The sequence below is a fragment of the Spermophilus citellus genome (assembly GCF_964194105.1).
Source record: "Spermophilus citellus genome assembly, chromosome: 10".
Taxonomy (NCBI): domain Eukaryota; kingdom Metazoa; phylum Chordata; class Mammalia; order Rodentia; family Sciuridae; genus Spermophilus; species Spermophilus citellus.
The window spans coordinates 73,388,647-73,458,815 of record NC_138197.1 but is presented as its reverse complement, the minus strand read 5'-3'; the positions used below and the strand labels follow the sequence as shown (position 1 = coordinate 73,458,815).

General features: G+C 47.8%; 4 protein-coding genes across 4 annotated transcripts; all 4 read right to left on the bottom strand.

The window, feature by feature from the left end:
• Window positions 1-22,235: 22,235 nt before the first annotated feature.
• HOXC4 (homeobox C4) lies at window positions 22,236-24,239 on the bottom strand. The gene is made up of 2 exons (XM_081310246.1): window positions 23,791-24,239; window positions 22,236-23,295 (listed from the first exon to the last, which is right to left on the bottom strand). Exons 1-2 carry the CDS (start codon window positions 24,227-24,229, stop codon window positions 22,940-22,942), a joined length of 795 nt encoding a protein of 264 aa, XP_081166372.1. The 5' UTR covers window positions 24,230-24,239; the 3' UTR covers window positions 22,236-22,939.
• Window positions 24,240-42,362: 18,123 nt separating this feature from the next.
• On the bottom strand, window positions 42,363-44,670 carry HOXC5 (homeobox C5). Its single transcript, XM_081310257.1, has 2 exons — window positions 44,202-44,670; window positions 42,363-43,498 (listed from the first exon to the last, which is right to left on the bottom strand). Exons 1-2 carry the CDS (start codon window positions 44,653-44,655, stop codon window positions 43,284-43,286), a joined length of 669 nt encoding a protein of 222 aa, XP_081166383.1. The 5' UTR covers window positions 44,656-44,670; the 3' UTR covers window positions 42,363-43,283.
• Window positions 44,671-47,018: 2,348 nt separating this feature from the next.
• On the bottom strand, window positions 47,019-49,230 carry HOXC6 (homeobox C6; the record flags this gene model as incomplete). Its single annotated transcript, XM_081310256.1, has 2 exons — window positions 47,019-48,108; window positions 48,831-49,230. The coding sequence occupies 2 exons, from the start codon at window positions 49,228-49,230 to the stop codon at window positions 47,801-47,803; spliced, it is 708 nt and encodes a 235-aa protein (XP_081166382.1). The 3' UTR covers window positions 47,019-47,800.
• Window positions 49,231-64,782: 15,552 nt separating this feature from the next.
• Window positions 64,783-68,524, bottom strand: HOXC8 (homeobox C8). The gene is made up of 2 exons (XM_081310255.1): window positions 67,787-68,524; window positions 64,783-66,452 (listed from the first exon to the last, which is right to left on the bottom strand). Exons 1-2 carry the CDS (start codon window positions 68,220-68,222, stop codon window positions 66,160-66,162), a joined length of 729 nt encoding a protein of 242 aa, XP_081166381.1. The 5' UTR covers window positions 68,223-68,524; the 3' UTR covers window positions 64,783-66,159.
• Window positions 68,525-70,169: the final 1,645 nt, after the last annotated feature.

Sequence of the window (70,169 nt, the reverse complement as noted above, 5' to 3'; positions counted from 1 at the left end):
CCGATTTTGTGAAGGGCTGGCTGTGGACAGGTGTGGACCCTGTTACAAAGGGTGAACACTCCTACCACCCCACTTGGAGGCACCCTCCACTGAGGGAGCAGCCTCCTGTTAGACATTTAGTGCACCAAAGGTTAACTTTATTCTTAGCTCTTTTCTCTTGAACCCTAATTTTTGAAAGAGTGGGCTTCAAACTGGCACGGTGGTGCAGGCCTGTCATCCCAGTGACTAGAGAGGTTGAGGCAGGAAGATCACAAGTTGGAGACCAGCCTAGACAAATTAATTACTGAGATCCTGCCTCAAAATAGAAAATAATTTTGAAGCTATAGCTCAGTGGTGAAGTTCCTGGTTTTAATCCTTAGTGAAAGAGGGAAGGGGGAGAAATGTTGATGAAGGGTGAAGAGGTATGGGAGGCACTGGGCAAGGAGGGGAGTGTACTTTTGCCACCACTGCTTTCTGGTAATGCAGCCAGGAAATTGAGGCAATCTGGTCAAATAAAGCTTGCTTTTATGGGACTTCCTGTGCCCCAGGAGCGACTGTGGATGAGACCAAGAGACCAGTGGATTTGAGGAGTGAATTTGTGAATTTTAGGCCTGTTCTGAGAAGACTTAGAGAGGTCTTCTTTACCACCTACCCCTTCTCCCAGGGCCTCTGTCACCTAACTCCACTGGCCTGTTCCTTCTTTGTTGCTTCCCCAGTTGAGGCTCCCTCTGGGTACAGTGGGGCCCATCCAGATCCATAACTACCCTGCCTTGGACCTTTTTGTGTAGAATTTGACTTTAAGAAGCAGGGGATACGGACCTAAGCCCCAGGGCCTCACTTGTTCCACTCATATCCACACTGCTGTTTCTCCAGCTCTCTGGCGGGTACCATTGGGCCAAGGCTGCACAATTCTTCCCCTGCTACCATCCATCCCAGGGGAAACACACACACACACACACACACACACACACACACACACACACTTTGGTTGTTTTTTGTTTGTTTTGTTTTGATTTAACCAGGGAGTCCCAGATATCTTTGCTGAATGGTTTGTGCAAAAGTTTTCCTGAACTCCATCTGGGTGGCCAGCTCTGCCTCCAAGATCTTTAGGATGTTGGGAAGGGAGTGAAGTCACCTGAGATGAAGTTAAATGCCACATACCACCCTCCACACACCCCTACCCACAAAACTGGGAACTCATCCAGGTCAAGGCCTCTTTCTGCTGCCAGGCACAGAGTGGATTCCAAATACACAATACAGTTAATACAGAACCTCACCCTAACTCTGCATGCCACTGACCACCACTGGCTAGCAGGCACTCAGGTACCTGGGCTGGAGGCAACTTAGACAGTCTGGGGAATAACAGGGTAACTGGCAGCAGTGCTTGTTCCACCACCCTCTGCCTGTGGTTAGTAGGATAGGAGAGTGGCTCAAGTGGAGGGGAAGGGAAAGTTGTGGGGGGCCAAGGCAGGCCTGCCTCCTCAGTGTACGTTTGCTCCATTCCCTGTCTTCTGGGTCCCTAGAATCCCAAATTATGAAAACTAAACCCTAACAAGACCTGGCCTGGGAAGGAACTGCCTCTCTGCCTTGAGGGACCCAAAAAGGAACCACCCTCCATCAAGAAATATACAAATAGGAGCTGGGGTTGTGGCTCAGTGGTAGAGCACTTGCCTACATGTGTGAAGCACTGGGTTCGATTCTCAGCACCACATAAAAATAAAGGTCCATCCATACCTAACAAAATATTTAGATAAAAGAAAAAAGAAAATTCTTTTTTAAAAAGAAATTCACAAATAAAATAAAAATAAGTCAGTGCAAGACAGTCTGTCAGAAGGAAAGCCCACTATTTCTCAGCCCTGCTCCAGGGACACCAAACAGATCAGACTTCATACTTTAAGTTTTTAATTTAGTAGTTTAAATATTTTTGGTAAAAAATTAACTTTAAAAATCTCACAATGGCCTGGGGGAGTGGCTCAGTACTCTTACACTTGCCTGACACATGCAAGGCCCTGGGTTCTATCCCCAGCAACTGCAAAATCAATCAATTGTTGAATCAATCAGCCAACCACAAATTTTTTCATTCTCAGATGCCCCCTAATCAGTTTGTTTTATATACACACACATATATGTATATTTTAGTTGTCACCATTATCCCCTCTTTGTTCCCTGTTAAAATTGTTTCTTCTTGGTGCTTGGGGCCAGGCAGTCACTGTCAGGGAGTGGAATGAGATTGCCAAGTTCCGGGTTCCCCATCTAATGATTCCTGTCTGTAGGGAAGGGTCAGTCTTCCTCTCTCCCACAAAGGCTGAAAATTGGGTGGAGCCTCCAGATTTGGTTCCTTTTATCCTTAAGGCTCCTTAGAGGCGCCCACCCTGTGTCTAAGTGGCACAGTGGTGCAGGCTAAGGTTACACGGGGACTAAATTAAACCTGGGATTCCATTTTCTAGCCCCCAGCCTTTGACAGTTTCCTCCTCAGACTCATAGCTTTATTCTCCCCTCGCCACCAATAGGTAGTGCCCACAGGGATGGTTATGCTTTTCCTAAAGAAATGCAGGGAGGGCTGGGGCTGAGGCTCAGTGGTAGAATGCTTGCCTGGCATGTGTGAGGCACTGAGTTTGATTCTCAGCACCACATATAAATAAATAAAATAAAGATCCATTGACAACTATAATATGTAGATTATATATATATATATATATATACACACACACACACACACACACACGTGTGTGTGTGTGTGTGTGTGTGTGTGTGTGTGTGTGTATAAATGCAGGGAGAACTGGGTGTTCTATATTTACATCTGTTTGCCTAAGATTTCAGGGCAGGTGTCTGGGCTCTGGACAGTATGGGATTGGGTGGGGGGCATTGTTAAAAACATTAAAAAACTTCACAGTTCAGATAAGGACTGTTCTTGGTCAAAATGCAGGAAACCAAGAAGTATTGGCCAGTATTTTTTTTTTCTAGTGAGTCCTATGTCCCTTTACCTGGGCTGGTGTGGCTCTTAGCTGGTTCTGGGTCCCTGACCCCTTTGAGAAGCTGACAAAAATTATTGGCCGTCTCACCAGCAAAATGCACACATACCCAGTGTCCTTGACAGTTGATGGGGTTATATGGAGTCCAAAAAGCCTGTGATCTCTAGGTAGAGAATGATCCCTGGTTTGTTTAATATCCCTGTCTTTCTGTGACCCCCTTCTCTCCCCACTCATCTGCCTTTACTTTTGCCCTCCCTGAGTTCCCTTGCTGTGGGGTTGGGGTGTTGTCAGGAAGTTCTTCCCTAGGTATAACCTCTGCCATTCTTAACAAATCACTTTTCCTTTTCTTCTTTGCTTGAGTGGGCACCTGGCAGAGGCTTCTGATCAGCTATTAACTGAAGACTGGTCTATATTGCCCAATTACTCTACAATTCCTGAGAGTGGGGGAGTGCCTGGGGGCATATTGGCAGCAGTGGAAGCCTGGCTGTAGAGGGACCAATTCCCATCTCTAGTGGAAACTTGAATGCCAGGAGCAAGTTGCAATTGCTATAATAATAGTCATAATAATAACAATAATAATTTATTTAGCATATCATTAGATGTGTATTTACTGTCTTCCCTCTGCTTTTTTACAAGTGTCTCCTAAGGAATTCTCACAACACCCAGGGGAAACAATAATAAGCTAATTACCACCCTTCAGCTCCTTCTCCTCCTCCCATCCACAAAGTCACCCTCTCTGAAATGGAGCTTTTACAGAATGCTTTCCGTGTTTTACACCTGCTTAGCATGTTCTCCCCCATTTCCGATCCTCCCCTCCCATTCCTGTTTTTCTTTTCATCTGTATTAAGGAATATTCTCCATAATTCAGAGGAGGAAAGGTTGAGGAAAGGATTGGTCAAGACCCCAAAAGATCTACTTTATTAATAGTTACTCTGATACCACAGCAATTTTTAAGATAATGTGGAGGGAACAAATTCCTTACTTCTCTTGCTGCTCTTTTTAGGGCAGGCAGTGTTACAGAGAAGATTGGAGCTGCCATGAGGCCAAAATGTCTGAGTCAGGTGTAGGAGGGTAGTCAGTCCTGCAAATTTAATATTCACTCTGGTGTCTTTCCTGCTGTTTTGGGTCAGACCTCAGAACTGCTAGGTCCTACATATCCCATTGGCCTTTAAGGAAGGAAGAAAGGAAGGAAGGAAGGGGAAGGGAGAGGCAGGGAGGGAGGGAGGTGGGTAGGAAGAAAAGAAGAAATTTAGATGTATATGTGTGTCTTCCTGGGTAAATAGCCATGATAGTGGTTACATTTAAAAAAAAAATTCAGGGCTGGGGTTGTGGCTCAGCAGCAGAGTGCTCGCCTAGCACGTGCGAAGCCCTGGGTTTGGACCTCAGCACCACATAAAAAGAAATAAATAAAATAAAGGTATTATGTCCAACTACAACTAAAAACTAAAATATTTTAAAAATATTCAATTCTTTGCATTTTCAAATGTAAATTCTTATCTTCTCAAGATTACAATCAAGACAGACCAGACATATGCATTTGGATGATGAATTCTGGGTAGACTTTTGGACTCTCAACTAAGAAAGCCCTGGGAATCCCAGTGATATGTAGGGAATATTCTTTGCTATCTTCCCTTGACCCCAACTCAGAATGGAAGACTGTAGCTGTTGTCATGATAATCTTGGACATAGACAGAGCTTCCTGGCCTTAGTCATTGAGACCCTGGTGTTGCTGCTCAGGTTACCCTGACACTAGGATCAACTCCACACCTCTCTCTGCACAAGTACACAATTACTCCTGGGAGGAAGCAAGTCTGGGCTGGAAGATACAAGAGCTCCCTAAATAATAGGTGGCATAGCTGACATTCCTTGTGGGTCTATCCTTATTTGGTATCTTTTCCTTTTTCTATAGTCCTCCTGTCTTTCTGTCACCCACACATTCCACTGCATGCCTCCTGGAAAGAAAAGGCCTATCCTCTGGGCCCTTTGATAACCCAGTCCTGTAAAAATCTACTCCTCTGAATTTCAGCCCATTCTCTATTGGGTAACAGCCAGATGGCAAGATTAGGAAACTTGCACCAATATGTTTACACATACATTCTCCCAGGGCAACCGTGTTTTTTGGTAGGGGTATTCAAAAGCCATTGCCCAGAAGGAGGGAAATACCTCTGTTGCCTTTGTGGCAGGTGGCATGATAGAAATTTGAGTGAAGATGGTTTATGGTTTTCCTTAAACCATGTCATGGGGCAGCCACCCATCTTCTCTGTGGGTAAGGCCAACGTTTCCCCAAATGTGAGGCTTCTAGGCTGTTTGGAGGGGCACAGGACTCTTTATCCCTTTATTGCCAGATCTTTTTAAAATATATATATATATATATATATATATTTAGTTGTAGACGGACACAATACTTTATTTATTTATCTTTATGTGGTGCTGAGGATCAAACCCAGGGCCTCACACAAGCTAGGTGAATGCTCTACCACTGAGCCACAACCCCATCCACTATTGCCAGATCTTGAAAAGCAAAATTAAATTTAAAAGAGACTGTCTTTATCCAGGGACGAAAGAGATTATGCATGAGTTTATTATGGTCCAACTTCTGATTTATTCTGATCATGGTGGTCATCATTTATTCTATAACTTAATTCCAATTTATAGATACTATCCTATAGTCTTCTCTGCTCTCATAATCATAATAGCCCCTATTTATAGAAGATTATTATATACCTGATGATTTATATTGGATTTGATGAGGAAATGTAATCTCAGAAAGGTTAAATCGGTTGGGCAGGGTAGTGCATGCCATCCCAGATACTTAGGAGGCTGAGGCAGGAGTATCACAAGTTTGAGGCCAGCCTGAACAATTTAGTGAGACCCTCCCTCAAAATAAAAAATAAAAAGGGGATATAGCTCAGTGGTAAAGTGCCCCCTGGGTTTAATCTCCAGAACCAGGAAAAACAAAAACAAACAAACAAACAATGTTGAGTCACCTGCCCTGGTCACATGGCTGGATGTGAGCCCAGGTTATCAAACTTATCTGCTAGGCTTTAACACTTCAAATATGCTTTATGAGTTAGGTAAACTACAAAAAAAACATGGAAATGAAGAGGGTCTTTTTTCCCCCCTAAAATGGTTTTACCTCCTCAGGCATACAGAAGGGGCTCCCTAAAGCACTTCTATACTGGCTTCAATAGTGGCTGACCCAGGTACATGTGTACTGTGGGAATTTTCATTTCCCTGAATTCGATTTTACTGGCAGCCCCTGTGATTTTTCAGCATGATCACTACCTCACTACTTAGAGTCCACCCATTTTCCCAAGATGAAGAATATACCCATAATTGCAGGCATCTGTTTCTAAGGGAGTCCCTGAATTCAAACTTCTTCAGGAAGAGTCCAGCTTTCCCACAAGGGTCAGCTTGTGAAACTGAGAAGTATCTAGAGATTGTTCTTCAGAGCCCCTCACCTCCCTAAGCCTCCCCCATAAGCACTCCTTTTCTGGCTCCCTCCTTGTTTGATAAAGTATCCCAGTGGTGCCTTTGTATTTTAAAGGATGTGATCTGCAGAGGGCTGTACTTAACATCATGTGCTCTAATGGTGGAACTTCAGGCATTTCAGTGGCAGGATAATTGGGGAGGAGGAAATAGAGCCTTCCCAGGGGCTTGAAACTGCATCACTACGTAAGGCTGATCCTGCATCTCATTATCCATTAACTTCAGATGAAAGCTACAAAATTGGATCCCTTTATTCTGATATTTGAAACTAAGCAGATAGTGGGATGATTTCTCTGTTTTCACCTGGCTGCTGGCATCATGCAGACCCCCTCCCCATCTTCCTGTCCCATCTTGTTTTGCCTCTCTGGCCTCAGGGGCAGGGTCCTTAAGGGAAACAGCTCCCTATGGTGTATCTGCAAGGGCCCCGTGGAAAAGGTTGAGTTGTCAAATGAGGAGACACCGCAGCAAACACCCCCACTCTCCCACCCCCCACCAACTCTGGAATGAAGATGGAGAGTCTTCTGTGCCTGGTTTGGTTCACGGAGACACATAGTCCATCATTTGATTTGCTACAAAGAGTATTCCTTCTCCCTGCCCCCAGCATCCACCAGTGTTTGCTTAGAGTCTCAGAGCTGGAAGGATCTTAGTGATAACCTAATCAAACCTCTTCATTGTGAGGAAAGGGAAACTGAGGCTTAGATGAGGACCAGAATCCAAGTGTTCGGATGTCAAACTAGTACTCTCCGCGATACTACACTGAATCTGGCTCTCTTTGTGTTTCAGCTAGGTATCTTTGGAACTGCTCCCTCAAGATCCCAGAATGCAAACTTGATTTCCACAGCAGAGAACACCAACCATCATAATAATGTGGGCCCTCCTTCCTGGTTGTGACCATTTTTTGGTGAATGCCTCATCAGACACCATGCTTCAAAATCCCATTGGAGCCCAGATTTGTGATTTCTATGACATTAGAGGGCCTCACCATTCCCCCTATTTCTACACTACATTACACATTAACCCACCTCAATCTGTTTCCTAAACTGGTCAGGGACTGGAGAGGGGGCTGAGAGGGTAGAGAGCAAAGGGGCGAGGGCAACTCTTTTGGCTCTTATTTCCCCCATTCCCAGCTAGAGATGAGAAAAGGAGACTATTGAAAAAAATATTCCCTAAGATATTGAAGTCTTAAGATTTTCTTGCTTGTAAAAAAGATGGTGGAATGAGATGGACAACATTACCTTAAGTAAATGTATGAAGACACGAATGGTGTGAATATACTTTGTATACAACCAGAGATATGAAAAAAATGTGCTCTATATGTGTAATTTGAATTGTAATGCATTCTGCTGTCATATGTAACAAATTAGGATAAAAATAAAGTTAAAAATGATATTGAAGACTTTTTCAAGCTTCAAGGAGGAAAAACCTCTTATTAAGTGGACTTTTCTTCCTGTACAACTCTGAGGACGAGAAACAAGGGTAGGGTTGAGCTTAGCATTAGTAATGCTTGTTATACTTAAGAACGAGTGCCAGGGAGGTGGCTGGCACTTACCCATCCCTAAGGAAAATGTACACCTCACATAAACAACAACTTACCCATCCCTAAGGAAAAAATGACCAACAAACCTGGACTGTTCCAAGTATAAAATCCACCTGATCACTTGGTCTGATATGGACACAGTGGCACTGGACTGGGGGTCCAAAGTCTGTTATTAGCTGAATTGTGTCCCCTGAAGATCCATATGTGAAGTCCTAACTCACAGTATCTTAGAATGTGACTCTGTTTGGAGATCGGGCCTTTAAAGAGTCAATTAACAAAATGAGATCATATAGGTGGAACCTAATCCAATATGCCCCGTGACTTTATAAGAAGAGATTAGGGGCTGGGGATATAGCTCAGTTGGTAAAGTGTTTGCCTCCCGTGCAGAAGGCCCTGGGTTCGATCCCCAGCACCACAGGGGAAAAAAAAAAAAAGAGATTAGTTCACAGACAGACACCTAGGGAGATGACAACTACCTTCAAATCAAGGAGAGAGGCCTCAGGAAGAACCAACACTGCTGATTCCTTGATCCTGGACTTCAAGCCTCTAGAACTATGAGAAAATTAATTTCTGTATTCAAGTCACCCAGTCTGTGGTACTATGTTATGGTAGCCCTAGCAAACTATTATAACATGTAAATGTGTTTCAGCCATTTACTTGCTGTGTGACCTTGGGCAAGTCTTTTAAAATTCTCCAAGCCTTTCCACATGGACTCCAAGGTCACTTCAATACCTAACATTCTGTGATCCCATATAAAGAGAAAACCCAAATTACACATGAATTTTCTTGCTTGCAATCGTGTATTAAAGTGTAGCTACTCATATTCATGCAATCACGTATACAGCCTATGCCCCTCCTTTACTCTTCCAAGGCATAGTCACTTACTGGACCCAGTAATGCCAGGAGAGATACAGGGTTGAACGCAAACACATTTGAGTCCCCCAACTCTTAGAAGCCATTGCTGCTGCTGCAATGGTCGAGATGAGAACATTTGGTCAGTTGACTCTTTTGCTGAACACAGTACCATGTAGCCCTGCTGGTTAATCTCTATTTTTTTTTTTTTTGAATTTTCAATATTTATTTTTTTTTTTTTAGTTCTCGGCGGACACAACATCTTTTGTTGGTATGTGGTGCTGAGGATCGAACCCGGGCTGCACGCACGCCAGGCAAGCGCGCTACCGCTTGAGCCACATCCCCAGCCCGGTTAATCTCTATTTAATGGATTTTTTTTCTTTTCCTTTTCCTTTTCCTCCCTCTCTCATTCTCCCTCCCTCCCTCCTTCCTCCCCTCCCTCCCTTCCTTCCTTCCTTCCTTCCTTTTCTTTTTTTTGCTACTAGGGATTAAACTCAGGGGTTTTTCACAACTGAGCTGCATCCCCAGTATTTTTATTTTGAGACAGAGTCTTACTAAGTTGCTGCGAGTCTCACCAAGTTGCTGAGGCCTTGAACTTGTGATCCTCCTGCCTTAGCCCAGTTGCTAGGGTTACAGGCCTGCCCCACCATACCTAGTTGAATTTTGTTTTTAAACCATCAGATCTGGGGCTGAGGAGATAGCTCAGTTAGTAGAGTGGTTGCCTTGCATGCACAAGGCCCTGGGTTCAATCCCCAGCAACACACACACACACACATATACACACACAGAAAAAAAAAACATGACAGATCTGTCCTTCCTTTTTGACTCAGAATTACTTCAGGGCCATGCAAGACCTAGTCAACAATCTGATTCAGCCATTATTCTTTTATTGGTAAGTTCACTCCAAAGAATCAACTTCAGACAATTGATACAGCCTCATTTAGATCCAAGAGAAAGCACCCTTAGGTCATGTCTATAAGAGCCAAAACACCCACTTAGGTCAATCAGTTCAGTGAAAAAGCAGTCCAACCTACAACAGTAGCACAGTGCAGGCAAAGCAGTATTCAGTTGTCAGCCTGTGGTGATTTGAAGTCTGTACATGACTTGTGCCCTTTCCCCTTCTCACCAGGCTGACTCCTCAGTATGAAGAAATGTGTGTCATATGAACACATGCACCAATATATATTATACCATGTCACACCACTCTATTCTCACCTTTTGGGGTGAGAAAAGACTGAGAGTGAAAAGTTGTGCTGGCAGGGGCAGTGGAAAACCTTTGGCATGACTTACGTGAGGTGTACCTTTTCATGACTGTGACTCAGATTGTAGCTTTGGTCAATATTTGGTCCATCTGATGGTTCGAGAGGGAAGAAGCCATCTAGATTTTGAGCTTATTAATTGGTAATAAGTTAAAAAAAAAAAGGGTGGGGGTGTCCCAAGGGTACTTCCATGTGTCTGGGCTTTTGTATTTGGTTTCAGAATTTTTGTGTTTGTATACCTGCGTGTTTGGGTTTGTATGCTTGTGTTGTCCCACACACCTGAGTTTGATGATAGGTATTTGTACATTTGCATCTATCTCTGAGTGTTTGCATGTGTTTTTACATGGCTCATATCTGAGCAGGTGGATTTACCGGAAGCTTTGGGGTTTCTGTATGAGGATGCCATTCCATGTATCTACACATCTCTGGAGATCAGGAACTCCCACCTGACCTAAGATATCTCTCAAATACTTGTCAAACCAAGAAAGTAACCTGATGCTGGAGAATGATTGTGTAGGCCCTTAATTCAGATTCTTTCTGGCTAAAGTCCTATTTTGTTCCAAGATGAGGTTTGTAGTATTTTCTAGGGGCCCCCTCTGGCTGCCTCTACCACATCTAGACCTCTAGGGCTCCCTCTCAGCCCTATTTGTTTCTTATTGGGGATTGAACCCCGGGGTGCTTCCCCACTGGGCTATATCTCCAGTCATTTTATTTTATTTCATTTTAGACAGAGTTTCACTAAGTTGCTGAGGCTGGCCTCAAACTTTGATCTTCCTGCCTCAGCTTCTCAAGCCAATGGGATTACAGGCATGTGCCAGCATACCTGACTCTGAGTCCCATTTTTAATGGACCTAACGAGTAAGGAAGGGAGAGAAGTTGGAGGTCTGGGATTTAAAGAAGGAAATAAAAAAAAAGAACTCCATCTTTTCTACCCATTGTCATTTTCTCTTATTGACATTAATTAACCCTGAGCAAGAGACACAGGGAAGTCCGATTATTAGACCTTTTTTACTCTTTAAAAACTAAAGTAAAATTGCTAAAAAACTTAGGTGGCTATTATAATCATATTGTTATTATGCTATTAAAAAGTCTATCTTTTAGTGATAGTCAATGAATTGCTTACAGAAGAAATGTTATGAAGAAATGTTATAATGTCTAGGATTTGCTTCCAAATATGTGAGATAGTTTTGAGTAGGGGAATAGAGGAAACTAGATTGGCTGTACATTTGTCATTGTTTAAACAAGGTGAGGAACACATGAGTATTTGATTATATTATGCTCTCTCATATTTTGTTTTGGTTTTTCCATAAAAGAAAAACATTGAGGGCTGGAGATGTGGCTCAGCGGTAGCGCGCTCACCTGGCATGCGTGTGGCCTGGGTTCGATCCTCAGGACCACATACAAACAAAGATGTTGTGTCCGCTGATAACTAAAAAAAATAAAATATTAAAATTCTCTCTCTCTCTCTCTCTCTCCCTCTCTCTTAAAAAAAAACATTGAATACACTTAGGAATATCCTACTATTTCTCCCCCATACTCCCATTCTGAGATGTAGCTGAGATTACAATTATTTCCCCCCATTATGTGGATGAAGAAATGGAGGCCCTCACTGGGTAAGTGATTTTCTCAAAGCAATTGGGAGCAGAGAGCTTGGCTAGAATTCAGGCAGAACTAACTCCCCACTGAAAGCTCTTCTCATTGGATCCTGCATAAATATGAGTCTCATACTGTCATAAAACATAGAATTTGTGAATAAATACCATCAGATTAATAAAAGAACCAAGACTCCAGTCGTTCATACATTTGCATAGGGCTTACCATAGGACACCTGAGGGTTCTACATTTGTATCAGCAGAGACACACATCCACCTCAGCTCTCATAGCTATACTTTCCTTGGTTGTATACTTGCAGGCCACTTATTCTGAAAAGGTATGGTAGACATGATGTATAGGAAAAACAAAAAAGATAAGGATCAGACTGCTACTTCCAGGTGTGCCTGTTCTGTATGATTATATGGAAAGCTGTGTTTTCTACATATTCTTGGTAAGACTGTATCTATAGGGGATCTGGAAGGAAGAGGTATCCCTAATATTGGACTTATTGAGTCCAGGACTATAGACATATGGAGAATTTAGTGAGGAAGGAAAGACTTTGGTAAATTGGTGCCTTGTACCTCTCAGCAAATTATAACTTTGCATGCAGAGGTACAAGATATTTCTCTCCCTGATATATAGTATATTCAGACAACTACAAACATGATATGCTTTCATAAATGGTTTGCATATGGCCCACATCTACCTTCCTTATGCATGTTATATAACCAGGCCTCTATGGAGACAGCAGCTAAGAAGGCAAGCACAGGACCAGAGACAGAGGACAGGGGTTACAATCTACTGCCCACACTCGCTGAGTGCATCATCTTTACAAGTCATATCACCCCTACTTGGCTTTAGTTTTCCCTTCCTCAAACAATGCCAAACATGTGAAAGGTACTTTATCCATTAATTTATATTTTACTATATATGCTTATATTAAAAAATGAAGAATAATGTACCTATGGCACAAATATATCTGTCTATATAATCTGTCTATATGGGAGAAAAAAATAACTTGCTTAAGATAACTCAATTTGAAGACATCATGGAATAGTGAAAGGATTATGGGTTTTTGGAGTCAAAAAGCACTATGAAAGAAATAAAAAGGCATCCAAAAAAAATTATTAGTGTGGCTTCTTCTGGGTACCTCAGCTGGTTAGACCAGTGGACTTTAAAGTGTGGCCCAATGCTGCATACCATTTCAGGAGCTCTGCAGGCCCTTCCACTCCCAGTTACATGTCTGTGTAAGGTGATGGACTTCAGATATTTCAACCAAAGCATCATACCAGAAAAAAATTGAAGGCAGAAACAGGCAGGATAATCCACCTGCCTTCTATGAAGCTAGACATTAAAGAGATTTGCAAAAGTATAAAATAATAACATTCTTTGCCTTAAATATTTTTTTGGAGAATATATTTTCATTAAAATCTAATTGTATTATCATTTAATTATCAATATTTTAAAGATAGTTTTAAAGTTTTAGTTTTGGGGGCTGGGGATGTGGCTCAAGTGGTAGCGCGCTCGCCTGGCATGCGTGCAGCCCGGGTTCGATCCTCAGCACCACATACAAACAAAGATGGTGTGTCCGCCGAAAACTAAAAAATAAATATTAAAAAATTCTGTCTCTCTCTCTCTCTCTTAAAAAAATAAAGTTTTAGTTTTAATTTCTAATAATATAAATATTGATGGATATAATCCATATAAATAAAACTCTTTAAAATTGTAATAATTTTTAAGAGTGTAAAAAGTTCCCTCTAGGCACAGTGGTGCATGCCTGTAATCCCAATGACTTGGGAGGCTGAGGTAGGAGGATCAAAAGTTCAAAGCCAGTCTCAGCAACCTAGTGACATCCTAAGCAACTTAGTGAGACCCTGTTTCAAAATTTAAAAAAAAAAAAGGTGTGGGGGGATGGGACTTAGTGGCTTAGTGGTTAAGTGCCCCTGGGTTAATTTTCCAGTTCCAAATAAATAAATAAATAAAGTGTGTAAAGGGTTTCTGGGACCAGAAGTTCTGAGAACCTCTGGTTTAGAGCCAGGTGTTAATGAGGACAAGAACTTGCCAAGGTGAAACCAAGACAGGTAGCAAAACCCAGGTTATTCTCCAGGTCCCACTTGCCTCAAGCTGGGGCTACCCCACCTCCTCACCATGATCCCTGCTGAACTGCTTATCCTAACAGCCAGTGACCATGTTCATTATGAGCAAAGAATTGGAGTGGTTGAGGAGCAGCCACTCTGGAGTCAGGTAAATCTGATTGGAGTCCAGGCTTTCCTTTTGCATTCTTGGCTTCCTGAGCCTCACTCAGTTTCCCCTAGTGTCAAATGGGAATATAACTTTTTTACAGTGTTACTGTAAGGCTTGAATGAGATAATGAATCTAGTCCAGTGTCTGGTACATAGCAAGTGTTTAAGTAAATGTCCGTCCCTGTTAATGATAATAGTAGATGGCACTCACTGACAGCTTATTCTCTGCCAAGCCTTAGTCTAAGTGCATTTTATGCACTAATCCACTGAGCCTTCCAGTGCTACTCTAAGGCAGTTCGTGGCTCTAGGAGATAGTTATCTGCCTGTTGCTTTATTGTTGTGGCAGTGGTTGTTGCCTAGATCCTACTCATGAGTAGAATGGTATAGGCTGAGGGTTAAATAAAGGTTCATGATTGTGATTTCACTTTGACATAAAAATAAGAATAGTAAGTGAGGAATCTGCTCTCCTAGACAGTCCTCTGAGTCCTGACTCCTTCCTCTTTAGCCACTGCCAACCTAACAAACCAAATCAAGAGACAAGAATGAATCTTCAGGCCATGCGGTCCTCAGCAAAGGACCTTTCCTTTCATAGCAGTTTATAGGGAAGAGGGAACAGCAAAAGCCTTTGTCACCAGTGACATCAGTGATAAGTCAAAGAAGTCACTTCTTAGGTGCATGGTTGGGATGTTATTCTCTGTCACTCATTGCCCCTACACACATAAAGACCCACATTGCCTTCAGCAAGGCCACCTACCCATGCATATATGAACAGGAGACATGAGTTTTAGATATTTGCAAGTATGTGTCATGTATATTTGAGGGCATGCCTCTAGGTAAACATGTTCGGAGAGCAAAGACTGTGAAATTGTTGACTGAAGAGAGACTGTCTCTATTGTCTTTCCTCTTCCTTCCTAATTGACAAGAGGTTATCATAAAACACAGGTTACCACCTCCTGTATCTTTTTTGAGAACATCCTGGCTGGTCCAGGTCTATCTAATCAGTGTGTGTGTGTATGTGTGTGGGTGGGTGTGTAAGGAGTGGTAGGTAGTTTAATTGCCTTTCATAACCATGGAAACTGAATGGCAAAACTATCTGGAACATGAATCTGAGGCTCTTGACCAACAGCTGCTCTTCTAGGACAGAGAAGGAGACAGGCAGGGGCTGCATCTCAGGAGGAGCTAAAGAGAGGGAAGTGAGAAATGGTTACTCTTTTCCACCAGTGTTCAACTGTGGGTACTAGGACAGGACTTTGGAATTATTTCAGTCTGGTGCCCTGGGGATGTAAAATGAGTTTTTGTTAGAGACAAATCTACTCAGTAAAGTTCAAGAACTTTGCACCTAAATTATCTGGACTCAACCCCAAGTGGATTGACTAAAAAAGGAAAGACAGGTTATTGTCTTCATTGAATTGATTTACCAGGTTCTCCTTCAAACTCTGGAGATCATATATTCTCTGGGAATGAGTGGAAGGAAGAAGAATGTAAGGGAGTAATATTTTGTTTCTTTTTTATTTTTTTAGGAAACAAAGAGGATTCCCAGTGTGCAGAGTGTGGGTACTGCCTCAGTCTCCTTAATTAGGTTATTAAATTAGATAATGGATTCTAGTAGGGACTGGGGACCTTTTTAATTGCTCAAAAAATGGCTTGGCAACCAAGGGAAGGGAGAAAAGGGAATGATAAAAGACATGGCCAGGCAAAGAGGTCAGAAAAGTCCATCTCCTCTCTATGGTTAGAATTTGAAAGTATGTCCCAAATTTAGAGCCCCAAAAGTCCCAACAGAGAACTGCAGGAGTTATCTAAATAATTCAGCACAGAGCCCTCCAACATGGAATCCTTGTTTTTACCTGAATTTAATGGGTTATTGTTCCAGCGAGAGGAGACTAAACCCTGGTGGCAAAGACCCAAATTGTGCCATTCCAGGAACATTTCCAGCCGGGAGATAAAAGTGATGGGAGTTAGGAAGGGGTCCCAAGTTTTGGTCCAAAAGGAATCTGGACCATGTTGTATCAGACCAGAGGCCAGAGGCCTTTCATTTGGGTTTTTTAAATTTGACTGCTGTGAGGTTGGGAGAGGAAGAAAACAGAAGGAATAATGGTGTGGGGGAGGGGCAGACAGGAACAGATGCTTCCAGATCTAAAGAAACAATTTGGGGTGGGGGCAGGATCAAACAGAGGAAGAGGAGGAGGAGGTGGGACCGGAAAGAGAACAAAGGTAGAGAGGAGATTGGAGTCTCTGCAGTGGAGGAAAGATGAAGGGGAATCTGGTGAGATGGCTGAGCCAACATCTGCCCCTGCTATAAAACCTTGTTCTTTGCTGCCAGCCTGGGGCCACTCTGGAATGGTCAGATCAGGCTTGAGGTGGCCAAGCCTCAGGGCCCAGCCAGGAACCTTTGAACCTCAGCAGTCCCTCTGAGATTGCCACCCCTCCCCCTCCTTTTGGTTTTTCTTCCTCTTTTTTACAGTGGGAAAAGAGTCCTGGGGGGGGGGGGTTAGGGCAGGGGATTGTCCCAAAGGATGAGTGAGGATGGAGAAGAAAGAGGAGCAAGGACATGGGGAAATGTGGAACACAGAAGGGAGTAGAAATGCTAAGCAGAGACCCTGAAACACCCAAGAAGACAGACAGGACTGGAGGCAGTCATATTTCAAATGGTTTGAAATCCTGGGAGAGACTGAATCCATGAGGGGAGTTTCCAGCTGGGAGGCCCACACCCCCCATCATACCTGAGCCAGGTCAGATGGGATAGGGGTGAGGTGAGAAGTGGGGGAAATTCAGGTCAGTGCAAAACAAGGCTACACTGGGAATATTCCATACCTCCCCATTTTTTTAAAACTTTTCCTAACTAGCTGCCTTTTTGTTCCTTCCGTTAGAACTCAAGTTCCTTTCTGTGACCTTCTTTTCCAAAATCTGTTCCAGCTGAGTGGAAAAACTCCGCACCTACAAAGGTACAGAGAGAATGCCGCCCAAAGGAGGAGAGTCACAAGTGAGAGACAGGCTGTCATCCGGGTGTGAGGCATCACCCCCACAAGAACAGAAAGGCTTGGAGGACATCTTCCAAGTGGCTCACAAACCCCGGGACCCCAACCCCTGCCCATGGATAGCTGAGTCCTATTCCTGCCCATTTGATTTAAGAACATATTTCCTTTTTATAAAGTTCCAATCCTAGTCTTGGATGGGACAAGGCCAGGGGACAGAAGAAGGCAATTCTTTCTATGGTTGGGGCAGGAAGTGGACATTGGCCCGGAATTCCTCTGATGAAGGGGATTGTTGATTTGATGGACTGAGATTTTTTCTAGGCGGTCCTAAGAGCTGGCTCGAAGCATTCCTACTGATAGCTAGATCTCCCTTCACCAACTTCACAAAAGTCTTGAGAAGGAACCTTCCATTTTCTGCTCATGTAACTGGGAGAAAAGTATCCTTTCATTTCTAAGGAAAATGAAATTTCATTTGCTGGTGATAGTGGTAGGGTGAAGCAGCCATTAAAAGTCCACTAGACATTCCAGAAAAAAAAAAAAACTGTAAAGTGAAATAAGGGAAAGAAAGGGTATGTTGGGTTCTAAAGGGTAGGACATTCCAGGCCGGGCAGAGTTCACCGTTCACTGAACCCACCCAGCCGGCCACGCAGCCCGCGTCCCCCTCCTCGAGCCCTATTGTCTGCAGCCTGAGCCCTGGGTCGTGACCTGGCCGAAGGCAGCACCGCGACCTGGGCAAACGCGCGACGTGGAACCCGGAGGAGGAGCTGGGCCGCCGCCTCTGGAAGCTCGCCTTTGCCCTGGCTGGCCCAATTTCTCCATCCTTGAGACCCCTGCTGCTCCAAGAAAAATTGCTGAGACACCCTACTTCCCCCGAAAACCATCGGATTTTACTCCATTGTCTCCCTACGATTTCCCAGGAACCAGAAGAGGGGAGCAAGAAGGAAGCGGGAACCCACGGTTGGGTTTGGCTGTTTGACAGTGCCTGCGACATACTCGACATACTCGGTTTCATGGTTTCTGCCCCGCCCCCCTAAATTCAAGTATACTTCCCTCTTCCAATTTCTATTGCTGGGAAGAGAGGGAGTTCCAAAGTGAGGAGTGAGTAGAGATGACATTTCTGTAGGCTTGACCCATACCCCCAGGACAGTCAGAGTAGACCCAGGAGGACTCTGCTTATTAAAGAATCTGGCAATTGTTGATGGGGACTGGAGATTTAAAATAATCTCTTTTCCTTTATTACACTCTATAACCCTATTCACCCTTAAACACACTCGGAGACCTCCAGCCTTGTCTTCCGTTCCTCCTGATTCAACTGGGGCTGGCAGGAGTGAGAAGCAGGAAGAGGGAGCTGCAGAGGCCCTTATCCCTGCTTGCTTTCATCTGGGTTCTGCTGGATCCGCCAGTGTTTCGAAGAAGCTAAGAGCTGACACCAGAGAGAAGAGAAGAGAATCTCCTAGGAGTGGAGGGAAAGCCAGATCTGAGAAGGGGCTCCTGGACTTGGAGGGCAGACAACAAACCTCCAGACCGGCTTCAGTTTCTGTCTGCTTCCCAGGTCCAAAAGGGAATGGAGCTTCCTGAGCTGCAGGTTTTAAGGTGTCTGAGGGAGCCCTGCAAATCTCTGGTTCAAACAGTGCATCCTACCATTTTTCTCTAGGAGCAGCTAAAATTCGGATACTCGGAGCAGATACATGCTGCAGGAGAAAAATTAAAATGGGGCTAGCAATGCTGGGTGCAGAAAAAGCAGGCTGCCTAGAAGAGTGGTCAGTTCTATTTGAAAGATTGGTCAGAGGCAGACTCCCCCCACCACACACCAAATTCCCCAAATGTTTATTTTGGGCTTCTGCCCATCCAGATAAATCAAGCCAACAGATTAGGAAGTTCATAAAATTGTATTCTTAGGTAATGACATCCAGAAAGGTAATAAATATTCCCTCTGCTCTGGTGGCCGCTGGAGTTGGGATCCTCCATTTCTTTTTCTAATCATAGAAGGCTCTCTGGGAAGGGGAGCATTCTAATTAGCTCTCCAAAGGTGGGGTATTAGATAAAAACTGGAGAACCTGGAAAATAGGCTTTGTGAGTACAACACCATGCTCCCTCAGGACTGGGAAAAAAAGCTGCGGGGCTTGGGTGGGGGTGGGGGTGGGGGTGGGGAGCGTGGAACAGCCCCAGCACACCGATCCTCCTTGTCCTGGTACCCTCAATCTCAAGGGCCTCTTTCCCAGGCACTCTCCCTGAATCCCAGGAAAGCAGAGAAACCTAACAAAATGCACCCTGACTCCAAGCTCCGGCAAACCACTTAAGTATTACACATTCCCCCACATTTATGTTCTCTCTCTCTCTCTCTCTCTCTCTCTCTCTAACACACACACACACACACACACACACACACACACACTTACACAGAGTATGAAAATGTCTCTGGATTTCAATCTTCCAAGTCCACCCAGGAAGAAAGCTGACACATGGATTGCAGAGAAAACTTTGTAGCAAACTTAATACAAACAGCAGCAAGAAGCCCTCAGAGAAAAAAAGTGCCCAGTCCTTTCCCCCTAAGTCTCACTTTTGGGGGGGCTCTGTCTTGTTCCTTTTTGAACCAAATTTCTTCACCTCCAGATACATGAACTCAGCACAGAAACCCCATTTTTCCCCAAGAAGAATCTTTCCATTCACGTTCGGATTTCCCGCCTTCCCTCCCTAACACTGGAAGTTAAGACAAAAATCAAGGGACGGAGTTTGAACTTTTGTGCTCCTCAGCCCAGAGCAGATCCAGTGCTAACTACTTACATGTCAAGGGGATTTGGGGTCTGTGGGGATCTCCTGATGCTTGGAGAGAAGGACCTTGGAAGATTGGTGTAGCCGCAGATTCACCCCTTCGTTTTACTTGGCCATTGAAGAGAGTGATACAATGCTGCGCTAGCAGGCATTCATGCGCCTTGCCTCTCCCATGACTCTGGGCAAGAAATCTCCAGTTCTACAAAAGCAGTGGCATCCTATCTGGAGACCCAGGGCTGAGCAAGGGCTGGCTTGGGAGGGTTGAAGATGGGGGTGGGGGAGAGGTCAGAGGCGCTGCAGAATATAAAGGCAATGGGAAAGAAAATGCTGTGTCCTCCCCGTGAACCTGGGCTGTGTCCTCCCCCAAGCCTTTCCCCACTGCTCCACTCAACTTCAATAAAAGACTGGCCCTCAGCCTCCCAGTGAGAATATAGCAGCATTGGGCAGGCAAAGTATGGGGACCAAGACTGCTAGAACTTGGGGCTCCAGCCTAGGTTCACATCCCCCACCCACCCATGCCTGGGCAGCCTGAACCCCGATCTGGGTAATGAGGTCCAAAGCAAAGGAGAACTTTTGGGAAAGAAAATGGATCTTACTGGAGGGAAGACCAGATACAGAAATCTTCAAAAATTCAACTGTAAAAATTTTTGTTTCATTTGTCAAGATTTATGGATTTCTAATGTTTCCCCTCTTCGGACCAAAAGAGACAGAGGGTAACTTTGTGTGTGTGACAAGAGGTGGGGGGAAAGCCACACTTGTACAGAAGGGGAAATAAAATAAACACCCCAATCCTTTTAAGCTGCTTTTCCTGAGTTGAAGAGTGTTCCTTTAGTAAGTTCTGGGAGAAACTTAAGAAATAAAATGTAATGATTTCCCCCTACTTGTTCTCATTTCTTCAAATGGCAAATTTAGGAAAGTACTGTTGATCTGAAGTTATCACCCCACCTCCTTTTCATTTCAGCTTCATTACAGACTTAAAAAGACATCCTGACCTCAGAACAACCTTCTTTTTTTCCAAAGCATTCTTACATGTCCCCCCCATGCCCCAATACCACTGCTTTCCTGTCCAAAGGCAATTGCCTTAAGATGATAGGGGCTACAGTCAGATCAGGCCTCTAGTTCACTTGATTACATAAAATAACTCCAGATAATTGTTGGCCCTGCTTCCTCACACTGTAGGCAGCATGTTTTGCTGTCTCCAGGGTACCATGGAGGGAGGAGAAAGTAGACCTAAAGGACTAAGCAATTCGCCCCCAACACACAGATACGCTTGTACACACAGTCTATTCCAACTGCCAGCCAGCAAGTGGTTCAAGAGGAAATAAATTTAGTGCACCCAAAACAGATTTTCACAACTTAGTCCCACTGTTGCCTTTTGATCCAGAATTTGGGATAGAGGAAAGGGGTATCCCTATATACCCCAAATTGACTCTCAGTCTCTCTTCTACTTCTGATTGCCCTCTATCCTGAAATTTTGGATACATTGCCTAAGAAGTTTGCCAACTGCCTTGCCTCCACTTTCTCCCAACAAACAAGTAAAAACTTGACTAGGCCTGGTTTAGGGCCTGGACTCTGGGACAGAATTTATCTGGGAGCTTGAATTAGTTTTTCAGGTAATCTAAGCTGCTTCCTCCCTCTCCCTTAGCCCCAAAGAAACCATTTTATTTTATTTTACATTCAGAGAGCCTTATCAGGCTACTAGGCTAAATCCAAACCCTGCCAGAACCTGGGAGGTTGTAGGAAGAGGGGGTGGTACTTGCCTCTCTTTGAGTCTCTTAACACCTGGCAGGTCTACGATAAAAGTTAGGGGAAAACATAAAAGTCCTTCATTATCTCCAGCCATCAGCCTTTGAGGTGTACCCAGGCAAGGGGGCCTTCCAGGCCTTTGGCCTCCACTTCACCCTTTTCCCCAAGTCTAAACAAACAGAGAAACCATCCTGACAGGTTACTTTGCTGCTTCAGAATCACTAGCTCAAAACCTTTCCTCTTTTAAGGAGACTTGCTAATGTGGAGGGGACATCTTTCTCAATCTCCACCCCCAAAATATTCCTAAAGGATGAAAAGTTTTCTCTTTCCCACTCCCCTTAAGTTCCCTTCTAGTCTGTAGATTAGGCAGGCCTACTTGATGGAAGACAGAATGGAGAAGAGGCAGAGGAATAGACAAAATGAAGGGATTGTGCCTAACTATAGAAAAGTAGACCTCCCCTCCCCCCCCCCACCCCAGCTCCACTGTAAGCACACCCAAGTTTGGCTTCTCTGAAGATTCAAAAAGAAGAGACAGGAGAAATCAGTCACAATCTCCCATATCCCTTACCCCCAACCCCAAACTGATTCTTCTAAGGACATTGGAAACTGGAGTTGAGAGTTAAGGTTTGTGTGTTTGCTTAGAGTAAACTTAAGCAACTATAGAAAAGGTGGGATGTTACCAGGCCAGTAGGAGGGGGATAAAAAGAAACCAACAGACATTGACGTAAAACTAATTCACATCCACTGGTTTATTATTGATCATGGGGCATTTCACATCAACACTAAAATTCTTTATTGCAAGTTTTACAATAATCAAGTAAATTCAGTCCAAAAACACAATAACCACGATGGGGGTGGGGGGAGATTCTACCTATAGACTGCCTCTTTGAACTGAAAGTTCATTTTGATTTTCTTTTGGCTCCTCAAACTGAACAGCTCTGAGAGGCTCTCCAGATGCATTTAGCTTTGTCTGCTGTCCTCCCCCCTCCTCCCACCCCCCCACAATAATACAAAAGAACTTCATAGCTTTGTTCTCCTTAAAATGACTTCCCCCTCACTAACCTCCCCTGGTGCATTTTCAATGCAAAAGGCCTAAGGAAAGAGGGGGGAAGGAGGAGGAGAAGAAGGATGAGAATTGGCTTAAAAATCTCCCTTTCCTTTTTTCTTTTCCTCATTTCCCCTGAAATTCACCCAAACCAGACCATCGCACCTTGCAATATATATTTTTGCAGCTTTTTTTCTTAAAAAATAAATAACCCCCCAAATGACCTTTAAAAAAAACCCCAGCAGGTACCATGCTAAGACAACATCACATGCTTAAAAGGGTCCTAAACAGTGGAAGGGAGAGAAGGGCAGGGGGCTTGTTTGTTTATCTGTTTTGTCTGTTTGAATTGACAAGGGAGGAGGTGGGAGAAAGAAAAGAACCAAAATATATATATATATATTAAATTCTATAAATAAGAGTCAATTTGTGTGTGAGGGCAGGATGGGGGCATGGGGTGGGGGCAGGGGTGTGAGTTATGTTTTATAACCTGGTAATGTCCTCTGCCCGTTGCTGCTCCGGCGGCGTGGCGCTCTGGGAGTGGTCTTCAGAAGTGCCCGGGGTGGCTGCGGAGAGGGTGCTGGGCGCAGCGCCGGCCGGGGGCGCTGACCTGACTTTGGTGTTGGGGAGTCGGTGGTCCTTCTTCCATTTCATGCGACGGTTTTGGAACCAGATTTTGATCTGCCTCTCAGAGAGGCACAGCGAGTGGGCGATCTCGATCCTTCTCCTTCGGGTCAGGTAGCGGTTGTAATGAAACTCTTTCTCTAATTCCAGGACTTGCTGCCGGGTGTAGGCTGTCCTCGAGCGCTTGGGCTCCCCTCCGTTATAATTGGGGTTCACTGAGGGGGCGGGGGAGGGGAAAAGCAAATAGTGGGGTTCAGAGGCAAGTGAGGCTCGCCGCCCCCCACCCTCACCCCATCCTCAGCTTTGAGGAACAGGAGGAGGGAGTGGTGGAAATAAAGTCATCAAGCTAAATGGGTTATAAAGAAGTTGAAGGAAGCTAGAGACTTTGTAGTGTAATAAGAGGGGAATCCTCATTGTAACGACACTGAATTATTTATGCGCCCTTAGAAAGCGAGCATAGTTTTCACACATACATAACAGATCGTAGCACATGGCTCGGACTGCCCAGAGTAGCTAAGCCATAAAATTTATGGGGGATGTAATTACCCATTCTCGCTCGTAAATCCAGTTCAATTGTGCTAACCCAGAGTCGCTCCTGGAGAGAGAGGGGGAAGGAGAGAAAGGAGGACGGGGGCCGGAGGGGGCCAGGGAGGGTGGGGAGCGCCGGGAAAGAGGGAAGGGAGGGGGGAGCAAAAAGCAAAGTTGCCTACCCGTGCTAACGTGAATTTTTTTCATCCATGGGTAGACTATGGGTTGCTTGCTGGCGGCGCTGGAGGGATGGTCGGGGGCTGGCTGGCTGCAGGCTGGCGGGGCTGGGGACGGGGAGGCGGAGGCGCCTGAGAGAGGCGCCGGCTCGCAGAGCGGCTGCGATTTCTCGGGGTGATGGTGGCCCGCCTGGGCCGGCCCGTGGCCTCGCGAATTGCCCGGCCCCTGGAGACTGGTGCAGCTATACTGGCGCTCAGGGTAGCTAGGGCGCGGAGGCGGTGGTGGGTACAGCTCCTGGTGGTGATGCTGGAATCCCGATTCCCTGGTCCGGCCGTAATATTCCGGACTGTGTTCAGGGATGTAGCTATTTTGCGAATATTCTTCGCATGGAGGAAATTTCGGATCGATGTAGTTAGAGTCCATCAAATACGAGCTCATGATCATTAATTTCTGGAGTGGAAAATAATTTTTCTCGCTTTGTCGTTTTTCTGCTCCATAAAGCCCTCCTACTAGCTAGCGACCCTGTAAAGTTACTTTCACCATGTGACTCCGCCGGCCAATCACACGGAGCAACCCAGTCCCCGGATAAGGAACCGAATCGCTTTATTCAAAATGTATCCAATTTTTTGTGTGTGTGGTGGTGCTGCTGCTTGTGGGGGGGTGATGGGGTGATAGCTGGTAGGGGCTGGGGTGCCCCCCTAGCGCACGCCCCGCCAGACATACAACTGACCCCTGCAAAAGGGATTGGGAAGCTTCAGCTCCTCTCCAAAGCCTGGGCATTTGGGGGCTGCCGGAAGGCTGTGTTTCAGCCCCCGCCCAGGGTCTTCTCTCCGGCCTCCAGTTGGCCCAGTGGGCCTCTGCTCCAGTGCTTTTCCAGCGGTCTCCATTCATGGCGATCGTGTTTCAATCTGTGTAGGTCACCAGGCAGCGCCCCTCTTTCGCAGGAAGAGGAAGTTGAATGAGGACTGGAGTGGAGGTTGGATGGGGAGGGGCCCAGGCTAAGCCGAGGAGGCTGGAGAGCCTGGGGTGCCACGGATCCAAGGATCCCAAAGTCCAGCCACCCTCCCCCCTACACACTCACCCAACCCTCTGGCCACGGGGACGGCGAGGCAGGGTCCCCAGCTGGACCAGGCAGGTAGAGGCAGCCAGGATGCAAATGATTCTGACGTCATTTCTGGAGGTCTTGGGGTTGAGCCCCCCGCTGAAGAGAGACAGGAAGTGGTTGGCAAAAGCAGAGTTCAGAAGCCTTGCCCTCCCCTACTACCCACTGACCCTCCCTGTCCCAGACCTAGAGTAAAAGATCTCTTCTACTGCTGGCTCCTGTTTCCACTCTCCATGCTGCTGGGCCTTCTGTTTTCTGACAACTACCTCCAGACTGGCCCCTAAGGAGCTCTGGCAAAGAGGAGAGCTTTTTGAGGAAGAGGTCAGTGTCCCATGATGGTGCCCAGTCAGCGTCCTGGGAAGTCTTCCTTCCCCATCCCCACAGAGAGTAGACCTAGCTTAAAAAGGAGGCCTATCTGTGTATAGCCTGCTTGCTTCCGGCCAGGGACTGTATCCATGTAACACGTGTGTTTACATGTAAACACATATTTCCCAAGGGCCATCTCTAGGCTGCCTTCCAAAAAGGAGGGATGGGGTCACCCAGCTGGGGAGGTAGGGCAGGTCTTGGGGGCTCTCCAGCCCATTCCCAGCCTTACTGTCCCTCTGCCACCCACCCACAGGAATACCATGATGTGGGGGGTGGCAGGACCATAGAGGAGGGAGGGGCAGGGAAAGGCTGCTTTCCCAGCCCCCCTCCCTCAGCTAGGGTGGCCACATCATACCACCAATTCCAATTAACTGATCATCCATAACTCAGAGTGGGGGGGGGCGGTTGCAGAAGGGAAAGCCCAGGGAGGGAGCCGGGTCCCCTTGTTGTACTTGATAACAATTATAGTTTAAAATCATAGCTTGCCGGGGCTCGGCTATATTTTACTTGATAACAATAAAAGTGACACATAAAGTTAACTGTTTATGTTTTATTTATTAGACTAAATCTGCCAGCGGTGGTAGGAGCGCTTGCCTCGTCGCTACAGCTTTTATAGGGCTGTAAAACGTCATAAATCAGTCTCGCGGAATCGCCCGCACTCTTTGTGTCGGCGGCGGCGCAGGGCTGGCGGCCGCTGGCTGCCTGCTCCTTCCTTTCCACGAAAAGTCGTAATGTGATTTTTTCCCTCTGATTTTATTATTATGATCGCCGCCGTGATTAGTCAATCTACCTTTAATTCGCCGCCCTATGCTGCCTCCTCCCAGCCCAGCCTGGTTGACACTTGAATAAGTACCTTTTAAAACGGCATAACAACTATTTGAGGGTTTAATTAGAACATCTGCAATTAAGGGAATGAGGAGGCGAAAGGGAAAACAAAAATAAAGCCCTTGTGAGAGGGAGAATGAAGGTAGGAGATTCCCAACCTTCCCTCACCAGCTTTGGGATGTGTGAGATGGTCCCCACTTACAAATTAGGGCTCACCTTGAGGGCTGGAATGAGAGGGAAGATGGGCCACAGGTAATGCTCAAAGGGGCCAGTTCTAGCCTGGGACCCTGGCCACCTGTCCTGCTCCAATGATTAGACTCCCACCCCAGCCCAGGTCCACCCCCGACCAGTTCTTGGTCCTGTGGGGGCTGGTGCTTGGGGAGGTCCCTGTATACCATCACTCCCCAGGAGGACAGGTCCTGCCCCCACTGTCACCAGCTAAGTGAGGGAACAGGAATTCCCTGGAGGTATTGCCTTCTCTTACAGGAGATTCCCAAATTTCTGAAGTTGATGAAGAACTCCTGCCCACATTGTGCAGGACCCTGTGAGTGTGTTTGGTTGGAAGTGGAACTTGAAGTTGTGAGTGAGGGAGAAGCAGTTACTTGGTTGTTGGTGGTTGGGAACTGTGTGAGGGTTTTCTGTTTTTGTAATTGTTGTGGGGTGGGCATTAATTACTGATTGCTGGAAGAGGGCAAAGGAAACTAGTTTTGAATCTGGAACTACAAAAGTTTGAACAGTAGCCTCAGACCGCCCCCATGGGAAGGTTCAAAGCTCCAGAGAGCTCTAGTAGAGTGGGGGAAGGGTTGGAGAAGGGAGAGAAATACTTCCATCCCCACCCCCAATCTCCCTTCTAGGCCTGCACCTGGTTCCCAGATCATCTCAGCTGAGAATATTCTCTTTCCCACCTGAAGAAGTGAGCTCTCTGCCTGGTTCCCCTCTTTCTAGCCTTCACATCTACCTTCTACCAGTCCTGCTCTCCATTTTAACCCTCTTTTCTTCAACCCTCACCCTCCTGAACTTATCCTGCTACACTGCTCCTCCCAGGTTTCTGAGCTCTAGTAGGAGGGTTGAGGAGACCTCTTGGGCCAATAAGAGTAAGTAGACACAGAGGGTTCAAATGCTTCCCATTGAATGTCAAGTCTATCTTTGGTTATTAAGGTTAACTATATATATAATATATATATATATATATATATATATATATATATATATATACACACATATACACTATTAATACTTATTAAAATATTAAATGTCCTTTATGCAGCCATAAATATGTTGAGTTCTCAATCCAGGTTTGCACAGCCAATGCAACCCGAATATCCAGAAAGTAAAAGCCAGGAGATAGCTCCAAATGAGCCCACACTTATCTACATCATTACAAAACCAACTCACTAACCCCCAACTCTCTTTAGGCTCCTGCAGCTTAATAGTAAGGAAGTCACCTATCATATAAATAAAATACCTCACCAAACATACACATACAAATATTTTTACCTGGAATTATTATTATAAGTATGGAAATAAAATCCTTTTGGAGGGCTCCTGCACTTAGCAATAGCTAAAATGGGATGGGAAAGGGGTACTAATGCAGCTCTGCCTGTGATGAACCTTGTATCTGGTCCTGCCTTCTTTTGTGCTTCCCCTCCTGCCTCTTGCCTTGCCAGCACAAGGACCTCCACCTCCATCTCTGCTCTGCCCTTCACCTCGCTCTGCCCCAATTTTATGTTTTATTTTTTTTTATGTTTTTCTGACTACCTTTTGCCAGAATCCAAATGCTCTCTGCACGCCGCCCCTAACCCCATCTCCTTTTTAAATCTCGATCTGGTTTCTCTTTAGGAAACATGTTTCAGTACAAAGCGCTTCCCTTCTGACACCACTGAAGAAAAATATGTGTCCATTGTGTGTGAGGCCTTATTGTGCCTGGATTACCATACTGACCGTTGGATAACCCATATTCCTCCCCTCCCCAGTAACAAGCTGCTGGCTGAGAGACCTCAGCGGCTCCACAGATTCTGTGCTGCATTAAAATCTCACCTCTCACGTTCCCTGGATCTTCCAAGGGAAAAAAATAAATGAGAGAACCAATGCAGAATTTGGAGAGCAAAGAGAAGGAAATCGAGGGTCATTCCTTTCCCACTCTCAAAAGTGCAGTTTATTTTTACATGTATGTGTTTGGTTTTACGTTGTGATTGTTGATGTTTTAGGGATTAAAAATTGCATCGTGTCTTTTTCCTTTTCCTCAAATAAATAGACTTTTAGATGATATGCAAGCAGGCAATTAATTCATTTCATTTAGATCTTTCTAACCCTTCCCCCGCCAAAATTTGAAAACCCCAAATTGGAACAAGACTCTCATACCATTTTTCTTTTGTGTGTGTGTGTGTGTGTGTGTGTGTGTGTGTGTGTACACGGGCAAGTATGTGGATATATGTGTGTTTTTGTCCCTTTCTAATGCTAGCAGGCCAGGCTAATATATGCAAAAGAATATGCAAATACTTAATTGATTTTTTCTTAAATCTCTTGTCAGTAAAAGTAATGAATTGGTCTAAAATGATTTTAATAACCCGGACGTGTCACCAGAAAATACTCAACCTTCTTTTTTTTTCCTCCTGGAATCGTTTATAGTCTCAAAAAAAAAAAAGCAATCATGGAATGTTAATTTGCCCCCCTTTAAAATATTAAAGATGAATTTCTCTTGTTTGTTCTGAGACCATAGGCAAGGTCCTCCCGTGGATTTCCCCCGCCTTGCCATGCCTTCCTTGAAATTCAATTTTCCTCAAATCTCGTTTAAAGTGGCTTTTTAAAAAGTGGCCGCATTTTAATATTGGTTAGACAGAGTGACCTGCATTTCACCTCGGGTGTTTGACTTGTTCCAATAGGTCACTGCCATGGGGTTATTGATGGGGAAACTCCATTGAAATTTGTCTCTTCGCAAATGGCCTTTAGATCTTCCAGCGAGTTCAATAACTAGTTATAATGTGGAAGGGGAAAAATGAAGGCCCTGGGCTAACGAATTTGATGTTTCATTTTTATGCTGGAGAAATTGTTATTTAGTGATTGGGTTCCCCACCCCCTTCTTTGCTCATCCCAGCTTCATTGACCCCCCCACACACTCTCATCCAAGGCTGCTGGATTATAATCCCTTTAAAACTTGATTTGGGTTGTCTCTTTCTCTCTTGGGTGCAAACTTTACTTCTTACTCTAAATATTGTTTTTGTTGTTAAAAATTCTGAAGTGTGGATGCAGAAAGCTTGTTCTGCTGGAGGTTTGAAACCTCAACTTCTTTGTTAGGAGAAAGACTTTTAAAGGACCCTAAATGTTGCTTGAAAAGATCTAAAAATTAGTCTGGCCTTAGTTTACCGAGTACTCCCTGGCCCAATGCTCCCAGGATTGTGGAATGGAAAGGAAACTGGAAACACTTTTGGAGTTTGATGAGGATATCTTAAGGTGTCCTAATCTATTCTTGGCTGCTGACCTGCCCTACTGGGGCAGGCACCCAGGACCAAAAAAGGCAGATGCTGGAAAAAGCTAAGGATAAAGGGAGAATTTCATGGACCAGAGAAGGTAATCCTAGGTTCCCTCCTGGGTTAGAGTCAGAAAATGTATGGGGACCCGGACGGGTAACAGCTTGTCAAACTCTGCTCCTTCACAAGGAGGGAGCTCCCGGAAAGCTCTAAGACGTGCATTTTAGTGAACTAAAGAGCAGAAGAAAATGACGGGGTTGATGGAGATTTATAAGGTTCTCCCCTTTCCCCCCAGAATTTTAAAGAAATGAGAGAGGAAAGGGCAGAGGAATGGAGGGAAGATCTTTATTCTATTCTTGGAACCATAACCAAGCTGGGGAGCCCTTGGCTCCTCCAGAGAAGCCTCTGTGCAGATTTCCCTCTCTGACCCAGACACAGCAGATCATCACCATTATTAACCTCAGTAATATCAAGAACATCTTCCCCTCACAAAACAGAGCTCTCTGTGTGCTTTATTTTCTCTTCTTCCAGGAACTGTTCTTCTCTTTCCCTTCCCAAAGGGGTCCAGTTTCCTTATCCCGAAGTTTCCCTTTAGTCCACTGGCCTCCCTCTGGCCTCACACCGGCCTCCAAATCTGGCCCATACATCAGAGTTAATCCAAAGAAACACCTTGAATCCCGGGATGGTGGGATCAAGGTCAAAGAAAATTTAAGTGCCTGAAACTAGGGTGCTACCTCCCTCCGTCCCCTCAGACCCAGAGGCCGCATCTTGGTGCCAATCTGGGTTTTCAGACAAACTTGCCTCGGCAAATCCGTGGCACCAGTGGGATCTGGGGAGCAGCCTTCAACTGCAACTGTGCATCTCAACCCCGTGAGAATGGGGAAGCCGGAGAAGAAGCTATCCGCGACTTGAGGATCTGCTTGGGAGAGGGCAGTCTCTGCTCTTCCCAGTCAAGCAGGAATCAATAGCGATCTGCTACAAACTTCCCCGCAGCCGATCAGCGCGCTCCAGCCGGACGGCAGACATCCCCACGCCGCTCGCTCGCCTCGGCCCCGCACTTTGGCCGCCTCCTCGGGAACCCAGGACCCCAGCCTCGGGCCTCGCCCCCTCCCTATTTTAATTACGTGACTGATTTTCGGTTGGGCCGCTTCAGGACGCCTCTGCCTCCGACTATTTAAATCTTTGGGCTCCCTTTTTGTATTTCCAAGTCCTCCCGACCGGGTGTAATTCAGAGACTGCCCGCCCCTGGGGCGAGCGGCGGGCTCGCACGGTGCGGCCTGGGTCCGGGTCCCCGCGGCGGCCTCGCCCTGCAGCCCTAACATCCACGAAGTGGCCTGGCCACGCTGTTGGGTGCGGCCAGGTCTGCAGCCGCCCCACGGCGCGCTACTCTGATAACTGTAGTCTTACCCATTCGCCTTTCTGAATTATTTTGTGCCCCATTATGTTCTGATAGAAAAAAAAAATAATGCTCCCGGTTTGGGTTATCACTTCGTGCCTGGCCTCAGAGCTGGGCTGTCTGCATTTTTGTCGTCACTCGAATAAAATGTGTACCATATAGTCTGCGTTAAGATCTACAGAAGCAAGGACGCCTGACTCCAATCCCTAAAGGAACTCGGGTTCCTTTCCCTAAACACCTGAGCTTCACCCTGGCGGGTGATAAACGCCAGGAGAAGCAAATTCGGCCACAACTTCAGGTTACTAAGCGCCAGTGGGACCGCAGAGCTGGCGATCCTGGCCGCCGTCCTTAACCGGCACTGCGCGGCTGGATTTGATTTCCACTTCATGGCCCCAGACAGAGGCCCCCTCACCCTGGCTGCCCCATCGGGCACAGGACGGCAGCCTCCAGGGGTACAGGAACCAGCGGTTCAGCCCCCTCCACCGAGGGGACTGAAGGTGAGGCAAGGAAGGGGAAGGGGGGATTTAAATTTAGAGAAGAGTAGATTTAGGTGGGGAGAGGAAGGGGAAGACAAGAATATAGAACAGGAGCCCTTTCTGCCCCTGAAGCTGACCTCTTTCCCTTTCTCTCATCCAGGAGAAACTCTTTGCCCCTACCAAACTGCTTCTTTTCCCCTTACTGTTTCATTTACGTACAACTAATAAACACTTCTCTGCTTATTTTACCATGTCCTGTTCATTCTTTGATCCTTTCTCATGAGGTAACAACAATGAGCTGCCAGTAGCAGTTTTTAATGTATGTGTGTATGTATGTGATATATATGTTCATGTATATATATTTTTATACATTATTTATATACATATAAATATATTTATTCTCCCCTAGGGGAGAGGGGGGTGTTTGGAATGTCTTTCTCACTGCAGAAGTTCAATGAGGCTCAAGTTGGCGGCAACCTTTTCCCAGTCCCCTGACTTACAACACCCAAATTCCTGCCCCCCAATCCCTTCCCCCACATCAATGTTGCTGGGTAAATAAGAGTCCGCCTGCCTGGCTATTAGGATTCTGGAGACGTTGGCATCTGTAGCAATCATTAGTCAAAGCCGCAGAAGCCAAAGGAGCCGAGGAGTTGGACAGAAAAAATCTTGGAAATGATATACAGGAGCCACGGAGGCATCAATCCCCACCGATAAGAGCACAACTGCTGGGGGCCCGCTTAATTGGGCTTGAGACACCAGAAACAACTGGAGAGGGGGCACCTATGGTTTGTACAATGACCCTGGCATCATTTGGGTACCCTACAAAAATAGGTGGGACTTACCCTTTCCTCCAAATTTCAAAAACCCTGTTAGGGTGGCGGGTGAGGGAAGGAGATCTATATGCCCCTCACCCTGGGACTCATTAGGAACTGCACTGGAGGGCTCTCCACTGTCCTCTTTGCCCCTTCTCTTTAGTGGCTGCCTTTGCAGGTTCTGCAAGCTGGGAACATGGCTTGGGACTTCCAACTACAGAGACAGCCTAGAGAGAGGCAGTTATCTCTAGAGTGGGTTTCATGGGGGCAGATAACAGTTGGACTAGAATTGGAGTTAGCCTTGATGATAGTGATAGAGTCACTTATTTTAATAGGCAAAACATCCAAAATATATTCATTCCCCACCCCCACTCACCTGACATCTTTATAGATCAAGAGAGACAGAGACAGAAATGCAGTAAGTGTAAGTTCTAGAGAGAGATCTACACCTACACCCAGATATGTGCATTATGGAACTATCTCTAAACATATATTCAAACATTTTAAGTTTGCAGAAAAACTGCAATAACTATAAAGTTTCCCAAATATGTAGCTTCAATATATAGCTATTTTATGGGCTAGGACCCTTGAATAAATCTAGATAAAATTTCAAAATAAAGATTGAACAACACATACATAGTTCTTTCCAACTTAGAAAAAACCACCAAATATTCATTTAGATGTTTAGAGAGAGCTATACCAATACATCCTATCATATAAACCAACCTTTATAGGAAGAGTGGTAATGTTCAAAGAGGAATCCAACAGAGGACTATGTTCACTATGGATGTATGCATCTAAAGATGCGTAGGTCTGCATTTAAATGTGGAGCAGAAAGGGATGTGAAGCACACATCCTAATACACACATAGAACAATCTATAAGTGGCATTTTCATGTATACAATTATAGGAGTGCTCAGATCTCTACAGAGACGCATGTATTTGCTGGTGTACTAGGAATTGGGAGGATTCCCTGGTGTTTGTGGGTTTAGGGTGTCCCAGCCCAGACTTCTCTGGGGAGTGGTTCAGAGAAAACGGAGGCTTCTCAAGTACTAAGGGGACCTAGGAACTCAAAGAATTTATGATTTCCTGCATATAGGAGCATGTTACTGGCAATAAATATGAGCCCTGATGCCTGCCCATACCCCCCAACACACAAAGGGTCCTGATCTGATGTAGACCACACTTAAGAGCAGGATTCTTCAATTCTTTTTCCTTTAGTTCCCTAGCCCTTGGATGAGAGTGGGTAGGGACTTGTGGAGGTTAGGATATCTTTGGTAGGGGAAGGCTCATTATAATTACAAAATAGAGCCATCTGGGTAATATATATTTTGTGTGGAGACAGCTTGGTAGAGAGATATGTGAGAAGGCTGTGGGCTTACACACACATACACACACACACACACACACACACAGACATACCTCTTAATTACATGAAACACAGTCATAGACTTCAAATAGTTTCCTCCATTCCTACAATAATAGATGAGGTCTCTATATTCCTCATTCTTATCTCTTTCATAGTTCCCAGGAGTTCTTTCTCTTCCACACCCAAGATCCCTACTTGTTAAGAAGCTGCTTAAGGCTAGGAAAAGAGGTTACTGGGAGACAGCAGCCCCAAAAGAGTTAGCCCATAGGAGTCATGGTATTTGCAGACAGGCTCTGAAGTCTTTTGCCTTCAAAGTTAGTTCCTTTGTGATTAAAGTTTGAGGGACAGAGATCTGTACTGGCAAAAGAAGAACCAAGGTTGCACAATTTCTACATCTGGAATATTGGAGGAGGGGATCACCAGCTGGCCCTGTTCTTATTGGAAGCAGAGGATTTGGAGGACTATGAACATTTTTTTTTCCCACTCTGGTTTACTAGGGAAGGGAAACAAGGAGGAGCCTCAGGTGGGCTTGGGGACTTGAAATCCAATCTAGTTAGCCAACTTGGGGAAAGTGATTTACAAAGCAAAAACTAAGATGCTACTTCCTGAGAAGTCACCAGATCAAAACAGCCTCCTCTAGGTGTTTATGACCCCATCTCTACTCCCAACAGGAAAATCACCCTCAATAAAACCTTGGCCCACGCCCCTATTCTCCACCCAAGGGAGGAGGGGGGAGACACAATCTGAAATGAGGGACCTGACCTTTATTCCCTTTAAAACACACACACACACACACACACACACACACACACAAACAAACTTTTCAGTCAGAAAGTTGACTGTTTTAAAGAAGTTTTGTTGTTGTTGTTGTTGTTTTCTAGAAAAGATTTTTCTCCAATGTTGGAGCAAAGAAACAGCCCTGAGGGGTTTGGAGTTGAGCCTGAAACAGCACAAAGGGTCAATTACATAAGGGTCTAGCTTCCTAGGCCCCTATGGCCCTACAACTCAGTCTGGGCCAATGGGACACTGAGGGTCACCAAAATCCTAGCTGCTACCAGCTTGGGGAGGAGGGAGAAAGAAGAAAGCTCAGCACTTTTTCAGAGCTAAGGGGCTGGAGATGGGGAGGGCAGGACAAATGTTTTCAGACTGAGCTGATAAGCAGAATAGAGTAGGAGAGGATTGGGCAGTTGGTTGAAGGCTGGTTTACTGTGTCCAGCTCAGGCTTTTCACCTCTATCAAACCATACTTTCATACATACACTAGTTTCTACATGTTCAGCTATTCTGGTGTTTAGGGACAGAGAATGAGAGAAGTAAGGATCTCTGGAGGGTAGAACCAGTCTGCTTTACCTCTTTGAGACCTATGATGCAATAAGAAAAGATCTCAGGAAAATAAGTTCACAAATTTTACCTAGACTAATTTTTCCTAGAAAAGAAAAACCATAGTAAAATGGTAGAGTTGGTAGAGAATGGCTAAGAATCATGGTAGAACTAGAGAGGTAGCCTTCTTCCCTTACCAGCTCTCTAGCATACCCAGAGCCTTTTCTATGCTACCTCTCATTATACCTTCTAAGGAATGGTCATCAGAGCTGAACAAGGTTCTGGATAACTTAATGACCTAGTTCAACTGTACTAGGCCCCACACAGTACACACACACACACACACACACACACACACACACACACATACAAACACCCTTTTTCCACTCACTGAGCCTTAGGAATGGAAGAGGGAGATGAATCCCAGGGTTCTGTTGGGATCAAGGACAAAGAGATCTCTATCACCACAATTCCTATACTCAGACTCTGTCTTGTGATTCCTTGGGCTCCTGGGGTCCCATCAAAGTAGCCAGGGAGATTTTTATCAGGACAATCCACTAGGAGTTGTAAGAACCCAATAAAGTGGGGAGGGGAGGAAGGGATATAACTTTCTTGTCTCTCTAACAACCTAGTCTTCTCCTTTTATTGAATCCCTAACCCAACAAGCCCAGCTTAACATCCTGATTTCAGATTTTCTTTTTTCTCCACTTCCAAGGGCTTCAGAAGTTCTAGTTCCACTGTAGAGGAGGCTCAGAGTAGCAATGTGATGAGTAAAAGTGATTCAGAACATTGGAGGAGGGGATCACCAGCTGGCCCCTCAGATTCCCAGAACAATGATGTTTCAGCATTCCTCTTCTCAAAAACAGCTGAAGCACTTACAGACCAAGTGCAACAAAGAAACAGTTTGCTTGACCATTAGGAGGGTTTGAGGCCCTCTGATGAATCTTCATCCCCAATGCCTGTGTGGACAGAGACAATCTCTTCATGCCTAGCTCTCCTCCTTCATCATGGGATCTGGTAAGCCCAGTGTGAGAAGTCTACACTGAAAGTGAAAGCCAGTCTCAGAAAAGGCTACCACACCTTCTACTAAGGAAAAATGAGTCTGGGCTTTAATTCTACACATAAAAGAGGCAAATGGAGCAGTGTGTTTGAAGGTGATTTAGAAAGTAAGGGATCTCGATGATTTCTGATAAGAGTTTCCCTCTTCCTGGTTTTTCATCCTAATCCTTCCTACCTGGCCTGTGGCATTGTCCCCAAACCAGCCCTGCCCAGAAGACAAACAAATAAGCAGGAGTGTTGACAGAGGCCAGCTCAAACCAGCTATCACTCCTATCCTATCCTTAATGCCTTCAGAGGAGGGCGTAAAGGTCCAGGTACCATAGCCTTTCAAAACTTCTGCCCCTTAGCTTAAGGACTACAGGAGACCAGGAAGAGGAAGGGTAGGAAACCAACCAGAAAACTAACCCTGGAATAAAGTCTTGATGATGGAGTTAGTGGAAAGAATGCCCAAGTCTGGACCTACCAGTGGATTGGCTCAGGACCAGCCTAAGTATTCAGAAAACGCAAGCATTTCTGTCATACATATACATTCTCTATGCTATCAGATGCTCTTGCCCAGAAAAAATTGTCACCCTTTGCATGCTCTGATCTGTCTCAAGTAAATACAACAACAAATTTTACACTTTCAGAGACTGTGTCCTTTGATAGATATTGGCCAGGACACAGGATCATCACCTAGTCTATCATCACTACATACATATTTGTTATTTGTTGCTAGAGATTGAAACCAGGGACTCTTACATGCTAAGCTCATGCTTTATCACTGAGCTACACCTCCAGCCCTATTATTACATCTTGTTAGAAGAAAAGAAGGGGAAAGGGCTTAAACAAATCCATCAACTCATTAATATGGAAGATAAAGAGGGTTTTGATTCTGTGTCTACTCTTCTCCAGAATTCTTTTCTTAACTGATTGAAAGTTACTTGACAAACTATAAAGATACCCCACACAATTTTCAAAATGAATCTCTACTTTTGCCCCCTTCCCCAAACCCTTCTCCAACCATACTTGAAGCAATTTAATAAAACTAATGGTTCCTGGAGCACTTCCAGAAAGGTAAATTAAAAGGGGTATCCTTTAATTGCCCCCACCTGCCCCCTGAGGATCAGAAGGGAATAAAAACTTCTAAAAGGTAAGTGTATATATAGAGAGTAATCATGGTCACAATTTGAATTCAGAGTTGGAGTTCATTTGCACTATAGACTAATTTATAGTTGACTTCTATAAAGCCCAGAACATTATCTGGGATCATGCTGGCAAACATGGAAATGCTTCAGAGTGTACTCCCACAACTTCAGCTCCCTGAACAACTGAGATTGATGGTTAACATTCTACTTAGTTAGAAACTGAGGACACAGCCAAAGACTCCGTAGTGCTGGTGCAAGGACAGAGGAGGGGGGCTCATATCACTCTTCCCCTCCAAATCTGAGATAGAACAGAACCAGGAGCTAAGGGCATGGTGAGAAGGGAGAAAGGAAGGAAAGGAATGGAGAGGAAGAGCTAGACAGAAACCAAGCACTCTTTTGCTGATTGGTTGGTTGCCGTGTGACCCTGCTTAGCACATTTCTCATTGGTTGCTTGCCCTCTTCTAGGGTGAAAGAACTAGGAACAAAATTAGAAGCCTTTTGGGTTGGCTGGGGCACACTGGTACCTGATTGCCTACCCATTTCCCTCTAGGGATGATCAAATGCAGATACTTGAAAGAGGGTGGGAGAATCTCAGACTCCTTTTGTGTTTGTTGTCTTGTTTCCAGGTGAAAACAACAAAAGAGTAAAAAACTGACCTGAGGCAAATTATTTAAGGGGAAGAAGATCTAATTTGTGACAGGAAGAGGGATGGTATTTAAATGAACGTTTTTAGCTTAAAAAACAGAAAAGAGGGTGAGGAAGTCATTTGAATACCTCAAGAGATTTTGGCTATGTAATTCTGTTACATAGAAGCCCACACAGCCCTCTACACAAAAAGGGAACAAAACTGAGACTTGGCTAGGAGTCAGAGAAGGTGGTGAAGTCTTGCCAGGGTGTGAGACTTTGGTTCTGGCTAAATTCCTGGCAAAACACCATTGACCTCTATGCTAGGGCCCTGGGGAGGCTTATGGGAGTGCAAGAGTCAAATTATAGGCCATGGAAACTCCCAACTCCCCATGCTTGGATGGGAAAGTTTCCAGAAACCTTCAAAATTACAGACTGGTGGGGAGGAGAGAGTTGAGGAGGATAGGTAAAATGGGGAGGAGAGAACTCAGGATCCAAACACTTCCCAAGGAAACAAAGATCTCAGGCTGGAGGATGAGAAAGGCCAACTCTTGGAATACATTCTTCTCACAGTGAGACTCTGCTTGATTCCTGCTTTTGGGTCTCTGTCTTCCCAGAGTCTGCCTAGCTATTTCTACTTGATTCTCTCTCCTTCCCTAGTCTCTTGGGCCTGGGCATATGAGTGTGCTAACAGCATTCCCTCTTCATCACCCAAATGCACCTTTCCACAAAGCAGGTACCCAGACCTCTCTAGCTCCAAGGCAGCCTCCCCTTCCGGAAGTTTGTTCCCTCTTCTCCACTCCCCTTTCCATCTCCTGTTGGCCTTCTGCCTGCTTCTGGAGGAGACTGAGTTCATATGTTGTCACTTTCCTGGCTTAGCTTCTGGTGACAGTGACGCATGGGAGTGAGTATGCACTCTCAGGTGTGGAGGACATGTGCCTCCCATGCCTGATTCTTCTGCTACTCCTCCCCCCGGAAAACTGAAGGGAGCCCCTCCAAAACCCACTGAGGAGTGACCCCAGGATACAATGCCCAGATTGGGTCCTGTTACCTCTATCCCATATAGATCACTCCTCAGGATGGAAAGCTTTCTAGTCCAGCAAAGATATTGTCTCCATTCCCTCCCATTCAATACACATTGATATTACATTCACAGAGAAAAAACCTCTAGGCCTCCTGGGGCCTAAGTTTTACCTGAGCCAAGGACTAAAGATGCCAGGAAGATCCCAGCAGCTAGAGGCAGGGGGAAGCATGAACTGCACTGGCCCCAGACAAAGACCCCAGACTTTGGAGACTGGGACTGCTGCCCACCCAGGCCTAGTGGTGAGGGGCGGGGGAGAAACTTTGGGAGCAGTCCAGGCAGCAGCCTTTGGGTCTGAAGCCACAAAGCCCTCCTTCCCTGCCTTTCTCCCCAGCTTCCCTTTCTGCCTGGATTCTGGGCCACTAGCCAAGGACTGAACTGGCCCCTCCCTGGAACAGAAGACCCCAGAGGCACTTTGCACTTGTGTCTAGAGTTTACACACTCGTACAAACAACAAATAGAAACAACCCGTGTCTCTGCCACTGGCTTTCTTCCCAACTGAGAGGGAGTGAGGAGGACCTTGCAAAACTCTAAGGAACGGTGGCGTCTTTCTGGTTTACATTCAGAGACAAAACGGGGTAGGGAGGAGAAGACTGGTTTGGGGAGACAAGTTCCCCTCTTCCTACTTCCCAGCCGCTTCCTCTCCTCTCCCACCCCAGCATGGGGAGGCTTCCCCCCCTCCCCTTAATGAGTAGGAACTGCCTGCTTTCAAGTGGTGGAGGCGGGGGAGTTAGGTAAATGGGAGAAAGAGTCTGAGAGAAAGAGAGAGAGGGAGAGAATTAACTTACAGCGTTCGCCTGGGATTCATTTGCGAAGATGTAACCTCTCTCGCCATCATCCCCAGCGCCGTAATCCCCTCTAACTGCCAGGCCCTCTGTCCTAGCATTAAACCTCACCAGCAGCTGCGTGGCTGGACAGTTAAGATTATATATGATGTAAATATATTGTGGGTTTGTCAGCTCTCCCTACACCATAAAACTTGGTTTAATGACATCACGTGGTCCCCCAAGAGCCACTCACGGGCTTGCCTTCGGGCCATTCACATAAATAACCTCCAAAAGTTTCAAACTCCTAAATTCACATAGAAGCTGTGCCTATTTTTCTAATGCTCAGTTACACTAAAAAGCCCTCGTGCTTCTTTTTTGCCCCACCCCCACACCCCCCTTGCAGGGTGGGGAGGGGAGAGAGGGTGGATACTTATTTATTTATTTACTTACTTAGTTACTTGCTTACTTATTTCCATAAGGACCTGTCGCCTTCGTGGTCGTGTTGATATTTTTTCTTCCTATTTTTTTTCCTCCTCTCTCCTCTAATTGCTCAGAGTGGGCCGTGTCCCCTCTTCCCACTCCCCCGGGAAGGTAAGTCATGCTTCTTCCCCTTCTTTCTGGCTGCCAGAGTGGGTGGGTTCCAGGGAAAAGTGGAGAGGCAGGCTTGATGGTCTCCTTTTGGGACCCAGAAGCCCCTTCACTTACTCCTCCAGAGCAGTGCCAGACCCTGGTACCTGGAGATTGTTCCAGGAGGCTGGCTGGTGGGGCAGCTTCCTCTGGACCCTAAGCAGAAGCTTCTGCTCAGGGGGAAAACAAGGGTCTGGGCCTCACCCACCCCCAGTGCAGGGGAGTAGATCCAAGGCCTGTGGCTCCTCTGCCGCTGCTGGAGCTGCTGCCGCTAAAGCTGAGGCTGGGCCTGGTTGCAGGCCTGCAGGCTGTGACAGGAGGGAAGAGAGCAGGCGTCTCCCCAAGCCTGGCCAAGCTGAGGCAGTCCTTCAGCTCCTTCAGGGAAGGAGAGGCCCAGACCCTGCTGGGAAGAGGCGGACAGTGCCAGAGGGACCTGGTGCACCTTGCCTGGTGGGTTTGAGCAACATTGTCCCCAGTCCCAGTAAAACCCTTGGTTCTCCTCTGGTCTATCTCCTGGGGAGAAAGCACAGGCCCTCTGCAGCCTGGGAGGCTGGTGTGGGTGAGTGCAGGCGACATTGCCTCTTTCTTAGTTAACTGTTACCCACCGGAGACCCAGTGCTTCTTCATGCTTCACTGCTCGCCCAATAGTTTTACTCAGCATGGAGAAAAAATTAAAATAACTCCCTGAAGAAAATTACACATTTTATTTCAGAGAGTGGGGAGAGGGAGAGGGAGAGAGAGAGAGAGAGAGAGAGACAGAGAGAGAGAGAGAGAGAGAGAGAGAGACAGAGAGAAGAGTAGAGTTAGTGCTGGTGGGCTGGGCTGACCCTCTGTGCAAGTTGAGGAGAGATATCACTGGTGCTCTAACCAGGCCTGAGTGCAGTATGAAGGGGAAGGGTAATAGCAATGGGTGCTAATCATGGGGTAAATAAAAGCTCTTGGGTCTTCTAAAAATGATGGACTGGTAGCCTAGACAGTAGGATGCAGCAAAGTCAGTCCTTATAATAAATCCAACGAGCATCAGCATTACTAATCATAAATATTCCCCCTGCCCCTCCTCAGAGCGCCTCTGCTCCCTTCCTTCTTGGCTGTCAGAGCAGCCCCTTAGCCCAACTCCAGAACCCCACCCCACCAGTGCGGGGGGCCTAGGCTAGGCTCCAGGAAATCACCCCATTGTGGGAGGTGGGAGAGGAAATGCAGTAAAGTTTTATAGACCCTTTCACATTTGTTTCTCCTATAAAGTGCTTCCTCCCCCAGTTCATCCCAGGAGCCTGGAGGAGAGAGGAGCAGAGCCTAGGCCCAGACCAGACTCAGAGACCACCTGAATTAACTGCCTTTCCTCTCCCTAGAGGCTACTCTCCCTCTTCACACAAAATCTGAGCCTGAGATAAATGATGGCAAAAAGACATGACACTGGCACTGGTCTATACAACTCTTATCCCACTTAATTGTTCTGCATAGCCCTAGACCTCCTAGGAGGAGAGGGAAACCACTTGAACATTTCCTGCCAGTCAGGTATACACTGCATATTGCTCTCCCTCTCATCTCCCCAGCATCTTAGAAAGCTGAAGTACACCTAAGTCAATTTCCCCAGCACCACTTTGTCCAGCAGTACCAACTCTCTGGGAGGTCCTTCTGGAGCCAAGTGGGTCCTTAGACTAGGGGCTCAACCCTCTTATGTCCAGTAAAGCCCCAGGACCACCTAGCCCTAAGGGAGATCTTCAGTGCCCTATAAGGGCCTGAGTCTGAGCACGGCGGAGCCACTGATCCTCCCTACACATCAGCTCTGGTGTGGAATGAGGGATACTGCCAGTCTAGAAGTCTCAGATACACCCAGCCAAGGGGGGAATGAACGTAGAGGCCTGAATACCCTGGGTAGCCACTGCATGGGAAAATGCCAGTATGGGAGTACCGGGTGCGCTCCTCTTCCCTGGAGGTCCTTCTTGGAGCTAAGAATCAAGAAAAGAACTCACATTCACTTCCCTCTTCTTGCTGTCCCTAGAAGCACCTAATATATATATATATATATATATATATATATATATATATATATATATATATTTTTTTTTTTTAAGGAGAGGCTTAAAGACTGTAGGCCTCCCCTAACCCTCACAGCTCATTTTGACACTTTGCCCCAGTAATGCCCTAAACAGACAGGAGCCACTGTGTCTTTAGTCCTGTTCTCTCTTGGTCTTTATTTGATATGACAAAATATAGTTTCAGGAAGAACCCCAGAGTCAATAAATAGTTGGGCAAGAGCGATGGAGCAGGAGGGAAAGAAAGTCATGGCAGGAACTGTGGGATGGCATGGAGCCTCTAGGATCACTTGCTGGGGTCCTGTGGAAGGAAACCCCAGTAGCTGAGCTAGCTAGGGGGTTGGGGCTGCGGACCTGAGAGGGCATGCAGCGGGCTCGGATTGGGTAGGCTCCCAGTCTTTTTTTTTTTTTTTCTTCCAGGGGAGAGGTTTGGAGAGGATAGGGCAACCAAGAGGACCCTAAGGCCATGTTCAGTCATCTCCCCCTTTCATATGCAAATCATTAATAAGTGAAGACCCAGTTTAGTCGCTATAAGGAATCGCCCCGATTCTGGCAAGAGACTGCCAGGCATAAGCACTCTCACACCAGCTTGCAGCCGCCTGGCCCGCCTAACAAGGAACAAAGGAAAGCTCAAGGCCGGAGGTCGGGTCGAGGGTCCTGTGGCCGGGCCCACCTTAACTCAGGCGGGCCACTCTGGGGCAAAGAGCTGAAGAAGCCGCCCAGGCTGAGGTTTGTTCAGCACCAGCCTGCGGTGTGCCGCAGCCCTCTGGGGAGGCCCTGCAGAGTTTGCCCTGGGCCCTGAATGTCCAGCTAAGCTGAGCTCTGAGCTGAGCTGAGCGAGGGGAGATGGGGCAGTGCCGGCAGCCTGGCAGGAACCCTGGGTTGGTGGGGATACAGAATGCCAAGGAAAAAGCGCTTGTCTGTGAGGCCCGGGAGCCAGTACTCCAGCCCCTGACCCACCCAAAAATATAGAGAGAAAACCGAAAGAAAAGGCGCGAGGAACCCAAGCCGGCTGGGGTGATCTCTGCGGGCCTCCCCACTGCCTCTAAAGAGCCTCTTTGCTTTTCATTTTGGAATCTTTCTTCCACTTCATCCTGCGGTTCTGGAACCAGATCTTGATCTGTCTCTCGTTGAGACACAAGTTGTTGGCGATCTCTATGCGCCTGCGGCGAGTGAGGTAGCGGTTAAAGTGGAATTCTTTCTCGAGTTCCAGAGTCTGGTAGCGCGTGTAACTGGTTCGGGACCGCTTGCCGTCCGTCTCTGGAACATAAATCCCCCCAAGCCAGGAAGGGGTGAATAGCGTGCAGCGCCCCAGCGTCCCATCCCAATCCCAGGCCCCCACCCGCGGCCGGAGGGAGAGGAGGCGAGAACCGCAAGACAGGCCCGGTGGGCCGCAGGCGGGCCGACCCAGCCCAACCTAGCCCCGGGAGAGGCGCCTCCGCCCAGGCAGGAAACTTTCCACCGCAGCCTTCACTCAGCAGTCGGAGGGGCTGAGGGGGGGTGGGGGGAAGAGGGAGACCCAGGCTCGGACCGAACAATAAGCACCCTCGAGATCCGGGCACCGGGGACCCCCCTCCCGCCCCTCCCGAGTCGCTGGAATCCGCCGGAGCCGCGAGCGCCGGCCGAGCCGGCTCCGCAGGGGAGGGAGGGAGGGAGCCGCGGGGGGATCCCCGCTCTGGAGCCCCGCGCTCCTCACCCTTCAGATCCCTCTATTTTTTTAACTCCCTCCCTCTCCCCCAAAAATTGAATATTGCCTTTTATACACGTTTTGTTCCTATGATCCAATTATGTCGTCGTAAATTTGGGCGCACACAGCCTCTAAGCCTTTTAGTGGACAGTTTTACGAGCCATTGATGCCTGGATCGTAAAATTTATGGCCGCAGGTTTTTTTTCTTTATTTGCCCCGCATGGCCTATAAAACCCAGGCGGACCCGAGCGCGCAAAATGAAGTCCTAAAGTTTACCGTGGCTCATGTGCAGTTTGGTCATCCACGGGTAAATCTGTGGCGGGGCCGGTGGCTGGCTCAGTCCGGCGGGTTGCCCTGTCTGCGCCTGCTCCTCTTTGATCTCCCCACTGCTCTTAGCTCGCTCCTCCAGCGCCGGGCGAGCTGCCTTCTGACTGTACATCCCGGGGTTCAGAGGAGCCGCTTCGTCTCTGCCCAGAGCGTGTCCCGGAGCGGCCGCGGCGCTGCAGGCGGGGCGGTCGGGGTGAGCCCGGGGGTTGGCAGCCATGTCTACCCCGTGGAGAGAGTTGGAAGGCGCAGGCGGTGGGAAAGTGATGCTTAAGTCCAATCCGCCGTAGCAGTACCTGGATGCCTGCACCTCTGAGGCCGATCCATAGTTCCCACAAGTTTGCATGTTATAGGCAGGGATATTGGGGCTCTGCTTATAGAATGAATTGGCTACGTAGGAGCTCATGGCGGGGAGGGCCCAAAAAAAATTTCTGCACCCTTTTTGATTAAGGGTGATTTGTGACTCTTTGAAGTTGAGGGGTTTTTTGTTCTCCAAAGTGCACAATTTATAGGTGGAGATATCTCTTTCTTTATCCTATGCGCTCTTCCCAAATAAGGGAGCCTTAAATAGAGTCACGTGACTCGTACGGCCACTCATAAATTTGGCTTGATGACCTCCGGGAGGTTAGTGATGGAAGCCGGCGAAACGCATCTTGATATGTTGGCAAAGCCCAAGCAAGGGGGAGAGGGAGTGAGAGAGAGAAAGAGAGAGAAGGGGGAGAGAAAAAAAAAAAGGTTCTTGGAATTGGGGGGTAGCCGTGACAACGAGCCCACAGCGACACCTGGTGTCTACATGGAAGAATTGCATCCTGAAGCTCTGGTCGCCTTCTGGCAGCTGGATTTTTCTACCCTGTGGAGAAGCTGGTTGTAGCTGCAACAAATCCCTGAGCTGGCCTTTTAAATTCTATTTAAATTTGAGAAAAGATAAGGTCCCATTTAAGATACACAGAGGTGCCTTTTTAATAGATAGTCCCATTCTCCCTTCCTCCAGGGCCTTCCAAACTTTAAAAATGGATGAGGAAAGGGGAATTTAGGTAGTGTGGCTGGCTCCTGCCTAGGTTGGAGAACCAAGGGGGCTTATCTCAAGTTTCCTAGACCAAAGGTCGAGGTCCCTTGCCTCCAAGGCCCCAAGGCCCCAAGGCCCCAGTACTACTGAGGAGGTACCTATAAATATGGGAAAGTAGATTCCTTGGGAAAGGTGGACAGAATTCCCAAGAGGAAGGGTCCTGGATGGGCAAAACTAGACAGGAAGGTCATGAGGCTGAGAGTTCTGGAAATTCTCTGGAATGAACCTGGAAGTAAGATGGTAGATAGACTTGGGTAGACCTCATCATGCCAGGGACCCCAAAGTGACAATAAGGCAGTTTTCAAATGTGTGCCTGTGTGTGTATGTAGAACCGGACACAAATGGGTGGGAGGACTTTTCCCTGTGTGTGATCCTCATGTACTACTCATGCCAGATATTTTAGAAAGAAAATAGATGCTACTAGAGAGCATGGAGAAGCAAAATTCAAGCCTCCACAATTATTATCTAAGCAAAGAGATCTTTCCTTTGGTGCTTTTCCAGGCTTTCCAGGAACCTGAATCCAGAAGGCCCACAGGAGAGCAATTTCTTAGCTCTTCAGAGGCATGGAGAGGACCCGGCTGAGGGGGCTGGCAGAGCAGATGCCTGGGCAACATTGGCAGCCTTTGGCCAAGGTCTCTGTAGCCCTTCTGCCCCTTCCTCTCCTCTCCTAGTCCCAAGTCTTACTCTTTCCTGCTTGCTCTTTCTCCCCAGGAAATCTCCGCCTCTGTCAGGAGAAGCCCCCCTTCCCGCAGGCGGAGGCGCTGGCGGGGATTTGGAGAATCTGGAATACTCTGGTGGATTTTTTTCTCTTCAGGAGACCCCCCTCCCGACCCCAAATACACACCACCTCTCCACTAGGCCCACTCAGGTTTTTCTGACTGGGCTTGGGGAGAGAAGGCTGGAGCTGAGAAATGGTTAGGGTCCTGCTGCGCCCCTCACCCGCCAGGTTTGAGAGAAGGAGGAAGGAACCAGACAAGCTGGGGCGGTAAAGAAGGAGGAATTTTGTTCCGGCCACTTCAGGAGTCCCAGCACAGGCGAGAGCTCAGTTTCCAGGCTTTCTCTTTCGGGATGTCCTTGAGTCGTTCAGTCCCGGCCGAAGGACTCCAATCCCGCGGTCTGGTCTTCTGGTTCTCCTAAACTCTCCGCCTCCGCCACATTTCCCAACAGCGGGCCTGGTTTGGGCCGGGGACTGGCTGCCGAGCGTCCCCCTCCCCACGGTCCTGGGAGTGGGGGGGAGGAGACCCTGGTGCCTGGAAAATGCTTCTGCTATAGCCTTTAAGGGGTTCAGACGCCGAGGACCCCATGCTACCACAGGCAGGAAAGAAAGGCCTGTGTGGGGCTTGGAGCCCAACCCTACTAACCCGGGCTCCTCCACCCCCACCCCCACCGAAATCCTAAACGGCTTTTTTTTTTTTAAATGGGTGTGTGTCGGTTCGCGTGGGGAGCCCTGAGAGACTTCCCAGCCCCCCCAGCGCGGTCACGAGGAAAATTCGGAGGCCGGGACTCGGCGCCCGGCTCCCGAAGAAGGCGAATGCAGAGGACTGAGGGCTTGCAGGCGGCGGGCAGACGCGGGAGTGCTTGGAGCCTGCTCCAAGCCGGCGGCTGAGCGAATTAACAGAAACGCAGATATAAACTTTTAAAAATAATATGTTTTATTAAATATTCGAGAACGGATCCAGAGGTCGGATTTATACAGGAGGGTAACACGAGGGGATTTATTTATTTATTTTCTCCTACTGGCTAAACAAATGTCATTCACTTTTTTTCTTTTTTTGTAATTTTCCCTCTTTTTTCCCTTTTTTAAAAATGAGATCGGAACACTGAGGGTTCTAAACATAAATATAAATACAGAGACCACAAATACAGCTAAAAATATTCACACAGAAACGGTCACAGTTTGTAATATGCCATAATGACCCCCAGGAATATTTAAATACAATTTGCCTGGGCTGGGCATTTGCTGGGGCAGAGGGGCCGGACAGGGGTTGCGGGGAGGCCCTGGGGGTTGCTGTGGGGCCCAGGCGCGCCCTCCTTGGGCCTCCGGCTCTCCGGGCTGCCAGGCCGGGCCCTAAGACCCGGGAACAGAGGCCCCAGGCCCGCGAGCCCGCTCTGGGCGCGGGGGCGGGGGTGGGGGACGTAAGCGACTGGTGGGGGGAGTCAAGTCCTCAAGTGTAGGGAGATCTGTGGAGTCTGAAGCAAGGCTCAGGGCTGAGAGCCCCCAAGGCCTGGGCGGGGAAAGGGGCCTGCAGACAAGCCGAGAAGGAGCTAGCGAGGGAGCTAGGAGGAGGAGGCCAATGGTGAAGAGTTGTGCGGTGAGGGAGGGGGTCCAGAACTGACTTTCAGGTCCACGTTTGACTCCCTAATTTTGCTTTAGAGAGTCAAAACACATCAATTGTGCCAGTGATAAATACAGAGTGTGTGATTAGGGGAGAGTTGGGGTGAGCAAAGGGAGAAGGAAAGAGAGGGGTGGCAAGGACAGTCCTGGTCACTCTTTCTGCTTCTCTTCTTCTGTCTCTTCCCGCTTTTCCTCTTTTCCGCCCAGGCTGTCAGCTGCGGCCCCTCCGCCGCCCCCTGAGAGCGTGGACGTGAGATTAGATTCTTTTTTCCACTTCATCCTGCGATTCTGGAACCAGATTTTGATCTGCCGCTCGGTCAGGCAGAGCGCATTGGCGATCTCGATGCGCCGGCGCCGTGTTAGGTAGCGGTTGAAGTGAAATTCCTTCTCCAGTTCCAGGGTCTGGTACCGCGAGTAGATCTGGCGGCCGCGCCTCCGGTCTGCTCCATAGCCGACCCCTAGAGATCCGGGCACAAAACACACTAAAAACAATCAGCAAGGCGTCCTCTGCAGACGATTCCCCCTAGCAAAGTCCTGACCCTCCCAACTTGGCCTGCAGCTCGCGACCTCTCTAGGTCTAGTCTTCTGCCTTTTGCCCTGCCCCACCCCCACTGGGGGTACAGCCTAGGGCCCCAACTTCATTCAGTCCTCCCATAGGGTAGGAGATGTGTGTCCCAAAGAAAGGTGGGGGGCGGGGCAAAAACCAGGCAGAAAGCTGCCAGTCTAAAATCTGATTTTTATAAAATCTCAAATACTGGGGATAAGGGCCCCATTTCTCAAGGACTGGGCTCCACACCTCCTAAGCACCCTAGCTCCTTAAAAACTTCTCCCCACTTTTCTGTCCTCCCCTTTCCCCCTCCCTTCTCCTCAGCCTAACTCGACTTTGGGGCCCCCCCACCACTGCCCCTTTCCTCTCATCCCCTGCCCTGTTCCTTCCCCCCTCAGCTCTCCCTGAAGCCCTCCAATCCACCAGGGGCTGAGGGGGCCTGGCCCCTGTGAGCCAGCGCGGGAGGCAAGCAGAGGGGGCAGAAGAGGGGGCCCTGTCTCGGCGTCGGCGAGGAGACGAGCGTGATTGTTTTTATGGGGCCATAAAAAACTCTCTCCGCCCGTTCTTCTAGGGAAGCCGGTCATAAAGCCAGTTCAGTTTATTTAATTTATATCTCGGAGCTGTAAAACTCACCACTGTGCGAATTCATTCGCTGCATCCAGGGGTAAATCTGGATACTGGCTTTCTGGTCCTGGGGCGCAGTCCTGCCCTGCTCAGAACTAAAATCCTGAGCGATTGAGGTCTGTGTGTTATGTCCTAAGGTGTTTTGTCTGCAGTTTGAGAGCATGTCTTTCTCCTGGTAAAAGGAATTAGATCCATAGTCATACGGCCCCCGGCTGGAACTGAACACGACATTCTCCTGTGGCGAATAAAAGGGAGTCGAGTAGATCCGGTTCTGAGCAACGGCTGCTCCATAGGTCGAGAAATGCCTCACTGGATCATAGGCGGTGGAATTGAGGGCGACGTTAGGGAGGACGTCCTGGCCCCCGGCGAGGTGGCAGGATAAGGAAGGGTTAGTGAAGTAGGAATTCATCCCTTTGCCTTTACCTGGTCGGGCTATGATTTCTTTAATATTTATTTCTGTCTCCAGTTTGTACTCGGAACTAGATGGTTATAGGGACGGCTCCAATCCAGGACAGACAAAATGACAAAGTCAGCTGACCCCCTTCCAGCCAATCGCAAGCCAGATGTCAAGAAGGGGGAAAAAAATCGCTTCTGCTTCTGTTGATTCCCTAGTTGAGACTAAGTGTGTGATTTGAAAGTAAGACTTGGATTTCTTTTTAAAAATATTTATGTGGAGAACTGGTTTGGGGGTGAAGCAGGGGGTGCATGTTCATAAACAGGACCTTAGGACCCAGGGAAGGAGAGATGTACTCCCAGGAAATCTCTCAGACCCAGATAACTTTGCTCTGCTGTGGCCAGAGCCTGGGCCAGAGAAATCTCTGTATTTTCAACCTGATTTCATCTTTTATATCTTCCCCCTTCTAAAATTACATTCTGTTTTCTTCATGGGAGGAATTCCCTCCCAGCTCAGAGAAGGCTCTCAGAAATCCTACAAGAAATCTTGGTTGACACTCCATGGGGTGAGTCTCCATCACTAAACTGCTATATTTTTGTCCAATAATTTTAAAAAATCAAAAGGAAAAAGGAATTTCATAAAACATGGTTCCCAGAGGAAAGAGAGAGTGGCTGAGAGTCTTGGGTTAGAGGAATGTGGGGAGCAATTAGGTTTAAAGAGGTGAGACTGAGATTGCAGGGAACAGTGACTGAGCTTAAGTTGGCAAAGGGAGCACACATCTGTTCTCCTCTGCCTCCTATCCCCCTTCTGCCTCCTCCACAGGACCCTTTCTGAGGAAATACTAGCAACATTTTTGCTTAAAAAGGAAAATGTATAAAAATACAATAGGAAAAGGAAATAAAGAAGTAAAAAGTGGGAGAGATGAGAGAAGGGAAGAGAAGAAAGAAAACTCCCGAGTCTTCTTTCTAGAGACATCAACTCCTGTTTATGTTGGTGAGAATTTATGATTTGAAGCCAGTGAGGGCCGGTGGGGTAATTCACACAGGATCCAGTCTGGAAGAGGAGAGAAGACTGCTGGGGCTCTGATGAACAGTTAGCTTCTTGAAGCTCAAGCCCCTGCACAAGTCAGAAACCCCTACCCGCTCCGGATTCACTGCCCTGCCACGGGAGGCGCCCCTGGACCTGAGTTCTGATGCCTGAGGATTCTAGCAAAGAGGTCCTGGGGAACTCTTTCCCAAGTGCCAGTCACCCCAGACTCTCAGCAGGCTTTCCCTCCTTTTTCTCCCCACCTTGGAGCTGAGAGGAAGAAAGAGATGGTTAGAAAAAAATGCAGCTGGGTCAGAGGCTTGAGACAGCCGCAGTTGGCGAACTGAAACTACGAAGGTGTGCAGAAGGGGGTTTGCCCCTTTTTAATTCAAACCTAATTTAATATCGAGACATAGGCTAAAACTGCTTTCAGTTGACAAAAAAGTGGGTGGTGGGCGTATGCAGGAATCAGTGAAAGCTTATATTTTCCTCCTCACTTTTTTTTTGGGGGGGCGGTAACTGGCTATAACAAGAACCCGGATGTCGCCGGATTTTATGATCTTTTCCTTCTGTGTAACAAAGCGAAGTAATCAATGGGTAGCAATAAAGCCATAAACGGGACTACGCTGGGAAAAAAACTCATTTATTCATCTTCTGTAACGTTAAGGTTTCCCTGGAGTGTCGCTAGGGGGGAAAAATAAAGTTTCAAACCCAAAAGCAGACAGTGTATAGGAGCTGGTGCAGACAACATGTTAGTTAATACATGAACCTCGTTAGGGGGTTGAAGAGTCTTACTACAAGACGATTTGTGTTGGCTGTAAAAAATATCCAGACCCCATCTTTCAGAAAGGAAGGAAATTGGTTGGCATTTAGAAGGGTGGGTAGGAGAAAGATCCCCATAATTATAAAGGTTTCTCCCTTTAGACTACACTTTCTTCTTCCCAAGGAGAGGAAGGTGAAAGGATAGAGGAGGATGCTCACATTAAGAAAGGAATTTTAAGAGGAAGTTATCTCATTTTGGGGTTTTATGACAGGTACACATAGACACGAGTGTGAGTTACTTTTTTTTTTTCCCTTGAATCCAGCTGTCCTCGAATTCATGGCATGCCTGGGCAGAGGTTTCCAACAGCTGGCTGGGGCTCCAATTTCCCTGGAGGGCAAGAGGTAGGGGGAAGAGAGAACAAGGGGAGGGGGTACCCTAGAGCTGGAATAGGAAACAAGTCAGCACCCCTGGATGCAAGTAGCCTCTTTCAGATTTGCCAGCCTCCTTTCTGCCCTGAGGGTAGCGGTGTAACAAGTAGAAGAGGCTGGAAGAAAGAGTAAATCCCCCCCCCCCAATTTCAAAGCAAGATTGCTAGAGGGATAAATCATGTCAGTGATATTTCCTTCAAGATATTAAATTGTTGCAATGTACAACAAATTGAATGATGGAAGATAGGATGTCTTAATGAGGTTTCGCTTTCAATGAGTGTTGATTTTTCTATGTATTTTAAGACCTCTTTTATGGATGGGTGGGAGGGAGGGAGCTGGAAAGAAAGAAGGGGCTTCTTGGGGAAGCATTGCTACAGTCCCCCAGCAAAGATGCTTAAGTTTCCTTGAGCCTCTCCTTAAGCAGTTCTGGAGAGGAAAGGGACCCCAAAGTTGGGGACATTCTCTTTTGGGGCCTAAAGTCGGTGGGCTTGGGGGGTGGTGATCTGAGGAACAGAAAGTAAGTCTCAGGCCCTGAAAGTTAAGTGTTTTATTACATCCCTAAACAGAGGGCAGAGACTGAAAGGTCTCGCGGATTTATAATGAACAGAAACCAGCTGCTGGGGAAAAAAAAAAGGCAGAAATGCTGGAGGGGGGAGAAAAAGGGAAGCAGAAATACAAATACATTCCCCCACTGCTTAAAGACTGGAGGCAAAAATAATTTCCAACACAGTTTATTCCTCCATCACCTTCCGATTCTGAGAAAAGAAGCCTCCTCCTTTCAGTTAGATCTTTAATTATGCAGCTGAAATTTGCTAGAAGGATTCGCTCCAAGGGGGTAGAGTAGGTCAGATTAGCTCGATCTTCCCTATATTGGATTATATTTTCCTTTTCCCATTTCATGTTAATTTTATTTTTTGGCAAAAGCATGGCTATCTGGAGGGGAAGAAACTGGAGCTTGGATTTTTCTAAATATATTTATATTTTTCTGTTAAATTTGTCTGAAAACAATTATGGAAACTCATCAGCAGAAGCAAGAACAGATGTTTTATTAAAACTGCAGTTGAGCTCTGTAAATATGCACAAGTCTTGGGAAGGAGGGAGCGAGCAAACTCATTCTTTGTTTCTATAAAACAAGCCTAGAGAAATCAGAGAACACCTCCCATTAGACCGGCAGGTTTAGGAGCTTCTCTGGCCCCTCAGCTTTTAGAATTAGCCATTCAGAAGGGGTTTGGTGTCAAAAGCAGGTTTTTTTTGCTCTCAGAGCTGTAATTAGTGGATTCAAAGACAGAATTCAAAAAGGCAGAAAAGGAATGAAGGGGGAAAGTTGGCACTCCATGCTCCAGTCTTCCCCCTCCCCAATCCAAAACACATGCTTTCGGTGAGTACTAATTATAGGAGAGGAATTTACTGCTGGCGCCTTGGGCCTGAGTGGGGTGCAGTCACCGCCCTGGACTACCCAAGGCTAAGGGTCACCTTAGAGCTGGGCATTTGGGGGTTTCCTAGGGTGCCTTAAGTCACTCCTATTTGAGCCCTGTCCCACTGTAGGCCAGGGAAAGGCTGGTAGCTCCCTTGATGGAACTGGGAAAAGAGTGGTGGGACTGCCCCCACCCAGGGCCTGAAGAGGTTCATGGGCAGGCCTTGCTCTGCCTGCCTTTTCTGTCCACTGTACTCTGGGAAATAGATTAATTTCTGGTGGAGGGACACGTGAAATGAACACGATGAGATCTGGAATTTTTATTTGGGGAGAATCTTTTCCAAAGGTCCTCCTTAGTTTGTGTTCTGCAGGGCTCCTCTCTCTCCCCAGATCCCCCAACTATGTCAGGATGTTTGTGACTCACCCACACTCATACACAGATACAACACAGTCCATTTCTGGCTGCCTGCACCACCAATTAGAGCTTGGTGCCTCCGAAAGCTGCTCAAGGACCCCAACACTGGAGCCACAGGACTCAGCACTCCCTTGGCCTGGGTGCTTGGCTGCCTGGAAGCTACTACAGCTGCCAGACCCTACTCTTCCACCATTCCTAATTCTAGTTTTCCAGAGCCAGAGAAGAGCGGTTGCCCCGCCGGCCCCTTTTGTGCCACTGGGCGAGGGCTGAAATCCCTCTTACAGAGAAAGCCGTTTCAACAATTGCTCAGCTCACCTCACAATCGAACTATTTGGTTAAGGCTTTGCTGTTCTGGAGTGACTGCTCAGCTGGCCCCAGTAGCATGTGATTAGATTTTTTTAATTTAAAATTTTAAAAAATAAACCCTACTCAAATGCTTAATGTTTGGTGTGCAAGCTCCTTTGATCTCCGTAGAACCCTGAATAAAAGGATTGCAAAGAGAGCTTCCAAATCTGTCAGAGGAGACGGGTCTCTTAGGGGACACCAAAGCAAACTCATCCAAGGTGTTCCCAGTTTCTCATAGATATTGTAGTTTTCTGAGCACATAGCCCCTCCATACACACACTGCATTCCAAAAAGGAACACTCTCCTTTGTAAGTTCAGGCTTGGAGGCTCTTGGAGAAAAATGAAATTCGACACACCCAACCTGGAAATGGATCCCATTTGTAGGTGCTGATATTCTAGGAATAGGGTTCAAGCTGTCCAGCTAAAGGGAGTTGGGGGTCGGCAGGGAGTGGGGGAAGGGTCCAGATGAGGCACATCAAGCTTCTGAGAACCGCCTCAAACACCTCTGAGGCCTGTGTTGGTGACTAGTCTTCTGAGGACTTGAGAGACTGCCTGAGCTGTTTTTGCTTTATTGTAATTCAACAGAGAAGAAAGGTATATGGAGGGGCTCTGCTAACTTAAGTCATATTTCCTTTCCTCCCTCTCTCTTTCCATATTTCTGCCTGGCCTTTCTTTATTGGCACCCCACTTGCTGCTGCTGCCATGAGCAGATAGGCCCCCCCACACACATTGGTGTTTGTCTGGCCTTTCAACTTACTTTTCTGGCTTATAGTTAGAAACTAAAATAGGTCCCAAACATCTCTGCCCTATCACACTCAGTTCTGAGCCCCCTTCCGGTTCCATCTGGAAAAAATCATTTCTGGCTTTTTGGGGCCTGGCCCTCAAGCCTCTCACCTTTATCATAAGCAGCTGAATATCAGCTGAGGAAGGGGCTTGGGGGACTTAGCACCTCAGTCCCATTGGGAATGGGGAGGGAGCTCAGATGCTTAGGGACATTTCAGGAGGGCAAAGCAAGTGTCCCAGCTCGGCCCAGGAATAAAAATTTAAATCCTGAATATTCAGAATATTTTAGGGCCTCAAGAGGGTGTCAGACAAAGAGGGAGGGGCAGTAAGGGGTGTGCTGCTCTGTGCCAGCTCAAAGGAGCCCCAACTTCTGGTTTCTCTTATGCCTCTCAACATCCAAGCTTTGCTTTGACCCGTTTTGGAGGTTTATGAGAGTTGCAAAATTCAAGAACTAGGCACTTATGACATCACAGTGAATTGTCATGTGGAAATTGTAAATGTCATAAAACAGGATTTTTGTGTGTGGGTGCCCAATCTCCCCTCACTTTTCTTCCTTTCCTCCTCTTATTCCCTGGTCTAACTTCTCCTGCTTGAAAATAAAATATTATTATGTTCTGGAACAATAAGCCAACAATAAAACATCATCCTCTTTTCCCTATAAATAATTTTATCCTTTATTGTTTGCAGTCTGAAAGAACCATTTAATATGCATTGGTGAAAAGAGGGAGAGAGATGAGGAGGGGGATTAATTTCAGAAACAAGAATATTACTTACTTCCATGATACTCTTTTAGATTTGATAGCCAGGAGCAAAATTAAAGGCGAACAGCAGCCTCTCCTACTCTACACCTGGCGGGATTGGAGATTTATAGGATCTTTAGCAAAGGGGCAATTTAATTTTGTAGGATTTGCTTAAATTCACTGCTATTTTGGGGGGCTGAGGAGAACGAAGTGGGAAAAATGATATGCTTTGTCTAGCTTTACAAATCTACCAACATTACCCTGATTTAAAAACCCAACAACCTGTGTCTCAGGGAAACTCCTGCAGAAAAGAATGGAGGAGTGCAGCGAGGGGAGCCCAACTTTGTTAATGACTGTGCCCCCCCCTAGCCAAGAGGTTACCAGGGGGAAGGAAGAAATGCTAGCTGGAGGCAAAAGAAGGGCTGCTTGTGAGTCTCTGCCACCAGGACACCCGGAGGTTTATGGTGTCCCCATAATTCCCTGACCCTTTAAACAGCTGCCCTATTTTAGAACAATTTCTGCTTCCTCCCCTCGGAAAGGCAGGATGAGGGAGAGTGTTAGGGTGGGAGAAGGGTGTTGGAAAGGGGAGGGAGTTTGGGTTAGTGCTGCACTTTGTTCTTCTAGGCAAATTTGCTGGTTTGGCGGGTTTCTGACGCAGGGTGGCAGCAGACAAAACAAGTAAACAACTCACAGACACAATAAACAGGGGCGGCTGCAGCGCCGTGGCAGAGGACAAGGGCTGGGTGAGGGGCACGGTCCTGGGGTAATGTCACCCCAGCGCCCCAGGTGGCCAAGGCTCAAAAGCCTGAGTCTGCCTGCAGTAAGTGTGGAAGGAAGGTGGAAAAATAGCTGCTGTGGGCCTCCGGCACAGCAAGTCTAGACAGGAGATTCTTGGGAGGAACCTGAGTGCCTTGGGAGTAGCAGAAAACCCCTCCAGCCCTGCTCCTGTTCTTACTTTCTTTTATAGGGCTTTCTACTGACATTTTTATTCCCCTCTGCCCTTGTCTTTTCGTGGCCCCAGAAGCTGGAAAGGCTGGAAAGGAGGCAGATTAATTCCCAGTAGCGGCCCATGCTGAGTGCTCCAGGCCCGGAGGCGGCAGGGCCCAGTTTCCACTCCTGAAAGTCTCCATCGGGCCTTCTTTCTTAGCCTGGCTTTGCTTTGGTCCAGGCTGCAGTCAGGATTAAAATGCAATCCCACCAGTAACCAGATCTGCACAGACAGGGGACCTTAACTCTTAATTGGGCCCCTTACACAGTCAAATCTGGGGTAGGGTGGGGTGAGTGGACGGAATAAGCAGAGGGAGGGAGAGATGGTCACAGAACCCCTAACCCTTCTGGTTAGCCTTCTACACCAGCCTCTCCAAACACCCTGGTCTGGGCGGCAGTCACCCCAGACCACTGCCCAGTGGAGTCACCTCATTAACTACTCCAATCCCTTCACCGCCCCAGTGAGGCTTCTGGCAGCCAGACTCCAGTTCTGACTGCTGGGAACTGCTCAGAGGCCCACAGTACCCCCACAAGACGCCCCAGAGACCTCACTTTCAAGATGACTGGGTTCCCTTGTAACAAAGTCTGTCAATTGGAGGAGTATTCGGGAAGGTGAGGAAGGAAAACAGAAGGGATTTAGTATTTCCCCAGTCCAGCTGCATAGACAGCAAAAGCAGTAAAGTCTGAGAAAGCTCTTGTAGCATCCGTTGGTTACTGGACCCGCATACTCCGATTCCAGAGCACACATATTTCCAGAAAAACAGCAGAGAGGGCCTCTTTGGTACACCAGGTGCTTCCATGAGCCCACTCTCATCTAGTGGGGGCTAACAAAATTTTGCACGCACATAAAACGGAGTTTGAGCGAATATAGGCATGGTAATATACAATTAACCACCAAGGAAATATGAGACTGCATATATTCATGCATAAGTCTGAGTCTGTACATTTGAGCCTGTATATACTAAATGCATAAAGTCACCACAGCTGGTTTCAGAACACAACATTCAACCAAACAAGGTTGCCTTCTCCAAACAAGGTCGCATTCTCCGTGGGGATCACAACTGACAGACCAAGGAGAGAAAGTGTTTGCTCTGCCCATTTCCCCTTAGCTAGGAACCCTGGATGTAACACAGAGGATGTGATTGCTGAACTAACAAAGCCCCAGAAGGGGCAGGCCTGAGGGTGCCCAAAGGGTGGGTTCAGAGGAGAATGGGATGCAGGGGCCCTGGGCTCTGGGGAAAGTTGCCAGGCCCTGATCCAGAGATCAGTGTTTCTGCCCAGCCTCAGCACTAGGTTTGCAGAGTTCTTTTGCCAGATTCTATTATCAGCCACTATGGCTATTATTAGATAATCACAGAAGAGATCTCCTGCAGTGAGGACCACATCCACAGAGAATTTGGCCTGCCAAGAGCTGAGGGCTGCCACTGGGGGATCCCCTGGTGCTTTCCATTTGAGCACCAGAGAGGAAAAGAAAGAAGGGGAAGAAAAAACGAAAGTAACTGGGAAGCAGAGGACTAGCTTCTGGTTTCTCCCCTAGCCAGACCGGAAAATTGAAAAAACAGGGCCAGTGCCTGGTGCCCTGCTATCTCTGCATCCCTTTATTTCACGAGGAAGGGCATAGGTAAAGTGGGGGCCTGCAGAACCCTAGCAATGAAGAGACAGTAAATCCATAAACACATATAAGGATACCTCAGGATGGTGCTATTAACCTGTCAACCTTGCATCCTAGCACCCCGAAATCTCGCTGTTAGCACATTCAACTAGATCCCGGTAGGCCTAATAAAATATCCCTGCTTTGCTCAGGACCGCCCCTCTGATGGGAGGGGGGTCCCGCTAATATCCCAGGTGAATAACCACTGGCCTGAATAGCCTTCTCCCGAAACGCTTTTCTTTCTGTGATAACAAAGGAGATTTGTGCCCCCCACCCCCCAACGTCAGTGCGGCCATCCACAGAGGCCAGGGGCGGACAAAATACAGGCGAAAGAGAAATAGAGGCCTCACCGGTCTGCGGTTCCCACAATACGCCAAGAGAAAGGCTCCCGTTTTCGGGCCTCCCGGGCCCCTCCACAGTCCCACTGTACTCCCCTTGCCCTTTTCAGGTCCCACAGACTCGAGTCCCAGCCGGCCGCTGCCTGGTTCCCCGGGCGCCAGCCCCTGGGCCGTGCCTGCGCCGCGGGAGAGTGCGCGGCAGCCGGAGCAGGCGGCGGGCTGGGCCCATTTGGGAAGAGCCAAGCGCTTTTCTCGATCGTAAACAAGGAACGCGAAATTAGCCCCTCGGCAGACGCCTCTGCCGACACACCAGTCCTATTGGGGGTGGGGAGTGGGAAGGGGGAGAGAAAATGCCATTTCTTCCCCCGGGAGAATACCTCCGAGGCCTTTATGTCGACTGCGAAAGGGGAATTTTGGGGGGGCAGGAGAGGAAGGGAAAGGGATTGTGGGGGGAGGGGAGAGAAGATTCACCGTCAGCTAGGGCCCAAGGGGTCTGATTTGATTGTAGTCGAACCTTATTTTTTAACAGTTTGATAAAAACGGGTTCCCTCCCCCTTCCTAACCCCCCCACCTCAGGCCACCGGTCAGGGTTTAACAGGAAATCGAGGAGCGCTCCCCTCCCCCCACGCGGGCTTGGCGCAAAATCCCAGTCGCGACCCTGGGAGAGAATGGGGGGGAGCATGTTGGCCCACACTGAAGGTGAGTCTGGCCCCCAGACTCTCGAACTTCGCCAGGAATACGTCCCCTCCCCAACTCTGGGGTGTGTCTGCTTGGTTGTGTAAGCATTTGCATATGCGTCGGGCTTTATAAACAGAAAGTCAACAAATAGGGCTGCCTTGGACCCAGGCTGGAGAGCGGGGCGGGGTCATATATCACAGTGCAACACATTCAGGGCCACGTACATTTGGAAGAAATTAAGCCACTGTGTTATGAAACCATATGTGTCAGGTTAAGTCTACACAACATGCCATTAGCACCAATTATTAGGAAGATCCTGAGCGCTCAGGACTCTCCTGACCACCCTATTCTGACGCCGCTACCGCAAGATCCAACCATCCTCACTGCCTCCACAGCACCCAGGAGGCCCTGCCATCGAGGCCTGTCCAGTCCCCCCTCAGCCTAAGGCCTCCTGAATTCCGACCTCCGCCCGGGAAGGGGCAGATCCTAGCCTAGAACAGCTATGTGAGGTGGGTGAGGCTGTTCAATGGGTACCCCGGTGGAATGGCCGCGGTTGGGGATGGAGGGCGCTGGCTCCCAGATTGGAACTCGGATAGGCCTCTTTCCTCCGAGCACAAGATGGCTTTTGAGTACTGCATCCCCAACCCCCACCCTCTACCCTCCACCCTCCACCCTCCACCCGCAGTGCAGGGCACCTCCCATCCTTCCATCCGCCAGGGTAGGGGCGGGAGCAGGGGGTGGGCAGACGCTCTCCCTTCGGCTGACGCGCACCAGCCACTAGCCTCCCCCTTAATTGCCAATTAACAGGCGCTGCTGCCCGCCTAGCAGCGCTCGCTTCCTGCTCTGCGGCCCAGCCCTGGGCCCACACTGCGCATGTGTGAGCTCTTTTGGTCGCTCTCTGCGGGAGGGAGGGGGCTTCTGGACAGGGAGGGGGCTCTGGAAAGTTTGTTTGGAGGTTGGGGGGGATATTTTGCTCTGGGGGCAATGGGCGCAGCCTACAGGTTCTCGCTCCTGCCCTGAAGTTTGAGCTTCTAGACCCCTCCGTTTCAGTCCCATTAGCCAAAGTAGGCAGATCTATAATAAACAGGTATAGACACAGTGGGCATCAGGCGGCCGGCGCCCTAGACCCCAGCTTGCTCCCCACAGGAGAAATTCTCGAGCCCCCGACCCTCAACTCCGGCGCACAGTGACATCAGGACAGCACATTTGCCCCTCTACCGGTTACCAGTATTCCAATTTAACCCCATCTACTCCCCACTTTTTCTCCCCATAATTACCCACGCGCCCACCCTTCCGCCAGCCCCCTAGCTTCTCTAACCAAGACAAGCCGCTGCTGCCCTTATCTTAAAACCGCCACCCAGCTACGGACCATTAGTTACATATTTGAACCAATAAGAAAACACTTACCGGGCGCTGCTGTCACTCTCCCTCTTTCCCTCTCTCTCTGCCTCTCTCTCTCTCTCCCACTCTCTGTCTTTCTTGTCTTCCCTCATTCTGTGCCGCTGCCGAGCCTGTTTCAGCTCCACACACACACATATACTTTATATAAATTAAAATAAAAAAGAATAGTCCTGATCATCAAAAAGCCAAATAAAATTAAGGAGAGTTGCAGGAAGGGTCTGGAGAGAAAGCCTAGGAGAGGGGAGGGGGAGAGGCATCTGCAGCTCCCTATCTCAACTCCTGCTCCTGCATTCCTCCTGCCCCTTGGGGGCCAGAGGGTCTGGGTAGGGAGAGGGAGATACCCTCAACTCCTGCCTCTCCCCTCTCATTACCGACCTCCCTAGGTGCCCCCACCTTCCGGCAACTCCACCTGGGAGGATAAAAATTAAATGGGGCGAAAATAATTATTAATCAGATTAATAAAAAAAAATACTGATAATGAAGGCAGCGCCCAGCGCAGGTTTCCCTGGCAATGGTTAGGCTCTTACAGGGAGGACTGTTCTGCGGAGCGCTCGGAACGGACAAACCACAATAAAAAGTTCACGTTCATGGATGGAATCCACATGACTTCTTGTGGCCAATCCAACTTGTGAGTCGATCGTAAACTTTTATTACTCAGCTGTAAATTTTCTGCAAACAACCGGGAATGCGATGCATTTGTGTAGCGTGTGCAAATGGGCGCCGCGGTCGCCATGTTTACCCAATTCTCTCGGAAAGGGAGCATCCCCCCGACCCCCATCCCACCCCCACTCACCGCCCACTCCCCAAGGGCCCGCTGCTCCAGGCGAGTACAGAAAGAGCGGGGAGGGGAGGCAGGGAGGAAAAAGGAAGGGTTCGGAGCTGGGGGTCTGCTGCCTCCTCCTGCTGTGCCGAGTTTTAATATTTTAATATTTTCCTTAATAAATGGAGGTAATAAGGTTGGATCTGGGGGAATCAAAGCTTTGCAAAGATTTGAAGCCTTGAGGCAGTGAGGGTTGGTAAGGGTAAGGAACTGAAAAAGCATACCCTCCCTAACCTTACCATTTTTTCTAGGATGAGACCGACATCATTCCTACTGGGGTTCCCTCACAAACACCCACTCCACCCCAGACAAGAACAGTAGTTCCCAGGCCACTGACAGTCTCCCAACCAAGCCTGCCCTGGATGTCCTCTAAAGAGCCTAGAAGGCTAGACCAGCCCTGGACAGTCTTAGGAAAGCAGCAGGAGAGGTGAGAGTTTGGGGCTTCAGAACTCTCAAAGTAACCCTTATCTCCATGTCCATGTCTGAGACAGAATGACATTTTCCCCCAAGACCATCCCTAACATCTGTCTCCTCATTTCCTAGGTCCTCAATAGCAGCTTAATCACAAACATTTTAGAGTTAACAACAAAATCAAAGCCCAAGATCTTGGTCCCCATTTCCTTTTTTTTTTTTTTTTTTTTTTTGAGGTGCAAGGCAAATTTAAGCCTTTTCAATTTTGTCAGTTTGCCCACACCCATCTGCCTTTTTCAGAAAAAAAAAAAATCTGGTTCTATATCCTAGCAGCTGGGAGGTGCTTCTGAGGCCTTGAAAGAGAAACATTTTACTGCCCTGAATTCTACCTTTGATACTAAAATTCCTAGCACCCCGTTTCTCCAGATCTCTAAATTTGGTGGTCGACCCTAATGTGGGAAATCCAGAATAAATTCCCCCATATAGACCAAATTCTGCTGCTGCATTGCAGCCTAGCTACCTCTCTCCAATCACTGGAGATTTGAAGGCCAGCAGCTTTCCCCTTGGTCTAGCATGGAACTGACCTGGGAATCTCAGTGGCTGGGTGTCCCCACCCCAACCAACAGGGAATCCTGCATCCCTTCCTAAAACTTCCCCCACAGTAAGCAAAGCAGTTCCCTCAGCCTCAGCCGGATGCAGAGACCTCGTTTCTTTTTACAAACCCACCCATAAATTTTATAACAGGTAGTTAAAAATTACGAGGAGGAAGCACTGGCCGGGCTTCTCACAATGGGCAGCCTGGAGAATGGGATAGCGCTGCGGGCAGTTCACAGGAAATTTTACCTCTAGTCTGTGGCACAACCTGTCCTGAGTTCTCTTTAATTGGGGCTGGGGGTAACTTTCCTAACCACCAGGCAGGCAGACGGTGGGGCATCTAATTTAAGGAAGATAAGACTGGGAGGCCAATCTCACCCTCCCACTAAAGGATCCCCCAAAAGGTCTTTCAGGGTCCTCACTAAATCCCGTGGTTCCCCTGATTTCTCCAAGGCCGCACCTCCCTTGGCTTCTGCAATAAGGTAGTGAGGAGGGAAAGAAAATGTCGAGAGAATTTTTTTTTAATCCAGAGAAACGAATTTGCCCCCCAACTTAATAGCTACATTATCCTGTCTCTACTGTTGAGATTAGAATAATAAATTCAAGGCGAAATGAGCGAGATGCTTCAACTCAGCATTTTGAAAGATACTATTTTTCACAAATCACAAATAGCTTTCGGAAGCCAATTTGATTGGCTAATAAAAAAAGTAAAGAATGGGAGAAAGTCCTATCTGCAGCAGCCGAATGGTCCCCATTCCGGTAATGGGATGGCGGGAGCATTTGGGAGGACGCGTTTCTAAAGAGAGAGCATCCCGCTTGCAATTATGGTTCCCCCATAAAACGGGTTTTTACCTCCTTTTCTTTCCAAACGAGAAAACAGAGGCGGTGGGCAGGAGGAGTGGGGAACGAGTGCTGCTTGAGGGGCCGGCTAGGGCTCCCGGGGTCTGATCCTCTAGTTGCCCGACTTTTTGAGTGAAACCGGGCGCCAGACACACCCCGCCCTCCGACGCGACAGGCTTGGGGCCACGGACTTGCAGAACACAGAGCCAGGGATGAATGGGGCATTTGGTGTGGGGAAAATGCGGCAAGGCCCTTCGGAGTCACTTAATGCAGGGCTCATCCCGTTTGGCTACTGGGCCAGACATTTTTATTAATAGCAATCATAATTCCACATTTAAAAATGAAACAGCCCTCGGCCATCCCTGGGAGTACGGAGGGGACGCCTATGGGAAGGCCTGCGATCCGGAGCAAAATGCCCTCTATTCGGGCCTCCCTAGGTGGTAGCCGGGGTTCCCTGCAGCAAATGGGGTTACCTGGATGGCTCATCAACTCTCAATAGGAACCCCAGGTTGGGGCAGATTTTCCCCGGAGCTTCTGCTTAAAGCTGTCACCAGCTGCACCGCAGCCTGTGCTTCCAACCCGAAGCCTGTCTCCAGGCAGGAGTCCCCTATGAACATGGCTTGACCCAACCCTGTACTCAGGACCACTTTTCCTAGGAGTCAAGGACGGGGACTCCAGTAAAGCAACCAAAGATTTGGCCTGAACCTAGATCTGTGAAAATCATTGACCAGGGGAAAGGGGTGGGTGTGTGAGACAGGGATAGCTGGCCTCAAAATATTTCAGTCTTTGGGGGTCTGGTATGGAAGACCAGAAGATCCTCTTCCCTCCCTATCTCCCCCCAGCTCCTGACTGAGTCAGAAGTTTTGCATCTCTGGAATTTGGGATTATTTGACCAGAATCTTATTGGCATAAACAGACTTCTCAGTTTAGGACCCTCCAGAGAGAAGAGAGAGACTCTTTTGCCTCCAACTCTTTATTTTAGGGAATGGAGATTCCAATGGAGACTCCCCTTACCCTGCAGTGGTTGGGGTGGAGGACTGTCCACTGAGTAGCTCCATCCCCCCAGGCCAAGGGGTACACTACAGCGGGGGGGGGGGGGCAGCAAGCTGCCCAATTGCTAAGGTGAAGCCTGGAGCTGGCTTGAAACAGCCAGAAGAGAGGTGCAGTGAACATAAGAGGGCTGAGTGACAGTGATGACCCAGTGCTGACTGAATTTGGATACTAGAATGTAGACCCAAGCTGGTTGATCTACCAGCTCATCCATTTCTTCTTCCCCTCTCATCTCTCCCAGACTGAAGCATCCTTATCCCCCACACTTAGCAGCATGTCTTTAGGCATCTTGCCCTTCAAGCCCTTCTGACAGGTCAGCGGCCCTGAGCCTCACACTTCCCCCACCCTGTTCACTATTCCAGTGCTGGGTGATGGGTGCCAGGGACTGGCTGCAAAGGACATGTGAAGATCAGAAAGAACCTTACTGCCTCATCCTCAGCCCTAGCTCCTGGGGGAAAAAAAGACATATCCATGGGAGGGGCATGGAACAGATTCTTTGTCTGGGCCCAGACTATAGCTGAGGAGGAGAAAGGTGAATGACTGAGATCTTTCTTCCCATTGGGGTCCTAACACCTAGAAACCCACTTTGGAGCATACTCAAGAGCATACTGATGTACCCCTTCTTCTTTCTACTAGTGAACTGTTCTTCTTCCTCCTCCTCTCACCCTGGACACCAGTCACCTGCCCTTTCAGCCCAATCTGTTCTCTCCATTCTTACACTTTTCCCCAAGCAAGTTCCCCCATCCCAAAGTCAAATCAGTGGAAATCTTTCCCAGAGTGTTAGGAAAGGAGAAAAAGGAGGGAGGGAGTAGAGAATGGGGGAAGAACTGTGAAGAAAAAGCAAGTCATTTCAGCTTCAAATATTTTCTCCTTTTTTTTTTATTATGACTCACGTATACAATACAAAGTACTTGGACCAGGAACAGGGCTGTCGGGACACAAAATCTACATTCATAGCTGGACATAAAGACAAATGACCAAAAATTATTATTATAGATATATTTTTAACGTTTTTTCTTTCGAGCATGTTGCATAAACAGAGAATTCAAGACAGAGTTAACTATACATTCAGTGCAATTTAGTTCTACTCTACTGGGGTTAGAAGCACAATAAAAGCGCACAGGACCGGCGGGCTAGGCAGTCTCAGTTGTTGGGTTCTTCTTAGTGAAATAAGCAGCAACAAACGACAACAAAACCGCATTACGAATACTCTCAAAGCAGGATTTCTTTCTATAGGTAGTGATAAAATACGTTGGAGGTTTCTTTCTTTTTTTTTCAGTTTTAATTTTTTTTCTCTTTTTTTCCCTATAGTAGGATTTTTAAATTTTCTTTTTCAAGGTTATTGCAGGTTCCCTTTAGGTAGTATGTTAAAGATTTATTGTCAGTATTACTATTATTGTTATTATTATTTTCATGATTATGGTGATTTCTGAGCGCTAGCACTGCTGCAGCTCAGAGGAAGCCGGGCCCAAAAGAACAGAAATCAAACAGCGAAGGCAAGGAAGGCATGGGCCCGAGTGACCATGGGATGGCTAGGTAGGATTTCAGAGGTGACCATAGGCCTCTAGTGACCCCTTAGAAAGGGAGGAGGGAAGAGACCCACATCTCCTTCAGTTTTCCATCAGGTTCCTAGAGAAAGTCAAGGGGGTTTTCTAAGTAGGGAGCCTCAAGGAGGGGGAAGGAATATTCCTTGCTATCTTTTCCTGTTTCTTTAAATTTTTTTCATTTATTTTCCTTTCCTTCCTTTTATTACTATTCCTTTCCTTTCCTTTTTTTAAAGTAAATCTAGTACACCAATCCTAGCATAAAAGCAAAGCCAGGAGTCCTCTTCTGCATTTTTTTTGGGGGGGGTTCCCCTCTAAAATAAATACCAGAGAAACAGGGAAGTGGGAGTATGGTGAGAAGGGGCAGAAAGAGGGGGTAAGAAGGCCATGTCATAGACCTTAAAATTCAGGAAGGACTCAGAAGGTGGGAGTAGGGACAAGTGTGTGTGTTAGGGCAAGGAGTGGGACAGAGTCCAAACTTTTTGCTGCGTCTGGATCTCCCCCCTCCAGCCCCCAAACAAATAAAGAGAAGGGGGAGTCCAAAGGTAATAAAACCAGAGCTGCAAGTATCTGACAGGTAGTTAGAGTTGTGAGTGTCATTCTATTCTCTATAAAAGCAAATGACAGTCGTAAACTTCTCAATTTATCTGCTACCATAAAACGAAACTTCAAGGGAGTTGCTAAAAGGAGGGAATTTTTCTTTTTCTCTTTTTTGCTTAGTCCTTGTTTTCTTCCTTTTCCTCCTCCTCTTTCTCCTCTTCCTCATTTCCTTCTTCCTCCACCTTCTCCTCATCTCGGGCCCCAGGCAGTTTATCCTTGTTGTTCTCCTTTTTCCACTTCATTCTTCGGTTCTGGAACCAGATCTTCACTTGTCTCTCGGTCAGTCCCAGGGCGTGAGAGACTTCAATCCGGCGCTTTCGTGTCAAATAAGGATTAAAGAGAAACTCCTTTTCTAGTTCCAAGGTCTGATACCGGCTGTAAGTTTGCCGACCGCTGCGCCGCCCCGGAGCTGGACAGAACAGAACCCCAGTCTGGTTATGTCTGGGTGGGGGCTCAGTTTTATTTACCCTGATACTCTGCCTCTCAAAGTCCCCACTCTGGTCTCCTCAGTTCGCCTCCCTCCTGCGGAAGAGGACAGAGCAGAAGGCAGGCAAGGGCAAGAAAGTCTGGGGGATTGTTTTGGTTTGGCTTCACCTTGGGAGATGGGGTGAGAGTAGGGGCAGGGACTAGAAGTATCTGGAAACTGGGGGCTTAAAGGGGCCAGGGGAACCCTTCAAAGTCCCCCAGGCCTGCAATCCCAGGAAACTGGCTTTTGCAGCTTTGTTTACAAGTGCAGAATGGCATTTAGTGAGATGGGCTGGGGACAGAATCTGTTTCTAAAAGAAAGGAAAAAAGGCTGGGAGTAAGGGAGAGGGGCTCTGCCCACTGCCCCCTCATTGCCTCTCTCTGCCTAATGCTTTTCCAATAAGGAAAATAATTGATCTCCTGGAATGTATCACTGCTTCGCCTGATTGCTAACTGGAGACCAGCAAATAAATCAAGGGCCATCCCTGCCGGAACTTGTCGCTTTATCGCTTCCCCCTGTACTTCGAAATTGGGCTGTGAGGGGCCACCCTTGGAGGGGCTCATGACCTGAGAAGCTCTGTAGGTTTCAAGAAGACCCCACAAGTCCTTGATTGGAGGGTAACCTGGCAGGGTCCTCTGGACTTCAGAGCCCCTCAACCTGAATACCCCTTTCCTTTTGAGCACTTTCCCCCCTTCTCTTTTCTCAGGCTCCCTGTCTTCTCTTCAACTGGGGGAAGTACAAAAAAGTTGAGGTAATGGCCCTTGGGTTAGTTCTCTGAAAGGAGGCAGTGGGGACCCTAGAGAGCCAGAGTGTCTATCCTAGGGGTTTTCACACTCTCTGGCTAGGGTCTGGCTAGACCCAAGACAGCTTGGCCAGTGTCTTGGACTGCAGACTCTTTGCCTTTGGAGAAACTGGTTATCAGCTCCAAACACTGATAACCTCAGGGTACTCAGGGTACCCTTCCCAGCCACCTCCCCAACTTTGACTTTAGAGATGGAGAGAGGGAGAGACAGAGAGACAGACACAGACAGAAATGGAGGAAATTATTTTTAACCCTTTGTTACCCCCACACCACCTTTTCCCCACCTTCACCCCAATTTCCAAAACGTCCCAGGCACCCACCTCCCAACAACCTCCAGAAACCCACCCAGGCATGGGGGTGGGGTGGGAGAGACCCCAAAGCCAGGAGGGAAAGCGAGGACAGACAAAAAGGCGAGGGAGGGGGAGAAGACCCCGGAGCGCGGGAGACCAAGGGGGAAAGAGAAAAGGCTTCTCACCGTGGGGTCTCATCCATGGAAACATGAGGCTGGGAGACGAGTTTTGATTTAAGTGGCCTTGTCCTTCGCTACTGTTAGTGTTGGCGGAGGATTTACAGTCGGGATATTGCACCACGCTCGCCTCTTGCTGAGCCCCATAAAGGGACTGTCTGGGGAGCGCCTCGTAGCCATAGAATTTGGAGGCGTCTCCGTGGCAGCTAAGCGAGCACGGGTTCTGCTGGTAGCCCGAGTTGGAGATGCCGGAGGTGCCGTGGTGGAAGAAGTCTTGGACGTGGTGCGAGGCGTGCTGGAAGCCGGGCGCCGAGCCGCCGGGCCCGTACACCAGCGCATGGCTCCTGCCCACACTCTGAGGGAACCGGCAGTCGTAATAGGCCGGTTCCAGGGACTCGCCGCCTTTGTATTTGGAGAACAGGGGGTTGACGAAGTAGGAGCTCATGCTGGGTACATGAAAACCCGCGGCCCCCTCCCCTCTAGCTCACGGCTCCCCCGCCCGGTACCCCCGAAACTCCCCTCCCCCCGGGACCGAACCCCAGGTCGCCTGGCGCCCCGGACTGGGCTGGGCTGGGCTAGTGGCCTGGGGGCTGGGCAGGTGGGGGGGCTTCGGTGCCGAGCTCCCGGGTCTGGGGCGCGGGCGGCGGCGGGCGGCGAGCGGGCGGCGGCGGCGGCGGCGGCGGCTCTCTTCACTGTCGGTAGGTAGAGCTCGCGCTCTCTCACTTAGCTCTTTCCTTTAACAGCCCAGGCGAATTCCTCAGACTCCCGGCGGTGGCGGCGCTTACACGCGATTCGCGTTCATCAATCCACGACATGAAGACAGGCGAGAGAGAGAGAGAGAGAGAGAGAGAGAGAGAGAGGGGAAGAAGAGAGGAGAGATGGCGGGGGTTGAGGGGTTCAGGGCTGGGGGGGACCTGAAGGAAGGGGAGGGAGGAGGGGGGAGGGATGGGGGGTGTGGTGTGTGGAGGGGGTGGCCAGCCAGCCCCAGCTAATGGCTGGGGCCAGCTTTTCCAAGGTACGCATTCAGATTTGAAGGTGCCCCCTCCCCCTTTTCTTTCCCTTCTTCTGGGGGAGGGGGCTATACCTTAGCCCGCAGGTCAACTCAGGTTACCTCAACAGGTATAAGAACTGCCCCCTCCCCCAGACCAGCTTTGAATATCAGCAAGCCAGAGCAGAGCCTCTAACCCAAAAGATGGTCTCCTTAGGGGGTCCTTAAGTCTTCGGACTTTAAGGAGAAAAAAGATAAACCACATCACAGCCCCCAGGCATAGGACCCTGCAGCCACTGGCCCCTCCCCAGAGTCTGAAGCTGCCCCCTCTTCCTAAGACCCTTAAGACTCTTCTAGAGAAGAACACAAGGGCTGGTTATACCAGGTACCCTATCAGGGCCACACTGTCCCTTCAGACACCAGCACCTACCTGGAGCAGGGAACCCAGGCAATGGCAATAAGCTTGGCTGGGGTCTGAGAGGAAAGCTGTTTATGGGGACTAAGAAAGGAAAGGATAGCTTGTGTGTTCCTGGCTTCTGGCTGGGCTGATCCAGGATGTTTCTTTTCAGGAGACTATTTGTATCTGAGGCAGAGGGGACTGGAGCAGGCCTCTTACTTGTCCCCACATACTCCCACCTCATAGGAAATGCCAGCTCAGCCTGGCGGGGGGGTGGGGTGCTCCTTGGCTTCTCTGAATCCTCCTCTTCCCCAGGCAAGCTGCCCAGGCCAGGATGTGGATGGGAACTGTCAACAGACACTCTTTAAATATTTACCCACACTTTCTCTGTGTGTGGGGAGGTCACTTCATCCCCAATACTGGGCAAATTGAAGTTAATTCTAATGGATAAAAGAATCTTAATCCATCAGCATCCTTCCCTGGCCCTAAGTGGGTATAGTTATATGGGTCGAACACAGATAGAAAAAGGGAAAAAGTGAGAGAGCCATGTATGTGTGCTATGTGCATATGAATAAAGAAGATGAATAAGAATGTTTTCCCCATTTCTCTCTCTCTCTCTCCAGTGTGTGAGGTTGTTACACACAGTGCAACCCTGGGGCACACTGTGTATAGGAATACACACAGTACATGCTACCTTCTCATCCTGGGACACATCAAGTGCATGCTCACTGTAAACTAGCATGTACATTCCTGGAAGCATCCCTTTCACCTCATAGATACTACACACACGTGCACACCAGGCTCACATGCACATAATGCCTGACAAACACAGATGAATCTTTAGGTCTTTCACATCATGGGGGAAAAAAAAACACACCAAACCCCCAAACACTGCTACCTGTTTTCCTTCCATATCCTGGGGTTTCAGGGTTGGATGAGGAAGGAGGTGATTAGAAAACCAGATCTTTTTCTTCCCCATCCCCATCCAGAGTCAGCTCTGGGGATGG

Bases quoted from the DNA above. Each gene is read 5' to 3' on its own strand.
- HOXC4 (XM_081310246.1), bottom strand. From the start codon at position 24,229: ATGATCATGAGCTCGTATTTGATGGACTCTAACTACATCGATCCGAAA. The intron at 23,296-23,790 runs GTAGGCAACTTT...CCGCCCCCTCAG, and splicing joins AAAAATTCACGTTAGCACGG to TGAACCCCAATTATAACGGA.
- HOXC5 (XM_081310257.1), bottom strand. From the start codon at position 44,655: ATGAGCTCCTACGTAGCCAATTCATTCTATAAGCAGAGCCCCAATATC. The intron at 43,499-44,201 runs GTAAACTTTAGG...TTTATGTTCCAG, and splicing joins CAAACTGCACATGAGCCACG to AGACGGACGGCAAGCGGTCC.
- HOXC8 (XM_081310255.1), bottom strand. From the start codon at position 68,222: ATGAGCTCCTACTTCGTCAACCCCCTGTTCTCCAAATACAAAGGCGGC. The intron at 66,453-67,786 runs GTGAGAAGCCTT...TGTTCTGTCCAG, and splicing joins TCCATGGATGAGACCCCACG to CTCCGGGGCGGCGCAGCGGT.